This window comes from Myotis yumanensis, unplaced genomic scaffold, assembly GCF_028538775.1.
Source record: "Myotis yumanensis isolate MYYU_CA2020_CCGP unplaced genomic scaffold, mMyoYum1.0.hap1 SCAF_11, whole genome shotgun sequence".
NCBI classification, from domain to species: domain Eukaryota; kingdom Metazoa; phylum Chordata; class Mammalia; order Chiroptera; family Vespertilionidae; genus Myotis; species Myotis yumanensis.
The window spans coordinates 53,350,657-53,420,610 of NW_027223762.1; the positions used below are offsets into that span (position 1 = coordinate 53,350,657).

A 69,954-nucleotide genomic window follows, 5' to 3' on the forward strand; every position below is an offset into this window, starting at 1 on the left:
GGCACAGGAGATAAAGCGTATGTGTCACCTTGGCCTTAGGGAATGGGAAGGGAGAAAGTCACAATTCAGGCATCTTTACTGAGCCAGTCACCTTGTCACTGCTTCATGCGACTGCTTCATGCGGTGCCTTTAAATGCGCCTACACGTTCTTTGACAGCCCTTCCTTCAAAGCGTTGCAGCTAATTCCTCTCCTGTTGAGTTTGGTCTGGGCGGAGTAATTCCTTTCTAGTGAATAGAAAATGGCAGGAGGGACGGTGTGCAAACTTTGACACTAGGTTTTGCCCTGCTCTTTTTTGGATCATTTGCTTTGGGGGAGGACAGCAGCCTTGCAAAGACATCCATGTGGGGAGGAACTAAGCCCTTCTGTCCGCCATGCGAGGGAGTCGTTTTTGAAGGGGATCTTTCAGCCCCAGGCAAGTCTCCAGAGGACCGCAGGCCTGGCCAACACCTTTACCACCACCTCAACCGCCACCTCACGAGAGATCCCCAAGCCAGGACCCCCCAGCTAAGCCACTTTCAAAGTCCTGACTCACTGAAACCATAACATGATCAATGTTTATTGTTTGTGGCCACCAAATTTTGGGGTAATTTGTTATGCAGCCAGGACAGGGACTAGGGTGAAACCAGAGGGGACCCCAGGGCATAATATTTGAGGGCCAACCCTGAGGGTGAGCACCTCCTTAAATTTTGTGCCCTAGGTTCCTCCCTTGACTCACCCTAGTCCCAACCCTGTGTCTAGCAGGACATAAGCCTCCATCCCCTTTCCATTTCCTTGGGGTTCTAAAGAAGCTGGTTCCATCTCTGGTTCCAAAGGCGGGGGGGGGGGGGGGGTGGTGGGGGCATGTGACAAAGCCCATGAGTACATTCCAGTCCCCTTAGGTCACAGTGATGGGATCCGTGTGGCCTGTGACTCAGTCTTGTCCCATCAGAGTAGATGTCAAGCCTTTTGCTAGAGATGCTGGGACAGGCATGATTTCACTCTTGCGGTTGAACAAGGTAAGTGTAACTCTGAGGAGCTGTGCCAGCCTTTTTGGGACCTGTGAGGGGAGGCCGTTTGGGGATACAGTTGCTAGCAGGACACAAGGAAACTGGGTCCTTGGAGATATTGTGCAGCTGCTAGATTAACGCCTACTTGAAGCCAGCCTCGTCTCTGGACTTCTCAGCCGAGAGAGCTAAGAATTTCCCTTGCAACAGTTTAAACCAGTTTCAGTCTGGTTTTCTGTTACAGGCGAAGGAAAGCACAACTGTGATGTTAAACACACAGAGGAGACCCCACATCGCTCACTCACACAGATGCTGCCAAGGATCCAGCTGCTCCGCTCTGCGCAGAGTATCCAGATGTTTCCATTAGAGTGTGCTTGTTTCAGCCAGATGTTGAGTATCGTGTAGATGGAAGGTTAACATGATTTAATGCTTAAAAGCAAACATCCTTCCCTCCTTCTCCCTTCACCCCGTCGGGTGCCTGCCCACTCATAGTCCCTTCCAGGTAGCCATGTCGCACCCAAATCCTCAGGCAGGTGCCATGTTTCATATCCTGGTGTCATGTTACTCACCTTCACCAACCCCCGCTTGTCCCCTTCCTCCACTTTTTGGGACAAAGACTGGTCCTAGAGAGCCAGTGAGGAGGCTGGGCAACAACCCATCTGTGGCCTGGCACAAAGAGACGATCTGGGGCAAGCAGAGCCTGTCTTGGTCCCTCTGAACGAAGACATCCTGAAGGAAGCAGTTACAGGCAGAGCCACGAAGCAGAGATGGGGCCATGGGAGAACGTGAAGCAAGTGAAAGTCATGCAGGAGCAGAAATGAGGAGCAGGAGGCTCCAAGGAAAGAACTGTCCTAGCGTCCAGGGGGAGACTGAGCTTGCTGCCAGTGAGAAGGGATGGAGCTGACTCACCGAGAGAACGGGCTTCCCGAGAGAGGGCGTGCATCCTTAGGAGATGGAGATCAATCAGTCAGGACAAGCCAGGTTCTGCTCTGGAAACAAACCTCCCCCGTATCTTAGTGGTTTAACTCAACAAGAGTTTACTCTTGACCACACATGGTCTGTCCATCACCGGCTATCAAGGAAGACTGTACACCTGGTGTCATGAGCACTCAGGCCAATGGAGGTGCCACCTGGACACATGCGTCCACCATTGCAGACACAGGGGAAGGAAATTCTGCCCGTTGCTCCTCAGCTACTAAGGCTTCTATCCAGAGGTGACACGTGTCCCTTCTGCTTGCAATTGATTGGCAAAAGCAAGTGTCATGGCCGTGCCTAATAAAGGTAGAAGAGCCACACAATGCTAGTGTGCACAGAAAGAGGAGAAATGGGAATATTTGTGACCAGCCTTGCTGATGCCCATAGAGAGGGGAGCTAGTCCTAGAGCTGCCTCAGATGCCACGGGTCCAGATTTCATGAGACCCTACCCTACTGTGGTCTTGGTTTGTCCTCACACAGAATCTTCACTATTCTCATTGCCCCACCCATGCCTTGCAATAACCACCACTTTCTACACACACATTTGCTTATTTCTTGCAACTTAAGACGTCCCTCCATGACTTCTTTAAAAAAAATGATTTTATTTATTTTAGAAAGAGAGATAAAGGGAGAGGAAGAGAGAGAGAGAGAGAGAGAGAGAGAGAGACTGACTCTAATGTGAGAGAAATATCAATCAATTGCCTCCCACAGACTGGGGATTGAACATGCGAATGAAGAAGCTATGGCATAGAGAGAGGTTAGCAACCTGGGGATGTACCCTGACTGGGAATCGAACTGGCAACCTTTCAGTGCACAGGATGATGTTCAACCAACACAACCAACCAAGCCACACCAGCCAGGGCCAGCCATGACGTCTTATTTCCTTTGAATGCTCCTTTCTCAGCTGGGAACTTCCTCGTCAAAAGCGTAAAGTCAGCACAGATCATCTTTGTGTCTCTTTTTCATAACAAGGGATCTACAGGCCCTCCTGCCTCGGGCATGTCAGCGAGGACTGCTGGAAACCCTATTTGCACACACCAAGACTAACCTGGCAGGTAAGAGTACAGACCCTAAAGTTTTGTAGTCCTTTCCTATTTTAGTTGTTTGTTTGTTTTTTTTTTTTTGGTTAGTTTTTGCTTTGTTTTTTGGTTTCTGTTTTTTTAGCCAAGCACTGTGCTAAGACCTTTGTCTGGACTCTGCCATTTAAAATACTTTCGCCAGCCAGGCTGGTGTGGCTCAGTGGTTGAGCATCAACCTATGAACCAGGAGGTCCTGGTTTAATTCCCTGTCAGGGCACATGCCCTGGTTGTGGGCTCCATCCCCAAAAGGGGGCGTGCAGGAGGCAGCCGATTGATGATTCTCTGTCATCATTGATGTTTCTATCTCTCCCTCTTCCTTCCTCTCTGAAATCAATAAAAGTATATAAAAAAAAATAAAATAAAATACTTTCACCCCGGTCGGGTGGCTCGGTTGATTGGAGCGCCATCCAGTACACCAGAAGGTGGAGGGTTCGATCCCCAGTCCGGAGGCAACAACCAATTGACGTTTCTCTCTCATGTGGATGTTTCGCTCTTTCTCTCCCCCCGCTTCCTCTCTTTCCAAAATCAATTTAAAATGACAACACATACCCCCAGGTGAAGATTTAAAAAAATCAAAATACTTTCAACCTCACTTTGCGAATGAAGAAGCTATGGCATGGAGAGGTGAGCAGTTCCCTCGGGGCCTGATTTCATGGCTGTGCTCGCACATTATAGCATGGCCCAGGAGGATGCTGAGGAGGGTGTGAGGGCTGAAGGGTCTCCCCTGGCAGACTGAGGTTAATCTTTGGGGAGGAGAGAGGACAGGTGGAGGCTGCCTCAGGTGAGCAGACAGCTTACCTCTAAGGAGGAAACAGCCCGTGGTCCAGGAGAAACACACTTATTGGGGCAGGACGTCATACCTTTCTTTCAGCTGCTCTTGGGCCCAGACTCAAGTCCTTGTTGGCTAAGATTGAGAAACCGAAAGAAAGTAAGTTGTGTTTGATTGAGCACATATAGTGACCGAACTGTGGTCTCTCTGCACCTTTTCTCACCGAAAGGAACCAAGGCTTCTTGGAGAATTGGCTGCTTCCGGTTCCGGAGCACAAACGTACAAGAGGAGCCCAGAGCATCTGATACCAGAAGGCAAGATAGCTACCCGCCCCCACTGGGGTCACGTCAAAAGGACTCAGGTGCCAACTTGAAGGAGCTCATACCGGACCGAAGGGGGTCATTTGTGCATCAAAACCAAAACTAAACAAACAAATAAAAACCCTACAATGAGCCCAGCCAGCATGGCTCAGTGGTTAAGCGTCGACCTAGAAACCTGGAGGTCACAGTTCGATTCCCGGTCAGGGCACATGCCTGGGTTATGGGCTCAATCCCCAGTGTAGAGTGTGCAGGAGGCAGCCGATCTATGATTCTCTGTCATCATTGATGTTTCTATCTCTCCTTCTCCCTTCCACTCTGAAATCAATAAAAATATATTAAAAACAAAAAACAAATCCTGCAATGAATTGAAACACATCAAATATTTTAAAAATACATAGGTTCAAATGACAATTTAAAAAGAGATTTGGAAGGGTGCATAGAGAAAACTATTCAGAGAACTAAAAGATAAAGGGCAGAATGCTTTTAAATAGCTAACTTTGAGGCCTCCCAGTGATTCAGTGAATTTGGGGGCTAGTTGGAAGTCTTCCCTTGTACCCCCCCCACCTCCCCTTCTGGTTCTCTTCAGGCCTGAATTCCACCGTTAGCGATTCATTCCTTTGGGTTAAGATTGTCCTGAATCAAAGTGAAAGTACCCCTGGGAGAGACTTGTTAACTACTTCTCTCACAAATTGTGATAGAGGAAAAATGGAAAGTTCTATGGCTCCGGGGGTCTGGATGGCTAGGGTTATAGCTAGAGAGGATGGGCGGGGAGGGGCAAAGAGCTTCTCAACATCCCTGGGGCAGGAGAGCCCCCAGGGGCTGGCCATCCAAAGTTCAGCTCCTCAGTAGCCCAGGCAGATGGAGTCCGATCCAGCAGGTGGGAAGAAGGACAGAAACGTGCATCTTATTGCACAGCCCAGGTGCCTCAGACACATGTTGTTTCTGGGGGACCCTGGCCCGGGGCTCCTGGATCTCCCCGATTGCCCTGTGTGACTTCCTGCCCCAGCTGTGCTGGACTGTCACAGCTGAGCCCTTCCAGCCTCTGCAAACTTCACCAGGCTCCTCGCCCTGGGACCTCTTTCCTACGCCAGGTCCCTTTAAGATGCCAGGCCCTTCCCTGCGAGGGGAAGCTGGCACCAGGGAGTAGGGACCCTGTGTGAGCTGTGAGCCGCCTGCCCTCACCCTCTCCCACGGCGTCTCCCACCCCGTCCTGACATGCCCAGCTTTTTGGGTGACGGCCCACTCACTCCTGGCTCCTGGTGCTTGACTACAGTTCTCGGGCTCTGCTAAGCCTGGGACCCTCCATCTCAGCCCAGGCCCTGGGGTGTCCTCGGTCCTGGATTCCTCCTCTCCTCCCTGGGGTCCTCATGGGGCCCTCCTCCCTGGGCAGGAGGTTCTTTGCAGCCCTGCTGAGCAGCGCTGTGCTCAGCCAGCTCTGTGGCTGCTCTGCCTGCACTCCAGAGTCTGCTAACGGCCCCCACTGTCCTCCTTCCCACTCTGCCACCTCCCCTGGCCCCTGCTGACCCTAGGGCTTCTAACTGTCCCTCCCTCCCTGGGGTCTGGCTCCAAGGCCCTCCCCTGGGGAGAAGAACACCCGCATCCCAAGCCTGAGCCCCTCCCTCCCCAGCCCACCTCCTCCCTGGGGACTGAGCACCCAGTTCGGGGCTGACCTTCGGAGCCTGGTCCCTGCACGCCCAGCCCATGACTAATGGGCCCTGGCTGAGCTCCTCTGTTCTGAAACCTGGCCTTTGCCTGACCCCATGGGCAGGCCTGGGCACCAGCCTTGGCCCTCCCTGGCTGGCCTGTCCCCCCTGCCGCCTGAGCCTGGGTTATGACATCTTTCCACCCAGCGACTCTGATTTTGAGAAGGCAAACACGGTGGTGCCCCCAGGCATCCGCACACGCTAATGCGCGCACACACACACACATGCACGCATACAACACACACACACACACACACACACACTCACACTCACACTCACACTCACACACACGCAGGGCGTGAAAATCCGGCTGGCCATGTTTATTTTCCTTTCCCCTTTAGAACAAACACCAGTCCTGTACCGCCGACCACCCTCTGCCCTGTCCTCCCAGCAGCTGTGAATGGGAACAGAGCGCGGCTTTTAGCAGGAGGCAGCAGCCTGAATGAATCCATCGGAGCCTCAAAGCCGGCGCGAGCATGTGTTTGCTTCTTAGCAACTCAGTGCCTCTCCCCAGGCGAGTTTTCCCTGGGCCTCCGCGCAAATGCCTCCCCATCTCGCCCCCTCCTTTCCGATTTTATTTTAGCTCATTTTTGGTACCAAGCATTTTGTTTTCTGTTTTCTACAAGGGAGCCTGAATCTGGGCCTCAGAAAAACAAGGCCGCGCTGCCAACTGGAAATGTTTGCTCTGGGGGCGAGTTCGGAGGCTGGCGTCAGGCGGGGCAAGATCCGTGCCAGTGGAATGTGATTTGGGGGGGAAGCTGCAGGTCACTCAATTGCTGGCAGCCTGCCCGGGAGCAACTGGATGCTTTCTGGGCTGTGTGTGTGCGCGCAGGCTTTCTTCCCCTCGTGCAAACAGAGCCCTGGGGACGTGGAGACAGAAGCATTAGGAAGAAACTAGACAGGGGGCTGGAAAATCAGGGGGACTGGCGAGATTAAGTGGGCGGGGGTGCGGGAGGGTGCCAGGACCAGTGCAGCCACTTGATCCGCAGCCATTGTGTTCTCAGCCCGGAGCGGGGGCTCTTGGGAGCAAGGAGAGATGCAAACCAGCTCGCCCCTCAGAGAGCTGTTTGGAGAAACAAGGCTCCCAGTACAGGACCCAGGAGGGAAGACTTCCTGGAGGCGGTTCAGGGTCCGAGCCCTGAAGCATGAAGTATTGCTTTGAAAGGAAAGGAGAACTATTAGCAGGGACCATGTGCCAAGCCCCTTGTAAGCCCTTGACTTTGATGATCTCTTTTAATCCTCCCAACAGCCCTACCAGGGCCAGGAATCTTCCTTTTTTTGTTTGTTTGTTAATCCTCACCCAAGGGTATTTTCTCCATTGCTTTCCAGAGAGAGTGGAAAGGGGGGAGAGAAGGGGAGAGAGACAGAGGAGAGAGAGACACCTTGATGTTAGAGCAGCGGTTCTCAACCTTCCTAATGCCGCGACCCTTTAATACAGTTCCTCATGTTGTGGTGACCCCCAATTTCATTGTTACAAATTGAACATAATGAAAGCATAGTGATTAATCACAAAAACAATATGTAATTATATATGTGTTTTCCGATGGTCTTAGGCGACCCCTGTGAAAGGGTCGTTTGACCCCCAAAGGGGTCGTGACCCACAGGTTGAGAACTGCTGTGTTAGAGAGACACATCAGTTGGTTGCCTCCAGCATGAGCCTTGACCTGGGCAAGGATTGAACCTGCAACCCAGAATGTGCCGTTGACCGGGAACCGAAACCGTGACCCTTCGATGGGGGGGGGGGGGGGGGGGGCGGGGAGAGGAGAACAACGCTCTAACCACTGAGCACACTGGCCAGGGCTCTTTCGATCTTTTCTGAAACTTTGAAAATGAGGAAACTGAGAAACTGGGGCCCAGAGAGATTAGGGAACTTGGCCAAGTCCCCAGCTTGTAAGTAGTAACCCTCAGTTAAGTTCAGGCTGCCCGACGCCTCATCACTGAGGGTCCTTTTCCACTGAGCCAACTTCCCTGGTGAAGGGCCTGTTATTGTTTTTATTTTTTAAAGTTTTTTTTTTCTGTGCCTGGAAAGAGAACTGTTAAATTCAAGGTGGGGGGATCTAAGATGCGAAGGTAGATTTTCCAGAGGGCAGCGTGGGAAGTGCTTGGAGATCCGAGAGGACCCTGTCCGTTTCATACCACGCCAGGCCTCTCCTACAGCCTGGATCACCTCGTCCCCCAGCACTCCCCCGCCTCCCGCTCCACGTGCCAAGTTCTTCCTGCCCAGGTGTTCACTCTGGGACTGCCCACTTGGGGGTCCTCAGAAGCTGTCCAAGCTGCTCTGAGCCATGGACGCGAGGTGAACCGACCGGATGGATTTGCTCAGGGCAACCAGCACGACCTTAGATTCGGAGTCAGGAGACCCGGGCTGCCACTCCTTTCCAGTGATGTCAAGTGAGGGGTTACCCTGCTCAGGCCTGTTTCCTCCGCTCTAAAACGGGGAGGAGCCAGGATGGCCTTCGAGCTGTCACAGGCGGAAGGCAAGAACCTAAGGCGGCCGGCTTGACAGGCAGGTGTGGGGTGGGGGTGAGAGGAGCTCGCCTAAGCTGTCCAGCCCCCGGCGGAAGGATCCTTTGCCCGAAGAAGCAGGGTCCGGCACAGGCTCGGGAGCAGATGGGGCGAGGGCGGGGGAGTCCTGGTCAGGCAGTGAGATCAGAGGGACAGTAATCTGTCTGCTTAGAACAGCTCCATTGGCCACTTGGGGATTTTATGGTCCTGAGGCTCAACAGTTGGCTAGTCTCACCCACTGGTTCTGTTTTTACCTACTGATAACTACCACGAGTGACAGGTAGACACTGGCCTGGGGCCACCTGCCCGATCATCTGTGTTGGCTGAACTGACTCCTCAATCCCATGAGACAACTGATTTGTAGCAATTATTTCCAGGAACCAGGCAATCTCCTGACTCCACCAAACCCACGAACTGTTTTGGCTTTTCAGAGACACACTGGATTTGACATCTCTGGTTCTCAGGAGACAGGACACCGGCCACTTACCAGCAACAGCCAGATCCCTAAGAAGGCTGGGGAAAACCCTGCCAACAGTGGGATCTGGGACTCAGTCTACCCCCTCAATAAAATGGGAAGATTGGACTAGACCAGCAGCAGCAAACACATGGTGTGACTACTGCCACCCTGACTCTTCCATCCACGGCGGACACTGCTGATCAATTACCGCTCATCTCCGTGGGACCCCGGTGCAGCCTCAGAACCCTTTGCAGCCCGGGGCTTCACGCAGCCCCTGCCAACCAATTCGACGTGGCCTGTGTCATAAAAAGCATCTGTCCTCTCGGCCATCGGTGCTCTCCAAGCGCTCCTCCAGCTGTGCCGGCTCAGAATGGCAACTGATGGGGTGTCTCGGGAGACAGACCACCAGATCGCCAGCTGTCCCCGAGGCTTCCAGGTCCGCCGCGCCGCCCCTGAGCGGGGCCAGGGCTGAGCGGTGCCTTATTAATTTTCCTCACTGCTAATAAATGTGCATTGCGTCAGCTCCGTCCTGCCCCCTCCTGTTCTCCGGCGGCCGCCGTCAGCGGGGACTTTTTCAAGAGCCGTAAAAATAGTTTTTTTGAGGAGCCTGCACAGAGAGGCAGCCAAGCCTTTTTGTTCCCTTTCTTTTCTGAGGGAATGGGAGAGATGGGTAGGGAATACTTCACAACGAAGGAATGTGCTCCTTGGGGAGCTGAAAGTTGTTTTCCTTAAAATAAAATAAAGAAGAAGTTATCACACGCTGGTTTCACATGGAGCCGCAGAGCGCGTCTGTGAGGCTGGGTAAGGGCTCCCGGGAGATCGCCGGCTTAAACCGGGTCTCGCTAGGCTGCTGGGTGACAGCTGGGTCCTGAGGAACAAAGCCCTAATGAGCCCCTTGCTCCCTACCCGCCCCCTGGCCGGGCGCTTCCCTGGTCCAGTGGGCCTGACGGCTCCATGAGAGAGCTTGTCCTGCCTGCAGGGGAGGTGAACATGGAGGAGAGCTTTCTTCCTCAGAGGGGATGTGCCTTTCCCCACTGTGCTCTGGATTTTGAAGAGACAAGACAGATGCTAAGAGGCCAGGGATGGGAGGGCCCTGAGGTACATAGGCTTTACTTCCTCCTCATTCTTCCCATTTTACAGATGAAGAAACTGAGGCTTGCAGGGGCTGGAGCTCAGGGAAGCAGGGACCAGAGGGAAGGACATGTAACTGGTCCCGGGAAGAGGAGGCTTCTCTCGACTCCCAGACCAGCAAGTCCAAGCTGCAGGAACATTCGAGAGCGTTTGCCGAGCTCCTCAAGCCTGAGTGACATGTGTCCCTATCTTAACAGGCAACGCATTGTCCCAGGGCCCTAGGACATCATTATGCTCTTATGCTTTCGACTTTTAATTCTGATGTAACTGCAACCCAAAACAAATTAATACATTAATACACAAAACCACAAAGGTGATGAAATTCACACGAACAACATTAAGTTAACATGATGGACAATATGGTTTTGCTGAAACAGAACCCACAGGGCATGGAAGAGGAGCAGAGAAGAACAGCAGAAGGGTCTGGGCTTCTGGTCAGAAGCCACTAGAACAGTGGTTCTCAACCTGTGGGTCGCGACCCCTTTGGCGGTCGAACGACCCTTTCACAGGGGTCGCCTAAGACCATCCTGCATATCAGATATTTACATGATGATTCGTAACAGTAGCAACATTACAGTTATGAAGTAGCAACGAAAATAATTTTATGGTTGGGTCACAACATGAGGAACTATATTTAAAGGGCCAGAAGGTTGAGAACCACTGGACTAGAAGGAAGGAATCTGGGGGCAGTTAGTGTTGGGGGGAGAAGGCAGGACCTGGTGCGGGAGCACCGCGTCTCCTCCCCCAGAGTGTCAGCTCCCAGGGGCACTCACCGTGCTCACTCACCGCTGCACCCTCAGCCTCGGTGGGCATTCTACACATGCGCTGAACTGTCAGAGTTGGACCCGGTTGGGGATGGGAATCATCTGTCCTCAGCGCTTGAGCTCCTGACAGCAGACACCTGGTTTTCCTGTCTCAGTCCCATCGAAGGCTCAGCCTAAGATCTGTCAAATGAACAAACGGCTGTTGATTAGAACTTACTGTCTCCTCTCCATTCATCAGCCAGGGAGACCCAAAGTCAGAGATAAGAGAGTGAATTCAACACGACCACCAGTTCTCAGTGGTCAGAGCAGCTGTTCTTGTGATGCAATTTAGCTGTCTCTGGATCTACTGGTTTCTTCTACCAAAGCAGCTGGTTGAATAGCTGAGCAAGCCCTGGTCTACACCAAGCAGTGGGCCTTCCTTCGTTTAGTAAGTGCTTATTGAATGCCTACTGTGTACTAGGGACTGGAGGCTGGGGTAAAGCAGTGAGCAAGGCAGGCAAAAGTCCCTGCCCTCATGGAGCTGACATTCTAGTGGGGAGACAAACAAATAAACACACACTATATGTATATATTAGAGGCCAGGTGCACGAAATTCATGCATGAGGCGGGGATACCTCAGCCTGGCCTGCCCTCTCCAGTCTGGGACAACCCTCTCACAATCTGGGACCGCTGGTTCCTAACCCCTCTGCCTGCCTGCCTGATTGCCCCTAACCCCTCTGCCTGCCTGCCTGATCACCCCTAAACCGCCTCTGCCTGCCTGCCTGATCTCCCCTAACTGCCTCTGCCTGCCTGCCTGATCGCCCCTAACTTCCCTCCCCTGCCGGCCTGATCGCCCCTAACTGCCTCGCTCGGCCCCTGCCACTGTGGCTTTGTCCGGAAGGAGGACCGGATGACCGGAAGATGTCTGGTCTATCTGGTCTAATTAGCATATCACCCTTTTATTAGTATAGATATAGTTAGATGATGGTGGTTAGTTCTTGAAAAATTAAAACAGGGAAAAGGCAGAAAATACTGGAGAGGGAGGGTACAAATTTTATATGGGGTGTCCGGGGAGGGACAGCCTTACTGAGAAGGTAACATAGAAACACCAGATGTGGGTGAGGCAGTGAGCCATGAGGCTACCTGGTGTAGTGCATTCCAGGCAAAGGGAACTGCCAGTGCAAAGGCCCTGAGGCGGGAGGGATTGCTGGGTAGGTCTGAGGCGTGGAAAGGAGCGCAGTGTGGTGGGAGCAGAGTGATGGGTGGGGGTGGGGGTGGGAAAGAGCAGAGGGGATGAGGTCAGAGAGGAATGGGGGACCAGAGGTCAACTTTGGCTCCCATTCCAATGTTACCGTTTGCCTCTGCTGCATAACAAACCACCCCACACTGCAGTGGCTGAACGCGCAATGTAGTATTTGCTCCCATGATTCTGTGGGTTCACTGGGCTGCGCTGGGTGGTTCTTGCTCTGGTTCTCCCATGTGGTTGCAGCCAGATAGAGGCCGGGGCCGGAGGCATCTGAAGGCTCCACTCACAGGTCTGGCACCACGGAGTTCTCCAGGTGGCCTCTCTTTCCAGCATAATAACCAAAACTTCTCACGTGGTGATGAAGGGCTCCAAGTGGCCGGAATCAGCCAGGCCCCTAAAAGCACAGCATCGCTTCCGCTTCTGCCGGCTCCATTAGCCAAGTAGTTGCTAGTCAGCCCAGATCACGGGGGTGGAGGAATAGACGCCACCTCCCTGGGATGCAGGGAGAAAAGAAATGGATGGTATCTCCTAACCGTGGTCGGCAAACTGAGGCTCTCGAGCCACATTCGACTCTTTGGCCCCTTGAGTGTGGCTCTTCCTACGCCTTAGGAGTACCCTAATTAAGTTAATAACAATGTACCTACCTATATAGTTTAAGTTTAAAAAATTTGGCTCTCAAAAGAAATTTCAATCGTTGTACTGTTGATATTTGGCTCTGTTGACTAATGAGTTTGCCGACCACTGTGGACCTAACCCATCTGAGAAAAAGTAGCAAGTCCCTGGAAGGTTTGGAGCAGAGGAATGACATGACATGTCCTATATTTTAACAGGATACCTGGCCAACTGTGTGGAAACCTGGCACCTGTCTGCTCACCCCGCCAGGCTCCTCCTGTTGCTTACTGAGCACCGTCTTTCCGCCCTGCCCCTCACCGCAGCCATGAGCTCTGCAGGGAACCTGCCCCATTCACAGCAGAGCACATGCGCACTGCTGAGGAGGGGCACCGCAGGTCTCAGAGAAGGAGTGCTGAGGCTTCCCTCTCTCCCTTCTGTAGCGCCTCATCCGGCCTCTGTCCCGGCCCCAAAGACTCTCCGTTTTCCAAAATTGGCAACTGGCATGGCCACACGGATAGCGGAAGGTAGAGTGAAGACTGGAGAGTAGGAGCTTCAGGCATGGATGCCTCAGCACCACCTCTGGACCCAATATCCTGATGTTTAATGGTGCAGTGTGGGTACTCTCACTTGGGGGCCACCAGGCGGACGGTATTCTACTTTCTGCTCCTCCCGTGGGTGGTCCTGCCCAGGGCTGCTGTGAGTACACCTCCAGGGGGCGCCAATCACATGCATTCTGTTTCCTTCTGCCAGTCTACTTCCTATTCTTTCTCCCTGCCTCTTTGGAACCATCTGAACATCAGAAATAGGGACTCCAGATTCAGGGATGTAGAGCTTCATCTCACCTGGCCGAGAAGGCAGCGATCACTGATGCCACCCTGCAGAGCTGTCCTGTCCTCACCCACGGAAAGGCACCAGCCTGGATGCCAAGATCTGGGGTCCATATGCCTGAGACTCTTGAATGTTCAGAGGTGGTGCCTCTGCCATCTGACCTTTTCCTGGAAGGAGCTGGAGGGGCACCCGGCTGGTCTAAGGGAGGCCAGTGGCTTCAGTGGAGAGGTGGGTAGCAGAAAACTCCCCTCAGCTGGCAGCACATGCCTATATGTGGCCCAGTTATCTCCCCCCTTCCCCCCAAGTGGCAGTGAAACACATGGTTCAAAGCTTAGGTTTTGGAGCTATTTGGCTTGAGTTCAAATGCCATTTCCATTATTTCCCTTCTGTTGGCAAGGCTTTTCCTCTAGGCGCTCCATCTCCTACCTGCAGAATGGGTTTACCTCCTTGGGTTGTCATAAGGATTTGGTGAAATTATTCCCTGTGTGGCAGTCATTATTACTGCCTGGCTTTCTAGCATTTGCTCCCAGTGGCTTAAGCCCTAAGGCCCTGACTTCCCTTCCCTTCCCTTTTTAGTTTTCTTACTGTTCCCTGGACCAGCCATTCAGGGGATGTGGAACCTCCCATCATGCTAGCCTCAAACCGTTGATTCAGTGGGGGATGTTTTTAACGTAGGGTATACGTTTTCTTGGGGTGTCTGCATTGTCCCAAACAAAGCAGGGAGACCAGCTGGAACCATGAGAGCCTTTTCATTCTGGTAACTCTATGACTTCATGAAATCCATATTACTGTCCTTGCAGGGCCATGAACCTGGCTCCACAGTCAGCCAGCAGATCCTTGCCGGAGACCACAATGTTGTGTGCAGGCCTGGCAGTGCCATACCACCAGGGGGCGCTGCCTGGCTGGGCTCTCTTCCCACTTCTCAAGGAGGCAGAATCGGAAGCCCTAGGTTTGAAGCTCAGACTAGGGGGCTGTGGACAGGTAGACCCGACTTTGAAGGTCTGCCACCTGGCAGGCTGGGAATGGCAACAGGGGCTCTTCACATCACTTGGGCCCATGACAGGTTGCCTCCTGTTCCCCTAACTGCCATTCCATCTTATGACTAAGAGGATAATGCCCAGGTAACGAGCCGGGGCTCAGAGAGGTGAAGGGGCTGCTTGCTGAAGGCCACACAACTGGTAAGTGGCAAAGCAGATTCCTCCTAGGCTGCCTGATGCCAACCCTGGGGCTGCAACATCTGACCAGCAGGAGAGGCCGAAAGGTAAGGGGGAAGAGCGTGCCCTGGAGACTGGAGCCGGGTCTGCATCCCACTCTACCTCCTCCCAGCACAGCTGACCATCCCCCGCCCCCGCTTCCCCTCCTGAGACCCCATGGATGGATGGGATCTCAGGGAGCCCCTCCTCTTTTGGGTCAGTGGGTGAGGGGCTCAGGATAAGCATGAGAAGACCTCAATACTCAACCAAGACGTGTGATTTTCCTGGCACACAGCCTAGCCTCTTCAGGGATGATTTTCAGTCTTGCCAGAGACTTCCACACACTCCCCCACCCCCCACCCAGCCATGGACACCCCAGCTTCCAACTGCACCCCAAGTTTTGGGCAGGTGCTGGGCTAGATGGAGCCTGGGCACCTGTGCTAGGGAGTGAGGCCACCTGGAGCCACAAGAGTGCTGAAGGCCACCATTCATTCTACTTTGTGGCCCTTGCTACCTGCAGCCTCATTTAAGCCTCATGCCTGCCCTGTGAGGCACACTATTATCATCTCCATTTTCCAGAGGGGGAAACTGAGGCTCGGAGAGTACCTGAGCAGGTGGAGAGGAGGCTTGGCTTCCTCCCATCTCTGCCGCTGACTGGCTGGATGCATGAGGAGTGGGCAGGCTGGGATCCTGGCCTCTGCTTGGGATCTGGAGAATGTAAAGGGCATGCGGGCTGGTTGTCTTTCAGCAAAGATATCCTGGGCACCGACCCTGGGGACCGACAGGAAGGAAACAGCAGGCCTTTCAGGAGCTATAAGCCCAGGAGCTCATACAGGTCCCCACCTAAGTGGCAGCAATACCTGTGAGTGAGCATGTGCAGAGGCCAGCAGGGGTGACAGAGGGCTCTGGTGATCAGCCAAGGCTTACAGGAGGCGGGGGTGGGTGTGGGTGAGGGGGTGGGGAAATGGAACTGTCACCAAACAGTGAGGAACAGTGTGCCACGCAGAGGGGAGTGTGGGAGATCTTTGAGCAAAGGCCGTGAATGAGGGTCTCTGGCTGGGTAGGGAAGCAGCAGCAGAATGAGGGCTCCTCTCTGAGACACACCCTTGGCCTTCAGGACATAAAGTGCAGGAAGGCACTGCGTGTCCAGGGAAGGAGGGGCCTCGAGGAGCAAACGCACTATGATGTTGGAACCCATCTCAGTGGAAAAAATGAGGTTTTGCATTTACTATCATCAGAAAACTGCCTGCCTCCTCCGTACGTGTCCCTGTGGAGATGGAGATGTGTGAGTGTACGTTTGGAGCCTTATGTCGAAGTCCTTTTACATCCATGATCTCTTGTCGCTTGCCCAACTACTCTGAGAGGTTGGCTGGACAGAAATATTCTCAAGGACAGATGAGAAAACAGAACCCCAGTGGGATGAAATGTCTTGCCCAGGGTCATGGGGCTCAATGGTTGAAAAGCCAAGACCCACCTCGGGTTCCCAGTCCCAGCTCTATGCTCCTGGCCCCCGATCCCTCTGCCCAGACCCCATCCTACCTCCCAGGATTCTGTATGCCACAGGCAGGCTTGGGACCCCCTGGAGCAGTGACCTTTGCCACTGCGTTGGTAGGTATTATAGTTTGCAAAGTGGGGGTGAAGGTCCCCCTAAGGCATTCTCTGGTTCTCCCCTGGACTCTGGACGGTGTGTGAGCCCTGCATTTTCACAGGAAAACTGCCACCCGGTCTGGGGGTGGGAGGGCAGGGCTGAAACCACAAAGATGAAGATCCCAGTGGCTGCAGAGGCCAGAGCCCAAGGCCAGGTCAAGCGTCCACCTTCTCTTCCCAAACTGCTTTGAACCACCACCACTGTGTTCAGGAGGAGCCGCCACAGAAGGGTCCCTGGAGGAGGGAAGCCCTGTATGGCTCCCTAGGGCAGCCTTGGGATGAGGGTCTTGGAGGGGAGCCTGCCAGTTTGACCTCGTCTTTCCAGCCTCTCCAGTGGAATGGCATGAAGCACTGAGGGCCTGGGGAGCTGTCTGGCCCAATAACAGCGGGCACTGCTCCGAGTGGTGTGCACATCCACGTTCAATGATGCCTCACGAGCACGGGGAGGAAGGTCGCCTTGGAGGCACAGAGAGGCTCAGTAACTTGCCCAACGTCACTCCGTTTGTAAGGAGCAGAGCTGGGTTTTGAACCCAGAAAACTTGCCTCTCAGAGCTAGTCTGCCTCTTACGAATAATATTAACCAAAGCTACCATTTGACTACTATCTACCTCCTTGGTGCCAGGTACTTAGTTCCTCGCAGCCAGGCAGCGACTTGGGCATTGACCTTCTCCACATTTTATAGATGAGCAGATCCCGGCTTGGCGGGCCGCTGGGGCCGAGGTAGCTGCAGATTCTCACAGATGCTAGGTCTGGTTAAATCCGAAGCTTGCACCCCGTTCGGTTTAGGAGGGCCTGTTTGACTTGCTGTGTGACTTCGGGAAAGCACACTCCTTTTCAGAGCCTCAGTGTCCCTATCACCTAAGCCTTCTGCTCCCGGCCTTCTTGCTCCAGTAAGTGGCAGGCAGAGGTCACGCTGCTGTGCGAGTGCGGGTCTCAGGACACTCCAGAGCCCTTCCCCACCCCCCACCGACCACCTCCTCGCCCCCACCAACTCCAGGAGAAGCCGCTGTTCCGCTTTTTCCTCCACGGGTTAGAGTTAGGGGGGAGGGGTGGACGGTGAGGTGCTAGGTGCGCAAGTTCCGCAAGTTCCGTGCTGCATCCCCCAGAAGTCGAAAGGCAGGGTGGAGAAGGCCCAGCTCTGATTTGGGGAAGGGCCGAAGGGCCCCGAAACCACGTGCTCGGGCAGTTCTACCGAGCGCTGACCATCCTCTGGAACAGAGCAGCGCTCCCAAGTGGAGGAGGCAGTGGGCAGGAGGAGCCCGAGGAGGCCGATTCTGGGCAGAAGGGGTGGGGGTGGGGGGAGGCAGAGAGGACGCGGACAAAGGAGGCGGCCGGCAGCCCAGCTGTTTTGAAAAATGCTTCCTGTTTCTTTAAAGGCGCTCGCGGCTCGGGCGGCCGGGCTGGGAGGCGGTGGCGGCGGGAGCTGCCTGCTCTCCGGGCGGCGGCGCTGACTGATCTCGCGAACCGGGCTTCTGTGTAAACTGAGGCTAAACAAACACAGATGGGGCGCAGCGGGCGTGCTCCAGAAATGCTGGCACGGCGGCCGCGACTTCAGAGGACACTCTGAGCGCTCCGGGGACGGACTGCCCGGCAGCTTCGCGGAGCCGGCGGCGCAGCTGCCCCGCGCGCGGGGGAGAGAGGAGAGACGAGAGAGGGCGGGCGGGAGGGAGGGGGTGAGCGCAGGGGAGAGCGCGAGCCTCCGAGGCGCCGAGAGCGACGGCCACCGGGCAGAGCCGGGCGCCGCGTGCAGAGCGAGCGCGGCGGGCGCGCGTCCCGGGCAGCCCCACGCCTCCGCCTCGAGCGCTGCCCGCGCCATGAAGCACATCCCCGTTCTCGAGGACGGGCCGTGGAAGACCGTGTGCGTGAAGGAGCTGAACGGCCTCAAGAAGCTCAAGCGGAAAGGCAAGGAGCCGGCGCGGCGCGCGAATGGCTATAAAACTTTCCGACTGGACTTGGACGTGCCCGGGCTAGGCGCCGCGGCCACCAACGGGCTGCGGGACAGGACCCAGCGGCTGCAGCCGGTCCCGACCCCGGTGCCAGCCGCAGTGGCGCCGGCCGTCCCCTCAGGTGGAGGCCCGGACACTGCTGGGGAGCGCGGGGGCGCCCGGGCGCCAGAGGTCTTGGACGCGCGGAAACGCGGCTTCTCCCTGGGCGCTGTGGGTCCAGGACTCCCCACGCCGCCGCCGCCGCCGCCGCCGCCTCCAGCACCCCAGGGCCAGGTACCTGGGGGTCCGGAGGTCCAGCCTTTCCGGGAACCCGGCCTGCGTCCCCGCATCTTGCTGTGCGCACCGCCTGCCCGCCCAATGCCTTCCGCACCCCCTGCGCCCCCCACGCGCCCTGGGGAAAGTTCCTACTCGTCAATTTCACACGTAATTTACAATAACCATCCGGATTCCTCCGCGTCGCCTAGGAAACGGCCCGGCGAAGCCACGGCCGCCTCCTCGGAGATCAAAGCCCTGCAGCAGACCCGGAGGCTCCTGGCGAACGCCCGGGAGCGGACGCGGGTGCACACCATCAGCGCAGCCTTCGAGGCGCTGCGGAAGCAGGTACGGGCTCCCAGCCGCACATTCTCCCTGCGCCCGGGGAAGAGCGCCCGAGCGGGTGGGCGAGTGCCCGGGGGACTTGTGGAGGGTTAGGGGTGTTTGTGAGGGGCAAGTCGTCCCCGCCCGGTGGGCCCCAGGACCCAGACAGGTTTGAGTCCTCCTGGAGTAGTGACTTTTGCTACAGCCTTGGTACGTTTCTTAGTTTGCAAAGTGGGGGTGAAGGTCCCCCTGCGGCGTGCTCTGGTCGTCCGCGCCCCGCCCCGCTCCTCCCCTCCCCGCGGGGTGACCCTGCCTGCGCGTCAGACTTCAGCACTCGTAGTTAACTTTTATGACCGCGAGTATTTGTCTCCCGAGTTCCTTGGGAGCGGTGGGGAGTGGAAAGGGGGGATGTGGGAATGTGTCTCGGCCGGGGAAGGGGAGAAGACCGCTTCGGGCTTTTGAGATGGTCGGGGAAGATTGCCCGAGTGGGTGCGTGAGTGCCCGGGAGGCCCAGAACGCCGAGAAGGGAGGTCCTGGGGTTGCGGGAATAGCAGGGTCCCGCAGTCCCTCCTCAGCCCCCATCTCCCAGTAGGGCTGCCCCTGCACTCAGGTTGCTTTCGGGCTCAGCACCCCTTGCCCTCGTGTCCTGAATGTCGCCGGCTACAAGCCTGCTCCCTCTCCCCAGGGGCGGCCTCAAGAGCTGGCTGGTGAGAGCCTTCCCAGGGGATCCCCTCCACCGTTGCCCTCCATTCTCCGGTGAAGCAGGCAGTTCTGGGGTAGGACAGGGACTTCTCAGTTTGGGGCTGGTGGGGGTAGCTCTCACCCCACAGTGTCTTTTGCGGCGGATGGGTGGGGAAGGGCACTTTTACAATTCCACTTTAGACAAGATTACCCTCTGGTTCTAGGCTTCTCATCTTCTTAGAGAGAAGGGAGATCTAAGAAGAGGTGGTTAGGGCCCCCTGCTCCCACCTGCACAGGGAATGGAGAAGGGCAGGGGTGGGTGTTACTGGTTTGAGTAGTCAGGTTTTTTTTCTTGCTCAGCAGCCGACTTCCTGTGTGACTCCAGGGTAGTTACTCAACCTCTCTGGGCTTTCGCCAGCAACAAAACCGTTCGGAAAGCGTGATCTTCCTTTTGGATCACACTCTGCTCTTCCCTCTGTGGGTGGGGCGGGCAGTGGTGCCTGTGTCCATCCATGGGAAGGGAATTGAGCTGCTGGGGGGAAAGCCCCATGACTGTTCAGCCAAAGTGCCACCCACGGATTTGGGTTAAGATGTTTGTTTGCTCAGTGAATTGGGGTGGGGGTGGGGGGTCAAGTAGCTGACACAGACCAAGCTGAGCCACATGCCAGTTGGGACCCTGGGCAGTCGGCCCAGTGGAGCATTCAGTCCTGCCCTCAACCAGTAGCCTGCATCTGAATGCCTCAGGAGGGTGGCAGCCTATAGAGTCCTGCAACCCACCCCTCAGGACGGAAGGATGACAGGAGGCTGTCCACCTGCTCACCTTGCTTCCCAGACGGGGGAGGCCACATGCCCAAAGCAGCACAGCTGGTGGGTAGCAGGGCAGGGCTGGCACTTAGGTCCTTTGACTGCCAGTTCAGGGCCCTTTCTCTCCCTCTGGCCTCCTCTTTCAGTGCGAAGAAACTGTTTTAGAGGTGGCGGGACTGAGGTTCAGGGAGCTTATGCCAGGTGAGGGAAGCCTCGCAGGTTTTGCTCTGCACGCCTTCTTTGCATGCCATTCACTAGACTCCAGTGTGCTGGTGCTTCCTTGGCATGGTGCAGCCGCAGCCTGCATAGCTTGTACCACCGTCATTGCAGAGCCTGCCTCGAATCGGTGTCAGTGAGTCACTCCCGTGCCCAGGCTCTTGACAGCTCTGCTCCTCCGTCTGTGGAATGCCTGAGAGCTGTCCACCCTCAGCACCTGGAAGCCATCCTGTTTTGTCCACCAGGAAGGGAGCATGCGGGACTGGCTGCTTAGCCATAGCCGTGCAGGTGGGGGCCAGGCCCTCTGGTCCGAGGGGTGCGTGACAGCGAGGCCAAGATGGTGGGTGTGCGGGGCAGATGGTCAGGCCTCAGCACATGCCACCAGCCCAGCTGCACAGGGCCCTCCCTGCGCCTCATGTGAAGGCCATGTGTGCGCAGCTGGGCCTGGCCCATGTGCAGGGCTGCTTCAGGACCAGGTGGGAGGGGCTCGCAGGGGAAGCCTGGCCTTGCGGGGTGGGTGAGAGGAGGGGCGGAACCTTCTGGCTCACAGACTGTGCTTACCCTTGGGGCATCTGGCATGTGTGCAGATTGCCGGTGCCCCCTGGAAGCAGGAAGCCCTCAGTCTTGGCGAGGAATGGCAGGCGGAGGCCTGAGGCATCCGTGACGAGCCCTCAGGATTTGCTGAGGTGCCTTTTCATGAAGGAGGTGCCACATAGGTGGGGCCTGGGTCCCCTTCTCTGCTGCCCCTAGAGCAGGGGTGGGCAACCTTTTTGTGAGTGCGTGCCAAAACCAGCAAAATCTCTGACTCAAAATTCCTCTGCGTGCCAACCCTAATTTTTTGAGAACATGTTACGCCTACTTGATATCTCTTAAGGTGTACGTATGTGAAGAACCTTGAAGAAATAATAAAATTCATTCGAGCGACAAAAACACCGTATATGATGATGAAAAATACATTTATTTTTTAATGTATACGTGTACACTGGTAATCCGACAGAAAACTTTATGACTCCGTTTGATATTATCAGTGGGACTTTTGCTGCTGCATCACTGATGACAGAGATTTTACATCAGGTTTATATTTCGTGACCTTCAGAGATAGGCACGAGCTACTACTTTCATCTGTCAGGCTACTCCTATTACGAGACTTAACAAAATTCATCACTGAGGACAAAAATTCACAAGCGTATGTGGATGAAACTAAAACACTGGTCGGATCTAGGAAGGCAGGGAGAGTTAAGGCAGAGGCATAGAAATTGCTCTTCCCCTCTCTTGTCAATCCATGTCTATGGTCTTTAAGATAACTTGTTATGTAAAATTATTTATTTATCTAAGATGCACCTTCTGAATTTATGTGAAAAATAAAAAAGTCGATATTAAGAAAAAAATTGTAAATGGAAGATTATAAGAGAGGGTTTTGCGTGCCAGCAAAAGTTACTGGCGTGCCATGTTTGGCACACGTGCCAGGGGTTGCCCACCCCTGCCCTAGAGTCTCCCCGTGGATCCTCACCAAGGGGGCTCAGGGTGGCTCAGGATGGGCTGTGGGGATGGTGCCCTCAACCCTGCACCTCTCAGCGTCAGACCCCTCCAGCCATGTCCACAGTCAGCAGGGCGGCAGCTTCGGAGTCACTGCATTGGGCCTGTGGTTGGGCATTGTGGTGCTCCCTCCCCATGCTGCAGACGAGGACACTTACAGGGAGGTTAAGCAATGGCCGGGATTTGTACCTGGGCCTCTCTGGCCCTGGGACCATGACTTAATTACTAAGACTCAAATTCTCAGGGTCTAGCCTCGTTGCTGTGTAGAAAGCTGGGATTTTCAAGAACCCATTTCAATAGAACTTGACAGCGACCTAGCTCTGTATAGAGGGGCTTTGTCTCAGGAAGTCTGCACTCAACTGACACAGTAATTTCAAATGAAATCAGGTGCTAAGCTGTGCTCTGTGCGCGATGTTGGAGCTCTGTGGGGTCAGGAGTCTTGGTGGGCTTCCAGGAGGGCGTCTTGGGCTGGGGGAAGGGTGGGCGGGAGCTGACACAGAGGCCAGAGGGCTTACGGCCCCTCCTGACCTGGGTAGGTTCTTGGCTTGACTTCTCTGTGGCACCTTCCCGCCTTTGCCCACAGCGATTCCATCCGGAGGTCGCAGGTATTCTGTGCCCCTTTTATTGGTGAGGAAACGGAGGTCCCCTAAGGTTATGGACCTGCCGAGGTCACGTGGTTGGCCAGGGGTGGAGCCAGGGCCTCAGGCGCCCAGGCAGTGCCCTCTTCACTTTCTTCTGCTTCCTGGAGCCTGGAGAGGGTCCAGCTTGGGGTGGATGGGTGGAATGTTCTGAGGGCATAAGGGACCTCATGAAAACTCCCATGTTTGCTCCTCGGAAGCTGAAAAATCATTGTGGAGTGAGCACAAGGCAGTCCCTTCACTTTCCCGGAAGTTGGGCAGGCTTGGGAGTTGGAGCCAAGCGACCCTGCTGCCTCCTTTGTCCTGTGTCCTCTGGCCAGAATGGGCAGACCTCTGCACTGGAGCTCTCTGCAGGCGGTGGGGTAGCTGGGCTCTGGACTCACTGTGGATGCTCAAAGGCTGGGGTCCCAGGGGATCAGTCCAGAACTCTCCGCCTGCCCACCTCCCCACCTTATGCTGTAGACGCCCATCCAAATCTCCAAGCAAGTCCTTCTGGCCCATTGGAAAAAGCCCAGCTAAGGTGGGAGTTCAAAACCCAAAAAATCTCCCACCAGCTAAGAGTCCTCCACTGTCCAGTGCTCCTGTAAAGTAGAAGCGATGCTTTCTTTCTCTTGGGGCTGTTTTAAGATGAACGTAGGCCTTGTATTCAAGATCCTCAGCTCTCTGCCTGCCTTGGTAGAACACAATAAACAGCCAGGGGTGGCCTGGCCCGAGGGGGCATGGAGGGCAGGCAGAGGTTGCTAGCTCCACTCTACAGATGAGGAAACTGAGGCTCAGAAGTGAGAGGCACTTGCTCTGACTCACACTCCTGGGAAGTGCCCGGATTCAGATCAGCTCTTCCTCCCGACCTTGGCCTCCCAGAACTAGAACCTGCCATCGGATTCTCACTCTGCAGTCGCTGCCCGGGCTGGGGTGCTCCGAGCTGGGCTGTCAGGGTCCAGGTGATTCATCCTGCAGATCAGGCACCAGGAGGATCTGGAATTAGCCAGGGCAGCTGAGGGGCACCCCTTTCCCATGGGGCGGGGAGGGGGAGGCGGAGGAGGAGTGATGTGGCCAGAAGTTGCCTTTGGTGTCTCATATACGGCCACCTCTGGTGGTGGGAGCTGGGAGAGCCCAGTGGCCATGTGCCTTCCTTGGGCATCAGACAAGCGTGTGGTTCCAGCCAGGTCTTAGCCGTGTGACCTGGGGCCCAATATGTCACCTCTCTGCTTCCTTAAATGCAGATGGGATAATAATTGGGTTTGGGGTTTGTTTGTTTTTTTTGGGGGGTGGTGGCAGATTTATTTATTTTTAAAGTTTTTTTTTTGTTAATCCTCATCTGAGGATATTTTTCCATTGATTTTTAGAGAGAGTGGGGGGACACAGAGAGAGAGAGAGAAACATAGACATATTGATTGGTTGTCTCCTGCGTGTACGGGGGATGGAGCCTGCAACTGAGGTATGTGCCCTTGTCTGGAATCGCACCTGCAGCCCTTCAGTCCACGGGCCAGCGCTCTATCCACTGAGCCAGACCAGCTCGGGCTGGGAGGAAGGTTTTAAATGGGATAAAACTCCTTACCGATAGCTGCCTCCGTGCCAGCTATGCAACCAGAGCTCAGTAGGTAGTTTTCTCGTTGGACCTGGACTTTGACAGAAGCAGCAGGACAGAGTGGCAAATCCGAGACAAAACTGGCCCAGAACCTGGCCCCGGGGCCCCTAGGCCGGCCTTGACCTTATCTGCTGCTCTGTATTCCCGCAGTCACCCTGGATCCCGTGTGCAGGGCCCTCCTGGGATCCCTGCTCCCAACTGGCAGGGCAGCCAGCTGTTCAAGGGCCAAGGGCTCACCGAGCTGAATCACTCCCAGCATGGCCTCTGGTGGAAACGGCGCTAGGGCCTGTGTCACAGACCTGTCCGGGGCCGCCGGGGCGGGCACGCCCTCCCGGGGTGCCTGCCCTGTCTCAGGACTCTCAGGCACCTTTCTGTCCCACAGACCTGTTTATTTGTTCGAGTTGATAAAGCAGGATTCTCTGGCCTCTGGTTGGGAACAGGCAAAGTGCATTGTTCTGCCGGCTTTTCTTGGATGGGTTTGGAGCTGTGGCCAGGCTAGGAGTGGGAGGTAGGAAGGGGAAATGCATGGGAGTTGGCGCGCTCTCTGTCACCTCCCTGCCCCTCCCCGGGTTTCCTAGTCTGGTGAGGGGCGACTCCTTGGCTGCCGGAGCATTTTATTTTATTTTATCAAATATATTGTTGCCCTAACTGGTTTGGCTCAGTGGATAGAACGTCGGCCTTCGGACTGAAGGGTCCCAGGTTTGATTCTGGTCAAGGGCATGTACCTTGGTTGTGGGCACATCCCCAGTAGCGGGTGTGCAGGAGGCAGCTGATCCATGTTTCTCTCTCATCGATGTTTCTAACTCTCTATCCCTCTCCTTCCTCTCTGTAAAAAATCAATAAAATATATATTTAAAAAAATATATTGTTATTGATTTCAGAGAGGAAGGGAGAGGGAGAGAGAGATAGAAACATCAATGATGAGAGAGAATCATTGATTGGCTGCCTCCTGCACGCCCCCTACTGGGGATCGATCCCACAACCTGGGCATGTGCCCTTGATAAGATTCGAACCTGGGACCTTTCAGTCAGTCCGCAGGCTGATGCTCTATCCATTGAGCCAAACTGGCCAGGGCCTGCTGGAGCATTTTAAAAGGTGACAGCAAACCTTGCTTCCGGTGTGGGTGGGTCTCAGGACCCCCAGGGGGGAGGGGACAGCAGGTGCTGTGCCCTGGCTGCAGGTGTCCTGCCTCTCGCCTTCTCCGGAGCCTCTCTTTGGACACTGTGCTGTTTTGCTGAGTTGTATCACGCCTTCCGCTGGGCGGTGCAGATGCCGTCTCATTGACTCGCGACCACGCTGTGAGGTCAGTCCTGCCAGCAGTGTGACCAGGACGCCAAAGCTCAGAGAGATTGTGCTACTCGCCCAGGGCTTCAGAGCAAGGAAGGGCTAGAGCCAGGAGTTGAACCAGGTGACCAAAAGGTCTGTGTGCTTAAGCTCTAGGCCTAACTCCTCATCGTCAGCGTGAGGAAAGGTTTTGGAGTCCAGTTTTATACATTCTGGAGTCACCTGGTGAATGTGGAGGGAGCTCATTCATTTTCTCATTCAACAAACCCTTTCAGGTGCCTGTTACAGGCAGGACCTGCGCTGGGCTCTGTAGACAGGGGCTTCCCCCACCACTTACAGGGAGACTGATCATTAAATGAGGGGGAGTGAAGGACAGATGGGGTGCTATTAGAGCACTAGCAAGGGCAGGCGCACCCCCTCCTCCCCTTACCTTCAGCCTCATGGTTTGTGGGGAGGGGGTGGGGGGCAGTCAGAGAAAGCTCCTAAACAAAGTGAGGTTTAAAGTGAGATCAAAGTGGATGTTACATTGAGGGTCCCCCTCTGAGGTGCCCGTCTTGTTCATGCTTTATCCCCAGGGCCTAGAACAGGGTCTCTCACTTCAGCACTGCTGGCATTTGGGCTGGGTATTTCCTTGCTGTGGGGGCATCGTAGGATCCTGTGCATGGTAGGATGATTAGCTTCTACCCATGACAGGCCAGTAGCAACCCCCCATGGTCCCCAGTAGTGATAATCAAGAGTGTCTGCAGGCATTGCTCACTGTCCCTCAAGGGACACAGTTGTCCCCGGCAGAGAGCCACTGACCTAGAGCAGTAGCTGGCATGGGTGTCTATGCTCACTAAATACTTGTTGAATGCACGTGCCATGGGGGTCCCTGTCTGTGGGATGAGGGTATCGGGACCAGATACCAGGGGCAGATAGATCTGCTGCGGGTAGATCCTGGAGCCCAGAGAGGGGAGGAAACCCGGAGCCTTGGTGGCCGGGCGAGCACGCTGGGCCGTCCAGGTGAAGGATGCCTCCTGGCAGCGGTGGCTCTGATGATGCGCCCTGTCCGGCGACTCGTGGTGACCTTCCCACATTACAACACAGGCCTTGCTGCAGGCCTCATAGGTGTCTGCTCATGCAGCCCACACGCTGGTGACAGTGTCAAAGAGTTAGAGGCTCCATCTCTTCACCTGGTACACATCCCTGTGCCATTAGTGAGTGTCTAGTTGGTGGTGAGTCACTGACAAACGTGTCCAGTCTGGTTGGGGCCGTAAGTATTTATTATGCACGTGTTGTATGCCCAGCAGCATCTCAGGTTCAGAGGGCACAGAGAAAAGGAGAAAAGGAAAAGAAAGCCTACTATGTGTGTGCCCTCTCTTCTGAGCTCTGTCCGTTTCCTTCTCGTATGTTCCCAGAGTCCCGGACTCTCTTGTGAGGGTAGGAATCGCATTATTCATTGTCAGAACCTCAAGTGCTCAGCAAAACAAGCCTCGCTGAATGAATGAATGAATGAATGAATGAATGGAAGGAATATCAGAGCTAAGAAATGTCTGTTCTCTCGGAGAGATCCCTTAGGGAGGTTGGGACAGAGCTCTCTCATGGTGGGAACACACTGTGCTTCATTCAGACCGGCTCTCAGGCAGGAGCTGAGCCCCAGTGTCTTGTCCTACAAGACGGAAGTGTGTGCACTCCCCGAGTTTGTGAGTGGGTGAGCTTCGGTGTGTGTGCGGCTGCTTAGAACAGAGACTCCAACCTGGGTCGACGGCTTAGACAGGCCGCCCCCGCTGTCCAGCCATCCCTCTCGGGTGGTGCAGATGTGACTGAGCAGCCCCATGCCCGCCTGGCCGGGGTGCCCCTCGGGGTCGGGCTCTGCAGAGGCCCCGGCAGCTCCTCCTGACGCCTTCTCACCCACCAGGTGCCGTGTTACTCATACGGGCAGAAGCTATCCAAACTGGCCATCCTGAGGATCGCCTGCAACTATATCCTGTCCCTGGCCCGGCTGGCTGACCTCGACTACAGCGCCGACCGCAGCAACCTCAGCTTCTCCGAGTGTGTGCAGCGCTGCACCCGCACCCTGCAGGCTGAGGGACGTGCCAAGAAGCGCAAGGTACGTTCCACTGTGCGGGCAGCAGCCTCTGGGAGAGGCCAGGGGCCGGGGGACAGGAGCTTGGGGTCCCCACACTCACCCAGGAGTCCCAAGGGCCAGTGAGATCCACCTCTTGGAGCTTTGCTGGGGTTGCCCCAGCTTCAGAGCTCCTCACAGCCCTGGGATTAGCACGGGACCCTGCTCCTGGTAATGGGCTGCCGGGCACCTTAGGCAGCCACCCTGGGCCTCCGGGCCTGCGTCTGCTTATCACTGAAATGAGGACGATTTGTCTCTGATGCTCTTCTCAGCCTCTGTGCTCTGGTGCTGATTCCACAGGGGGGCCCTGATGGAAGTTGTATCAGGATGGGATCCCCTGAGCAGAGGAGAGCCTGGAGAACCCTTGGGCATGTTTTGGGAAACGGACTTGGCCTGTGGGTTATCTGAGGCTGTGCGTTAAGGTAGATGATATTCATTCATTCACTCACTCATTCATTCTGGAGGGATTTGCTGAGCCCCAGTCTGAGTAAGCTGGGCAGGACCATAAAGATGATAAAACATATGATCCCAGTCCCTATGCACCTCACAGGATGGTTAGACCCTCCAGCCAGTAGAGAAGGGCAGGGCAGTGTGGTGAGGGTGTCCCAGAGGCCTGTGCTAGGGGCTGTGGAAGGCCAGGCAGAGGAGGGACAGGTACCTCTCCTGCCCAAGGGAGTTTGAAAGGGCATCTTAGTGTAAGTGGTGTTCCCAGATGGCCTGTGTGTCCAGCATTTCCAGTTGGGGGCCAGGGCCAGGCAGTGCTAAGCAAGGTTTGTGGAAACCTTCCGGAACTCTGTCCCCACGAAGCTAGAGGGAGAGTCTATATCCGTGAGGAGGGTGGTTGGCTCCCCTGGGCCTTCAGACATGGGGCGGGTGGGAGCTGTAACTGGCGCCCTCCATGGTTCCTTCCTTCCTGGCCTGCCCTCCCCCTTCCCAGCAGGTCCTCCCTGGGGGTTCTCCAGGTTTCCCAGAGGGCCCTGGGCCCCATAGCTAGGGGCCCTCCATGGACTCTCCTGCCTACACGCGGAGAGTCACGGCATGTCCTCGCAGCCGGCCGTGCTGCTGTGATAATTGCACACTGCATTCCTGGGAGTGATTAACATGGACCAATTAGATGAAATCTTCATCGAGTGGGTGAGAGAGGAAGTGCCAGTGGCTGCTCACAGGGCGGTTTTCCACTGGAAAGTGACACGGGTAAATTAAGGGCGTGATTGATGGCTCCATGCACCGCCCTGTGACAAAGGAGGTTTGTAAACTGTCTGTGAACTTCCCCTGGCACTCGCCAGTCTGGAGGGCTGGATGGGCAAAGCGGGCAGGCATCCTTTCTCCATCTCTGCTCCTGTTCCCCACCCCCAGTGCCTCCCCTCACAGCCCCTCCCTTCCCTGTTCCTAGATTGGAGCAGTGTCCTGGGCTGGGGAGGAGGCCAACACTGGAAGGTGAGGAAAGAAGGGAGAGTGGGGTGAAGATGCCCCGGGGAGAAGAGCTTTTGGTTTCCCCTGAAATCACCTCAAATCCAAGCCACACTAAAGACCATCAGGTCCAACCTCCCCATTGTCCAGATTGGGAGACTGAGGTGGAAGATTGTGGGTAAGAGCATCCAACAGCTCTGACTTCAAAGTCCTGGCTTGCCACCTGCCAGCTGTGTCGTCTTAGACCCGTTTCTTCACCACTTTGAGCCCCAGTTTTCTTGTCACTAAACAGGGACAGTGATGATAAACGGTCAGTGATTTCTAAGGTCCTTTTCAGTCTGACTCTCCAAGAGGAGGTCGTGCCTCACCTCTGAAGGGCACTGAGCAGCTTGCATTCTGCATCCCCCTCCCACCAGGCAGGCTGTCCTGGGGCTGCCTGGGCAGGCACCTCTGCCAAGAGGACTTAGATCAGCGGTTCTCAACCTGTGGGTCGCGACCCCTTTGGCGGTCGAACGACCCTTTCACAGGGGTCGCCTAAGACCATCCTGCATGTCAGATATTTACATTACGATTCATAACAGTAGCATCATTATAGTTATGAAGTAGCAACGAAAATAATTTTATGATTGGGTCACAACATGAGGAACTGTATTTAAAGGGCCAGAAGGTTGAGAACCACTGACTTAGATGGAAGGACAGGACAGGGTCCCAGAGATGTGGGACCTCCTAGGGCTTCTCAGGCCCAGCATTCTGTCCCAGCAGGTGGGGGGCTCACAGGACTACCCCACTCCTGCTGCTGTGCCTTCCTGCCTCTCCGTTGCCATGCAGGTGTGTGAGTTCCAAGGTGTCCTCAGGGCGGTCTCAGTGACCTGCCAGTGGACCTGAGTGGCTGGAGTAGGCCTCTGTTTTGTTAACCAGACCAAGGGGTATGGTGTCTCTAGAGATTCACTCACTCATTCATTCATTCATTCAATGTTTATTGAGCACCTACAACAAGTTGCACACTGGGGAATTCTATGCTGAGCACATGGGCACTGTGACGGGCAGAGCGGGCTTTACCCTCCAAAGTCCCTATAGACAGAGGGTATGGATTTGGGGCTTAGATCAAGCCCCAATTACCTGCTCGCCTGCAGCCACTGAGGGTTTGGACATGGGAAGGAGCCTGGCTTACATCCCCATGAGGGAGATAGAAAGCAAAGATAGGAAGAAACTGGAAGACGTGTCAGTGTAAGTGACGGGCTCACACGAAGTCCTGGATAAATGGCAGCTGGATGGTGATGGTCACTGATGCGGTTGGTGGAGACTTGAGGACGCTCCCTCACAGCTAACGTGCCCCGAGAGGCTGGGCGGTCCTTTCCAGGCGGCCTCTGGGAGAGGTGGCGCTCAGGTCCTCTGCGGTCCCTTGCAGTTCTGACCGTTGCCGTCCCTCCAGTCCTGTGTTAAGAATGGGATTTACAGTGAACCCGGCTCGCCCCCAAGGCCCAGGTGCATCCTTTTACCTTTCCTACGGGGTGGGGGACCGCGTCCCTTGGCCGGTGAGTCTTTCATCTTTGGCCCTCGAAGGATGTGCTTTTGGGGGTTCAGAGCCCGGTTGGGAAGCCCCAGTAGTGCAGAGGCCCATGTCAGAGGCTGCCCAGTAGAGAGACAGGCGGGAGGAGTTGAAGGGCCCTGGAGAGCTCAGTTCTGACTGCGACTGCAGCCAGAGATAATGCACTTTAAGCACCTGGCTCTGGGCCATGTTTCTGCAGCTCCTGTTTTTAAAGCAGCAACTCCTGGAAGCTGAGGAGGAGGAGAAGCAGCAGGAGGAGGAGGAAGAGGGGGAAGAGGAGGAGGAGTAAGAGGAGGAGGAGGGGGGGAAGAGGAGGAAGAGTATCAGGGGGAGGAGGAAAAAGGAGGAGAAGAAAGAAGAGAAGGAGGAGGAAGAGGAGGAAGACTAGCAGGGGGAGGAGGAAAAAGGAGGAGGAGAAGAAAGAAGAGAAGGAGGAGGAGGAGGAGGAAGAGTAGGAGGGGGAGGGGAGAGGTGGTGAGGGGAAGGAGGAGGAGGAGACAGAGATGAGGAGGGGTCCTGGCCTGTGTGACTAAGTTGGCGGGAGCATTCTCCCATGCACCTGACGGTGGCGGGTTCCATTCCTGGTCAGAGCACATGCCCAGGTTTTGGGTTTGATCCCGGGTCCAGGAGCCTGGGGGAGGCAACCTATTGATGCTTCTTTCTCACATTGATGTTTCTCTTTCTCTGCCTCCCTCAACCTCTCCCAACAATCCAGGGCACCCCCTTCCAGTGATGTTAAGCCACTGAGTATTAACAACAACAATGACAGCTACTAGCACGGATGGCATAGTTTAGGCCAGTAAGTTCCTGCACTCAAGGTGCTCTCAGGCCCAGGGTTGGAGATGGGGAGAGAGAAGAGGAATCCCGGTGCCTTGAATGAAGGGCTTGGGCAGAGGCCTGGACAGTGATGAGGGTCCCCGGGCCATGTGACTGTAGCCGGCACGGTCGGGAAGGCGGGCTCTGCGGGGCCTGAGGGTGCCCCTTACGCTGTGGGCGACCCGGAGCCAGAGGAGGCCCGATGCCAGGCAGCTCCCGCCGCCCCTTCCTCTTCCTGCCGGCCTCTGGGCGGGGGAGGCCTTTCGTGCTGGTGGCAAGTCTGAGAGTGGCCTGGCTCCTCTTGGGAAGGATGTCTCAGGTGCCGACGTCTGTAGCTTCAGGCCTGGGAACTGGCTGAGGTGGCAGGTTGGAGTGGGGCTGGGTGTCCGAGGGATCCGAGTGTTCCGAAGGGCTGCTTACTGTCTGGGTGGCTGAGCCCAGGGCTCCAGAGGGCCGTTCCCGAGCCCCTGAGTGTGCGAGCGGGGTCTCCAGAGCACCCACCCCCTCTGTGTGCAGGGCCTCTTGTGCCCCCAGAGCGCCCCCTGTCCTGGCTCCGTCCCCACCTCCGTGTACATGGTCACCCTCACCAGGGCCTCCTCTGTCAGGTGAGTTGTTGCTGGAAGTGATTTCTAAGGCCCTTTCCAGGTAGACTTCTGAGCTGAGGTCTTCCCAGCCCCTTTTGCTGTCTCCATGACGAAATGTGTTACTCACTTGCCCCTCTGCCCGTCACAGGCATTGCACACGGATAGCAGAGTCCCTCGCAGAGACTGTGGGGACCCCAGTGCCACGCGCCCCGGAACACTGAGCACACCCGATGCTCTCAGAGCCTGGGTTCCGTGCCAGGCGTGGTGCTTCCTGCTTCCGACACTCACCTCACTGACCCCTCCTGCCAGCCCTGCAGCCTAGGTGCTGGCGTGCCCACCGCACAGAGAATGAAGGCCAGGCGCCGGCCCAGGAGCTGGCCCAGGGTCACCCAGCCAGTGAGAGAGGTGTGTCCGGGCTCTCGCCGCTTCCTGGCCTGCCCCCCCCCCCCCCCCCCGCGCCGCCCCCCAATGGAAGTGCGCTGGGTGAGAGGAGGTTGTGTTTCCCAGTCCGCCGGCCAAGTTATTGAGTTAAATACCATTTGCTTTCAAAGCCCACAGAGTCCATCGATGCTGGGAAAAAGGGGGGTGGGTGGGAAATCACCATCAAATTTCCTTCTTGTCATAAAAATGGATGCAGTTTATTTTTTCTGGCATTCCAATTACATAGACGTTTGTCACCAGCTGTTTGTTCTGACACGGAGTGTTCTCTCAGCTGCTGTTTCTCCTCTCAGTTTGACACGGTTAGCCCACAAGTCTGGCAGGGACTGGCTGGAGGGATCACTGCTGGGGAGCCTCCCAGGTGAGCTCAGAGCCGCTTCCCGCTGCCCTCAGATGTCCCCTGGGTGGCCCCGAGGTGGGGGTGGAGGCTGGGGGCGCTGCTGTCCTCTCCCCTTTCACGTTGTGTTCACCCCCCTCCTCTCTCCTTTTCCAAATCGCTCCCCTCCTGACAGGGACTCACAGATCCCACTCTTCTCCCCAACATGCTGTGTATGAATGAAAACTTGGGGTCTCGGGTATCTATAATAATAAAAGAGTAATATGCTAATTAGACTGAACGTCCTTCCAGACATCCTTCCGGACAACCTTCCGGACGAAGCTGGGGCTGCAAGGGCTGAGGCGGCCGCCATGGCAGGTGGGGACGGAGGCAGAGGCAGCCGGGGGCCAAGCCCCTTGCACAAATTTCGTGCATCGGGCCTCTAGTAGTGACTAAGAATTAACCATCAGGGGACATGGGAGGCCCCCTTTAAGGCTCTAACTGATCAGCCTTTGGAATGCAGACTCATCAGAGAGCCACTCATCTTAGAGCCAGGGCGCCCCTCTGGAAACCCCTGCAGAGGCTCCTGCCCCCCCTCCTGGAACCTGGAGGAAGATGTCTGTGTAGATGGAGGTCAGGTCGAGAGAACACTGCAGTTCTTTTCAGTTCCCTGTGGTGCTGCCATTTAACGTTAAGGCACACAACAGGGAGGCCCTTGCTAAGACCATGAAGTAGGTGAAGTGTAGGGTTTTGGGGCTGGAGACCTGCATTTGAGTCCTGATCTTGGCCCTTCCTGGCTGTGTGTCCTTGGGCATGTTACCTAACCTCTCTGATCCCCATTCTCTCACCCCTAGAGTGAGAGCCTACGTACTTTCTATGCCGCCTTGCTGGAGGGATTAAACAAGATCCCTCCCTTATGAGAAAGGGCTGGCATTTTCTGTGAGTGCCAGAAAGGAAATCCCATGAATTTACAGCTACAAGATAACTTTATGTGGAACCCCAGGGAGGACCATCTCAAAAAAGGGCAGTCCCCAGGGCTGGGTGAATGACTGACCAGCCGAAATGCAGGTGAGGGCAAACAGCTCTGAGTGGGGGTTCTTTGCTCCTTAGCACTTTAGGCTAAACTCCTGTTCCTGCACCTTGAAGGGGGGCAAGCGTGCAGCCAAACCAGAAATCCCTTGGCTTCTGAAGTTCATGGCCTCACAGCAAAAGAACATGCATGGCGTTGGTTTCACACAGAAATAATGCTAATAAACAGATTACCACCACCAATCACACTGACTGTGGTAAGGACCCACGGTGCCAGGCACCTCGCATACATTCTCTCTACCCCATAGCGCAGGGGGGAAACTGAGGCCGGGAGAAAGGCTCTTGCCCAAGGCCGTGTGGCTAGAAGTGCTGGAGCTGTTACACGTCTGTCTCTTGGTTCCAAAGCCCGAGCTCTTCAACCCCGGAGGCCTGTCCGGCCCTGAAGCTGACACACAGCCCCGCAGGGTGGCCTGCGCCCAGGCGGCGCCCAGCAGAGGCCGGTGCGGGGCCTTGCCAGAGCAGCAGCCTTATGTAAGCAGCCCGGCTGCAGCACGTGGAGGCTTCATTGAGCTGCGGGGCGCCGACAGCCCACTGGCGGTGGCGCTGGGGGTGGTATGGGGTGGGGTGGGCTCGGGGGTGTCCCTGGCCCTGCGCTGTGCCGCTAGCGAGGCCTGACACCGGGTTAAGCCGCCTGGCGGCCCGGGGCTGCAGCTGGGAGCGCGCCTGGTTCCCATTCGGGCGCTGTGGTTTTGATTAGCTGTTCTGCGAGGCGGGCCTGGTGGTGAGTCCATGGGAGCTCCGCTGGAACAGAGGGTCCCCCCGCCCGCCGCCGCGGCGGCCCCCCCTCCTGGCAGCCCCAGACTCCAGATGTTCCGAGCTCTCGCTGGGAAGGCCTGCTGGCGCCACGGAGGGCAGAGGGCAGGGAAAGCACGCGAGCTGGAAGCCCAAGCACTCAGTCACCGCAGGCCTTGGCAGCCCGCCCAGCCCTCTGCTGGCACATTCCCCAGCTCTCCCCTGGCCATCTGTTCCCAAAACACCCTTTCAGAGCCTCATCATCACTCAGGATACAACCGCGCGAGCAGCTGGTTGGGAGGCAGCGGGGGAACCGTGCAAAAGGTCCTTTGTGAGAGAGGAAACTCGCTTATGAATAACAGGGCTGGACGCCGTAAAAGTTGGCGGCTGCAACTCTTGTTTCTCAGGCGCCGCTGTTTTCTCTGGACTTTTTATCTCTGGTTTTTATTTTGTTCCCCCGTGTTTTCTTTTAATGTTGTTTCTTCCTCTTCTCGCACCACTGTGACTTTCCCTCTCCCCCCAGGTGCCCGAAGGCCACCTAATTAGTTACCCTGGGTGCTGCTGAACTTTTTTTTTTTCCTTCTCAAAGCTGTTAAAATCGGGGATGGTTGGAAGTGAACTTTTTTTTTTTTATAAAACCTCGGCTTGAGGGGACAGGAGAGAAAGAGGTGCCTGGGAGGACACAGCGCGGGCAGGGCTCAGGCCATCAACGTGTTCAGCAGGAAGTGAGCACGGCCCCACACTGAACACACAGATGTGAACAGCGTCCGTGTGGAGGGGGGGTGGGGGCAGAGACAGCAGGGAGACCCCCATCAGCTCATCAGAGAGAACACGGGGTGCGTTGGGAGAACAGGGGTATTAATACGCACCCCGGGTCCTGGGTCGCCCAGCTGAGTGCAGAATGAGATGGGACCTTTTTAAAGAACTGGCTGCCACCACCGCCAAACCTTCTGGGAGATGTTTGCCTGGGATCTGGGCACCTCCTGGGAGCGGTCACCGGTGGCCTGTTGGGGGCCCATGGGGTGCTGCGGCCGCGCTGGCAGCTGGGAGGCCGGCAGTGGGGAGGGAAGGAGAGGCCAAGGCCTGGCCGCCTTCCTCGCCCCCTGGGTCCTGTAGGAGGAGCTGAGCGTCAGGCCTGGCTGCCAGGTGGAGGTGAGGGGCACCTCCCAGGTGTCAGATGGAGGTGATGTGATGGGGTGGCGGGGGGTCGGGGGGGGCACACGTCAGGGCCAGGGGACTGGAGGTTTCCCCTTTACTTTCTCGAGTCCCTGTTTCCCTTTCACACTGCCTGCCTCCCCTCTACCCCCACGGTTGCATCAGACCCAGAAGCTCCGGCAGCCCCCCACCCCGGCAGTGGAAAAAGCCTGTCATCCATGCTGCCGTGGGTGGCCAGGTTTTCACAAGCAAAACTTCTGGGCTTTGCAGGGTATTTGTGCATTTCATTCATCTACACTTTACTCAGGCCCCGGACTTCATTCTTCTTGCAATCCTCTCTGCTCTCCTCCGGTGTCAGTTGGAGAGATGGCAGCTCCAGCAGCACCAAATATTTATGTTTATCGCAGTTTCAGGGCCATTAATCTGAAGGGCTCAGCGCAGGACGATGAGAGCCCCGCACCCCTCCTCCCGCCGCCGCCCACTGTGGCCGCGCTGGGCAGGTGTCCCGGTCTGGACTCTGAAGCGAGCCTCAGCTGCGTGACTGGGGGGCCTTGCTCCTGGGTGTTGTCTGGGAGGTGCCCACCCAGCCTCCCAGATCGCTAGGGGGATCCATGGCACAAAAGAATGTGAAATTGTTTTGTGAACTCCACCCTCCCTCCCGTGTCTCCTGCCTGCGAAGTTGTTCTTCGTGGGCCCACGGTGAGGAAGGCCTGGGGAAGAGGAGGGGCCGCCGGCCCAGGCCCCTGGCGCGGATGTGGCGTTGACCCCGTGACCAGAAATTGCTTCTAGATCAGTGGTTCCCAACATGGGGCACATGCCCCCCAGGGGGGCAATTTGATTTTTAAGGGGAGGGGGCTATTCGAGGATGAGTTGTTATTTTTGGCATTTCTTATGGTTCTAGGGGTCTCATATACAGTATATAAATATATATTGTGATATACTAGTATTTATGCATTTCAGTTCTCTATTATATGTTTTGAAACTTTATTTGCTATTTTTCATATCACTTCATATTATTATTATTTTTAGCAATTTCTTAGTGATTTCTTCCTCAGTACTTCCACTGTCCTTTTGTTCTTTTATTTTTCTCTTTCATGGATGCCATGTTCTTTGGAAGCTTGTTTAGACCATGTTAATGGCCTTTTAGGCTTCCTCCACATGAATAGGAGTTCACTTTTTGAATAATAACAATTATATGGTTATATGTCATGATGGAGGGGGGAAATACCGGGATTTTAGAGATGCTTGGGTGGGGCGTGGCCAAAGAAAGGTTGGGAACCACTGTTCAAGAGGAAAGTGGGGGAGGCAGAAAGACGGGGTGATTGGGCCTGCCCTGCCCGTTGCCTGGCCTTAGCCGCTGGGCCCAGCACAGTGGGAGGCGTGGGACAGGGCCACCAGCAGGTGCTGGCTCCCGCCTGTCCTGGAGCAGGTTGACCCCTTCTTTCTACCTGCCCCGGGGAACCAGAAAGCTGGTTCTAGGGGAAGTAAAAGTCCTTGCCTTCCTTGAGCTCCTGGTACAAATATTTTAGAAAACAAAGTTGGACCCATTCCCCCCATTAAGGCCCTCCATCCTTTGCCCAGAATTCGCAACCACCTGGGGCCTGGCTCAGTGCCCAGTGCTCCTCTGCCCAGTCTGTCCCCACCTGAGCCCCTCCCAGCAGCTCTGCTGAGACCCAGGTCTCACCACCTTACTTGCCTGCTCAGGACCCTCAGGGGCTCCTCACAGGCCAAGGGTGGGGGCCGGACTTCCTCATAGGACACCTGACCCTCCTCCTCAAGTGACCTGGCTCCAGCCGGTCATTCCCTGTGTCCCAATTTACACCCCAGCCGCACGGAACTCCTCGCGCAAAGGGGCTATTTATGACCTCTGTGCTCATGCCATCCCTGCCGCCTGGCATGCCCTTCTCCCCTGTCTGGCTGCCTCCTGCTCATTCTGGAAGGCTCGGCTCCTGGAAGCCCTCTCTGACCCCTACCGCAGCCTTCTCGCAGGGCCCCATGGCACGGCCACCTCACTGCACTTCCCACAGGGGTGTGTCCGGTCTAATTCAGGAGAGCATCATATGACCCACTATGAAGTCATGACAGAAAATGTCCTATTATGAGACACTCTATTCTGCGATACATTAGAGTTCACTTTCTGTCATTACGTTAGATTATATTTGTAGGTGACCTGTTACATGATAGGTGATGGGATAGAACCAATACACTGCGTTTGTTACACAGTGTTACTTGGGGCTTGTCACACAGTAGGGCCCCCAAATAACCACACACTGTTCCATCAACTAAAATCCACACTGTGGAGGCTGACCGTGCTGTGCTGACGGCAAAGACTCTAAGGAAGGACGAGCCAGGGGCTTCTGGACAGAGCCAGAGAAGGGCCAGGGCTCGCCCAGACCTCTGTTGGGGAAGCTGGTGCCTTCCCCCTGGAGTCAGTGAGGAAAGCTTTGCATTTATCACAGGAAACCCTCCAGCAGCAGCTTACACTCCCGGGGCCCCTGTTTCTCACTGCTCGGAAGGCTGAAGGCAGGAGCTGCTTCCTGGGCCCAGGCTCTGGGTCCTCACCTCATGGCCGCACAGTGGCTGCCAGAGCACCGCACACGTCACCCTCCCACAGCCCCCAAAGGCAGGGCGCGGCCTCACACAGAGAACGTGTCTCCTCACCAGTTCAGCGAGTCCTGCCCGGACATCCCCTACCTCCCGTGAAGTCGGGGGCTCCTCCTGAAACAGAAAGACATGCAGGACTCTCGGCTGGGAAGGGGCAGGGTGAACAGTCAGGTGGCTCATCCCTGGGGGGCTGACCCTCACCCAGCCGTGGGCAAACTACGGCCCGCGGGCCGGATCCGGCCCGTTTGAAATGAATAAAACTAAAAAAAAAAAAAGACCGTACCCTTTGATGTAATGATGTTTACTTTGAATTTATATTAGTTCACACAAACACTCCATCCATGCTTTTGTTCCAGCCCTCCGGTCCAGTTTAAGAACCCATTGTGGCCCTCGAGTCAAAAAGTTTGCTCACCCCTGCCCTCACCTGTGACAAGTGGTTTCCTCCCCAGTGGGGCTAACCAGTGTCATCACCTTTATCACACGGCAGAGCCCACTCCTGCGAGCTTGCCCACCCTCACGGCAGCCCTGCCAAGCGAGTGCCAGTGGAGAGCCCGACAGCCTGGTGCCTGTGCACAGCACTTCACAGTGTGCAGAGCCCGTTCCTGCCTGTTCTTCCCTCGACTCCGGTGGCAGCCTCCTCGGGGCCACAACACTGACCCTGGGGCCAGATGAGCAGGCTGGGACCCAGATCACCCAGGTCGCACAGCTGGCAGGCTGGATGGGGCCAGGCAGGCTCACCTGGCCCCACAAAGGAAGTGCTCCTGAATCCAGACCCTCACTGTCCTCCGCTCCCAACAGGGGAAGGTGTGAGCGGCAGGGGAAGGTGTGAGCAGCAGAGGAAGGTGTGAGCAACAGGGAAAGGTGTGAGCGGCAGGGGAAGGTGTGAGCAGCAGAGGAAGGTGTGAGCAACAGGGGAAAGTGTGAGCGGCAGGGGGTGTCTGGCAGTACAGGGCCTGGAGCTGGGACACCGGAGTCTGCATCCCAGCCCAGCCACTCGAGAGCCTTGTAACCTCAGGCACGTGCCTGCTGCAAGCTCCACTCTGTTCATAAAACACGGGAAAAGGTGTCCGCGGGTGAGCAGGGCCCCAGGAAACAGGCCAGGCAAGGGCTTGTCAGCTAGGAGCACAGCACCGGCCGAGGGCTTCCTGGAAGACATGGCTGTTCCGTCAGGAAGGTGGGCAGAGGGACCCCAAATGTCTCTTCCCCACCCAGAGACTTGGAGAGTGATTACCAGACTGGTTGCAGACCGAGGGCTTGATTCCTTTGCCAGGCAGAGGACACTGGGTCTGCCCCTCTGCCGTTGGCCGAGAGAGAGAGAGAGAGAGAGAGAGAGAGAAAGAGGCGTGTACACACCTGCACAGGTGTGCTGGCGCGTCTATAGGCACCATCTGTCAGGAGCAGATGGAGGGCCTCCCCGTCAGTGGGCTGAGTTCCCATCCAGGCGGGAAGGGGGTGCACACTGGGTGATGGCTGAAGGTCTCCGAGGGGTTCAGAACGTGTCCCTCTCCCCTGGGGGTCAGGAGCACTTAGAGATGGCCCGTGGGGGCCGCCTGTGAGCCCACCCAGAAGGAGAACAGCTACACAGCGCTGCTGAGCGTCACCCACCCCCTCCATGACCGTGATATGCTGCTGCCACCCCCCCCCCCCCCCAACCACACACACAGGTCGAGGGTGGGCAGCCTGCAGGGCTGTATTTGCAAACCCATCCCCTCTACACATCCTCCTCACTGCCCACCCACGCCACCTGTTCAGTCTCTTTAGTTACACGCGCAGAGGAAAATGGAGAAAGCAGGAAGGCCCCGCACATTTACTTAAGAATAAGTAGTTTTGAGTATTTGCTACGTGCCAGGCAGCGTTCTGGGTGCTGGGTCCCTCGGAGAACCAAACAAAGGCCCCGCCCTTGGGAACACAACAGGAAGTGCGAGGCCAGGCACGGACGCGCACAGGAGAGGAGAGCCGGTGGGTCGGGACCTACTGCTTGCAGTCTGTGCTCACAAGCTTGACTCCCTGGCGTCTCGAATCAGAGCAGCTGAACAGAAACGGCCTATTGGCGGGGGAGGCCAGCTCCTGGAGCAGGTGCAGTGACAGCACCCAGAATCGCAGCCAGGGGCCTGGTCGTCTGGGAAGCAGCCGCAAAGCACACGGAGCAACGCCAGAGGCTGGGAAGAGCCAAGAGACCTGGGGCCATTGAGCGTCGGGGCGAAGGGCCCCACACGTGTCAGGGGCCTGGAGAGCCTTCTGTAGACGGACGCTTCTGGGCTTGACCTTGAGTTGTCAAGAGGAAGCTCAAGTCCACGCAGTAAGGTCTGGCTGAGAGTGCGGGGAAGTGCATCCGTTGTTGGGAAGGGACCTGCCCACGCTGTTTGGCACGGAAAGCGAGAGGCTTCCTTTCCGTAGGGAAATGTGCTCCTCCTGGGACGTCGGCGTGGGGAGGGCAGGGCTCCTTGTGGTTTGCTCGCCGCAGGATCCCCAGTGCTTTGAATGGAGCCTGGCTTGGTCTAAACACTCGGAATATTTTTGCCAATTGCACGGAATAATGGAAGCTCAAGGAAATAATGTGTCCCAGTCGTCCTCCGCAATAGCTAATGGGCAACTCCTCTGTGCCCTGCACTGAGTGGGGCCTTGGCACTCTGAAGCGGGGACACCGTGCCTGCCTTGAGGAGCACGTGTAAACGCAGACGCACACACGTGTGTGTGCTCTGGCATGTGGCTGCCTAATGCTGAATGCTGGGCTTTGTAGCCACTGTGTTCTTTAATCTTGCTTACTATCTCATGCAGTAGATTATTATTATTACCACTTTATAGATAAAGAAACTGAGGCACAGAGAGGTTAAGCAACTTGCTCAAAGTCACACAGCTGGTAGAATGGGGAAGTCAGGATTCAAACAGGCTGCTTGATGCCATAGCTGCTCCATGTAACCACGGTGCTGAGCTGCGTATGCTCACACCTGTGGGCGTGGAGAGTGTGTGTGTGTGTGTGTGTGTATGCATGAGTGTGGGTGAAAGAACTGTTTCTCTTTCCAGTTGTGGCCTCTCCCGTATGCCTCTGGGAGCTACTGTTGTGTTGTCACTAACGGTCCGGGTGGTAGTGAGTCAAGAGCCCCCAAGCCGAGATGTCCCTCCCATTCCTGCTGAACCCCATGCTGGCTCCAGAGTCTGTCTGTGCAGGGCTTAGGGGTGATGGGAGGGGCTCGGGGGGTGTTTTTCTCATCTTAAAGCTGCATTTTCACACTGTTTGCAGAAATCATTAGGTTATTTGGGCTGTCCAGGGATCCTGTGGTCTCTCCCAGCCACCCCGTTGTTGCCGCCACTGATCTCGAAATACCCAGAGCTAGACTCCTCCTGGGGAGACACACTGTGGTCTGTACACAGACCAGGCGGCCAGCACTTTGGCGTGAATGGCTTGTCTGGTTGGCGCCCCATCACTCCTGCTGTCACTCTGTGGTAAGGATTGGGGAGGGGAGGACTGGGGGAGGCAGCAGAGTGACTGGGAGCAGCCCCCGCCCCGAGGAGGCAGGCCTGATGGGGATCCCGGGTTGGGAGTGTGTGTCTGTGTGGTGTGGAGGCCGGGAGGGAGCAGGCCTTCCTCACCTGGCTACCCTGTCTGCACAGCTGTCTGCTCCCCTCCAGCCTGGGTGCCTCCTCTGGCTCTGGCCAAGGTCATGGGTCCTTGAGCTTCTGGGTCTGGAAGAGCAGCGGGTAGCCACGTGGGATTGGCTGGACAGCATCACAGGATGGGAAGCAGATGGGAAGCTGCAGCAGCTGGGCCGCAGGCATCACCGGGCCAGCTCGACCCTCGCGGTGCCCTGCACTGTGGGTGGATTAGGGGCCAAGAAAGACAGATAGGCTGATGGACGTGGAGAGATAAACACAGGAGAGGCCAAGAGGGGGTTGGCACAGAGACATACAGGCAGAGCATGGAGAGAGAAACAGAGATTGGCAGCCAGAGAGAGTGGCCTGCAGCCCAGGAAGGAGTCAGCACGGCGGGGGCCTCGGTCTCCCTGGGCCCTTGCAGCCTAGCAGGCTCCGTGTGAGCTCTGGCCCAGCCCTGCCAGCACCAGGACTCCCAGGGCCAGCCACCTTCCCTTAGGCTCCAAGGGACAACGGCTGAGATTTTCTTAGAACCCAGGGAGGTGGTGGCTGGGTGGATGGTTTGGGGACTTGCCAGTCCCGTTTGCCAGTGAAGAAGCTGAACTCTGCAGGGGTCGGGGTTTGCCTGGCTCTGCTGCATCCCTGCAGGGTGGCCTGGGCGAGGGAGGCAGCTGCTCAGGGCCCATTTCCTAGTCTGCAAAACGAAAGCAGCAGGGGTCGTCCCCGGGGACTGTGTGCGACCACAAGTGCGAAGGGGTGCAGCGTGGTGCTGGGCCGAGGCTGCCCGAGTGATGGTGGCTCTGAGCACCGAGCCACTGGCTGCTGTTCCCAGGCCTGGGGGAGGACAGGGGTGTGGCAGAGCCCTCAGGAGCTCTGGTGGGAGATACGTGGGGGAGCGAGGGAATGATGGCAGTGGCACCACAATGAGTCGTGGCACGGAGGGATGTAGGGGGGGTTTCCCCACCTGCAGTGGAGGTGGGAGCCAGGGGCTAAGAGGCTGGACTGGAGCCAGTCCTCACTGCCCTGGACGGGAGACAGCGGGGGCACAGCCACCAAAACCTCTCCCCCCTGGAGCTCTCCTTTCAGTGGGCGGCAGGAACCCCCAGCGAGGCTGCAGGACAGTGTGGGGTGCACCCTGTGCACAGACAGGAAACCCAAGACCCAGCTCCCTCCGAGCACCTTGGCACAGTGGGGCCCCCGGGGTCACCTGCTCTCATCCTCAGCGACCGGCTGTTCTGGTCATTCTGCCATAACGGTCGCTTAGGCTTTTATTATATAGATTTTATAGATAAAGAAACTGAGGCACAGAGAGGTTAAGCAACTTGCTTAAAGTCACACAGCTGGTAGACTTTGTAGGACGCGGTGGTTGTTTCTCACTGGAAGGAAAGTTCTTCTGCATGACATCGACTGACCCTGAGGTCTGGGCATACCCACTGGCCTCAGTAAATGAGTGGTTTGGCCTGCCAGACCCACCCATGCCCAACCTGGGAAGCTGGGGTGTGTGGGGCAGGGAGGCCTCTGAGCAGCTCGGGCAGCTGTTCCACACCGCGGCCGGGATCCCCACCAGCTCAGCCACCGCTGGTCAGCGGCCCGAGGAACAGAACAGATCGGGGAATGGGCGGACCGACAGCATTTACCGGCAGCAGTGGTTTGCAGCTTTCCCCTGGAGCCGGGCTGAACGCGGCCCGGGAGAGGGACCAGCGCCCCAGTGCCTGTCACAGAGCTGGCTTCCAGGAGGAGCTCAATAAATCTTTGTTGAGTAAATGAGTTTTTCTCCCGATTCATGGTCCCCAGGCAGACTCTCCTGGCTCACCAGGGGCTCTGGCCATAACTTCGCAGCTCGCCGACGCCTGAGACCTCCACGGGCCCTCCCAGCCTGGACACAGTGTGATCCTTGATTCACGCCATGTTCCTGCCCTCGGCACACAGCAGCCAACTCCAGCTGCTCATAAATTTCCTGCCTGTCACCCATGGCGCCCAGGCCAGGCGGGGCGGGAGGCGCTGGGGGTGGCCCGGTCGTACCTGCTTCCAGTTCCCTGGGAAGCGTGGAGGCTGGAAGCCCGAGCCTGCGCTGGTGCCCAGAATAACCTCAGCGAAGCCGGGCCCTCCGAGAAGATGTGGAAGCAGATCTGCCAAATGCAAAGATGCATGGGCTGCTGGGGAAAGCATAAACACCGGCTTACGGCGCAGTTTGCACGGCATAATTCTACTTCCATAAAATACCGTATCGGTGATGTCGCAGAGGGAAAGAGGCACCAGTGCTGTCCGTGGTTTTCTCTTGATGGGGAGATCGAGGTGATTTCATTTTTTTTTTCTGTTCACTCCTCTGTGGTTTCTAATTTTTCTATAATTGACAGGTGCTACTTATGCAGATTTTAAAATTTTTAACAGCTTTTATCAAGATTCGTTCACCCATTTAAAGTATACAATTCAGTGGTTTTTCGTATTTTCACAGATATGTGCACCCATTGCCGCAGTCCATTTTCAGAGCATTTTCATCCGTCTGAAAAGAAACCCTATGCTTTAGCTATCACTTCACTCCTCCCCGCTCCCACCCCCAGGCCCAACCCCAGGCAACCACTAATCTGTAGAGTTCCCCGTTCTAGACATTTCATGTGAATGGGATCAAATATAGGTGGTTTCTTGTGTCCGGCTCCTTTCACTTAGCATGGTGTTTTCACGGTTTATCTTGTTCTATCATGTATGTTGGCACTTCATTCCTTTTTACGCCCAAGTAATATTCCATTGTATGGGTATACCACACTTTGGTTATCCATTCTTTGGGCGATGGACATGACTTAATGCGATTTTTAAAATTGTGTTTATTTTTTAAAAAGAATACATTGAAATCAAATCGCTCAAGATGGCAGTTGGCACAAAGTGACTATTTCTGGTTCCTTGTTTTAAGACTTTTCAGCCTGTTTATTCTGTTTTCAAATACCGGTTAGTCAAACGGAGGAGCCAGCTCTTTGCGGGAAAGTAAGCCGGCGCGTTCCAGTGCTTCCCCTGCACTCCAGGCCCGACAGGGCACAGCTCCATTGTCTCAGTGATTCTTTGTAAATGAAGAAGTGGGTACTACTAGTATGCTCACTTAAGAAGGAGGAAACCGAGCCCTAGCCGATGTGGCTCAGTGGATAGAGCGTCGGCCTGCAGACTGAGGGGTCCCAGGTTAGATTCTGGTCAAGGGCACGTGCCCGGGTTGCGGGCTCGATCCCCAGTGGGGGGCGTGCAGGAGGCAGCCGATCAGTGATTCTCTCTCATCATTGATGTTTCTATCTCTCTCTCCCTCTCCCTTCCTCTCTGAAATCAATGAACATATATTTTTTAAAAATAAAATAAAATAAAATAAAAATGGGGAAACCGAGGCCTGGAAAGACTAACCAGCTGCCCAGGGCCCCACAGCCCACTGACACTGTGGCCAAGTTGAACAAACCCCAGTGTTCAGCATTCACAATGGGACACGCCCCCCCCCCCCCGCCCCCCGCTTCTAGCCCACATACTGGTGTACTTAAAAGTGAAAGGTGAAATAATGCTTAATAGTGTGGGTCTCCAGAAATACTTCTCCCATGTCCTCCTTGCTTGTCTATCATACTTAAGTTTTAAAATAACACTTGAAACCTGACTTCTCTTTTTAGGACAAACCAATTTTAAAAAAACTTTCAGAATTTCAATCCCATTGGATAACTTTTTAAAAAATATATATTTTATTGATTTTTTTACAGAGAGGAAGGGAGAGGGATAGAGTTAGAAACATCGATCATCTGCCTCCTGCACACTCCCCACTGGGGATGTGCCCGCAACCAGGGTACTTGCCCTTGACCGGAATCAAACCTGGGACCCTTCAGTCCGCAGGCCGACGCTCTATCCACTGAGCCAAACCGGTTGGGCCTGGATAACTTTTTCTGCAGGTAGAAGGCTGTGTCCGAATGGCTTAAACATAGGAAAATGTCTAATTTGAAAATAGTGGAAAATGGTTAAGCAGATAAAGGACACCAGTGACTGAAAATGAGTTTAAAAGGTAAAGTAATTTAGGAAGCGGATATAATTGTCTTTATTCAATGCCCCGATGTGGTGAAATTACCCCTCAGCACACACAAGTGATCAAGAGAGGAAACCAACCCACTTACAGCCAGGGGCAAGCTTAGGAAGCAGAGGAGCTGTGATCAGGATGAAACACTGGACGTGAACAAGAGCAAAAAAAGAGGCAAAATTATTTCAGGATTCACAGTAACTACCAAAAGCTCCCCTAAAGCACAGGCACATTGACAAAAAGGCTCAAATGTTCTCTTTGAAATAGGAAACACACCCTTCGGTATATAAAAGCTACAGTGGCCATGGCCAGTTGCTCAGTGGTTAGAGCATTGGCTGCAGATGGGAGGGTCCGGGTTCGATTACGGGTCAAGGGCATGTACCTGGGTTGCAAGCCCGATCCTGCCTGGTTCGAGGTGTGTGCAGAAGGCAACCGATCGATGTGTCTCTCTCACATCGATCTTTCTCTCTCCCCCTTCCCTCCCTCCCACTCTCTCTAAGAATCAATGGTGGGAGGGGGTGCTATAGTAAATAAAATCCCTGCAACTAGAAATATTTATTCACTTGTTCAACAAATATTGATCGAGATGCTGCTGTGTGTCGGGCACTGTTCCCGGCACTGGGACTAGCGGCGAACACGACAGACCACATCCCCGTTCTCGGGGAGCTGATGCTCTGACCGCCAACGAGCGAGCAAGTGAAACGGTGGCTTCTGAGTGTGATAAACTCAACCCCTTCGCCTCACTGACCAAATCGCCTGGGTCCGACCCAGCACGGCAGACCAGCCGAAAGGGGCTGGAGAGGCGGTCTCGTTTTCAGCGTTTGTGTTAGCGGCAGAGCCTGTGTCTGAAGGGCATCTTACATGGTGGGGGGCCGTGGTGCAGGGGGTTCTGTAGGACAAGAGCCTTGCCCAGCCGCACCCAGAGCCTTGGCCACAGCAGAAGCAGCGCCATGAGAGCACAGGGGAGTGGGGGCCGGGGGTGGGGGGGGCGGATGCCAGAGGCCCTCCCAGGATGTGCTCCTCACACGGGGGTTGGGTGGGGTGACGCTGCCAGGTGCCTGTGCATAGTTGTCACACAGTGGGGAGTGTTTGTCAGCCTGCTCCCCTGTGTTTTCACTCATGTGCACACACTCAGCCCCCTGCCCACCCCTACCCAGCTCCTTCTGAAGAGATGGCCTAGGCAGGTTTGTCTTCCGTTCTTCAGCCAGAGCTGATGGGTCCAGGGGGAGAAATCAGACTGAAGCTGGACCAGTCGAGGTCTCCACTAGGCATTGGGGGTTGGGATGCTGGGAGCCTGGGCCAGTGGGCAGTCAGGCAGGAGAGAAGCAGATTCCTGCAAGTGGCCTCGTGCTGGGTTTGGCTGGCACCGGAGGGAAGGCCCACAGATTGCCCCGACGGAGGTTTGCAAGCCCTTGACTGCCGTTCCCGGGACTCCCCCCCTGGCCCTTTTGCAGCCTGAAGGAAGCTTTACTTTACCAGAAGGCTGAGTAAGTTTCTACACGTGATGCATTTGCAATTGCATCATCAATCGAATGAGTTCGGAAAACACTGGGTAAATAACAGAGCCTTTAAGATGCTAGGAGGCACAGTAACCTTCCCGGATGGGCCAAGGCCTGTGAGGTTCCCCAAGCTCATGAGATCCATCTCACCCGGCTCGCGTCCCGCAGAGCACCCTCTGGGGAGTGCAGACCCACATACAACCCCCTTGCTGCACCAGCGAAGGACTGCAAGCACAGAGAGGGAGGGCGTGCCCCTCGGTCACACAGCTGGGTAACCACGGAGAAGGTCCGGGCACCTCAGGCCTCCCAGGGTGCTTCCCGCCACGCCCCAACTGACCTAAGGCTTCCTGGGACGGATGATGCATGTGCTGGGGTTCCGGGGCCCAGCTGGGTGGTGGGAACACAGGTCGGGTGTAGACTCGAGGGAAAGGGTTGGGCAAGAATTGCAGGTCAGGCCCTCGCTGGTTTGGTTCAGTGGATAGAGCGTCGGCCTGCGGACAGAAGGGTCCCAGCTTCGATTCCAGTCAAGGGCACATGCCCGGGTTGCGGGCTCGGTCCCCAGTGTGGGGTGTGCAGGAGGCAGCCGATCAACGATTCTCTCTCATCATTGATGTTGCTATCTCTCTCTCCCTCTCCTTTCCTCTCTGAATTCAATAAAAATATTAAATAAATAAATAAAGAATTGCAAGTCAGGTCTTGGCCAGAGACACCTCATCTCCCTTGCTCTTGAGAGATAGCCCTGGCTTCAGGAGGGCCTGAGAGCTGACGTACAGGCAAGCGGAACCAGAAAGGAACTCCGCTGTCCTCGGCGGGGCCCGCCCAGGCATCCAGCGCCAGGATGACGTGGGCTGTAAATCACCCCGTGGACCACAGACCCCGGGCCATCCCCCCGGGTTTCCTTTCCTGCTTCTTAATCCTCCTCCTCAGACGGGGTAACAAAAAGCAGATTCCTGCTGGGGCCGCCGCGCACCGCAGGGGCCGGAGGATGGGAGCCAGGACTCACCACATCAAGATGCCCCCGCTCTCACTCTCTGCTCCTCCTCAGCCTCTGTTTGCCGGAGGACACACCCTCCCGCTGGCCCAGCTCCCTCGCTCGCCTTGGACCCCACTTTCAGCCTTGCCCCAGCCTCGCCCCCTGGCTGCCTGCTGAGCGGGGCGCCCCAGGACTCTGGTTCGCAGGCCCTCCAGCCTGGTGGTTTGGCTCCTTCCCGGCTCCCCGAGCCTCCGTTTCAGCAGGAGCAGCCCCTGTGTGGCAGGATTAACGCTGCCGATCTGGATTCAAATCCTGCTGCTGCCAACTTCTCGCGCTTCCTTCCCTGAGCCGGAGCAGGGGGCTGCCCGAGCCCAGGTTGCTCGCCAGCGCTGAGGGGGATGTGAGGAAGTGCCCTGGCACGTTGGAGGTGCCTGACAGATGTTTGGCTTCAAAAATAAGTGCTTAGCTGTTTGGTCAGGGTTGTTGCAAATCGGGAGGGAAATATTTGGAACTGCTTTACTCGGGGTGTGCTGGGCCGGGTTAAGGGAGTGCCGTTACCGTTCGCATGTTTGGGGTGGACTTGGGGCCTCACAGAGCCTTCCCCACCAGCTCTGACCTCCCCCAAAACTAAAACCCAGCAGCCCCATGACCTTCCCCATCTCCTGGCCCTGCCCGGGAGCAGGTCACACCCTCCAGCCAGTTTTCTCACAAGCAACACCACGTTCAGCTCCCCGGGTGAAGTTTCCGAGGGTTAGGACTGAGGAACTTAAAGGTGGACTAACCTGCCCTAACTGGTTTGGCTCAATGGATAGAGCATCGGCCTGCTAACTGAAAGGTGGACTAACCTAGGATTTTCCAGTCACGCTCCTCAGCGCCCCAGGCTCTCGAGATGCCCTAGGGCAGTGGTCAGCAAACTGCGGCTCTCGAGCCACATGCGGCTCTTTGGCCCCTTGAGTGTGGCTTTTCCACAAAATACCGACTTCTGCACATGGGCCACGAAGTTTCATTCGCACTGTATGTGCGCGCCCGCACATGGTATTTTGTGGAAGAGCCACTCTCAAGGGGCCAAAGAGCCGCATGTGGCTCGTGAGCCGCAGTTTGCCGACCATTGCCCTAGGGATGCAGCGTTGGAGGGAATGCAATAGGACTCTGGGCCCCCCTCAATGTGTCCCCCTTGCTCCGATGTTCCAGGTAGCCCAGAACCGTGTTGATCCGTGTTCTGTGTTAGGGGCCACGGCTCAGACTTATTTCTAACGCTTACGAGAAAGCTTGAACGTTCTCGACCTGCTCCAGTTGTGTCATTTTACAGACGAGGACACTGAGGCACAAGCTACGTCACTTGTCTCGGGTCACCCAGCTGCAGGTGGATGGGCTGCACTAGCCCACCGCTGACAGCTGGTGTGGTGCTCTTGTCGACCAGGGCAGGGAAAAGGGCCGAGCACACCGTCTCCTAGGGGCAGGCCTGACGGGCATCCCTCAGAGGTTGACCGGGCGTTGTGGTCTCAGGACCAGGAGTCCCTGAGCTGCCTGTCCCCCTGCAGCCTGGCCCATTGCCCCAAACCAGCACAATCAGCAGTGGCTCTGAAATGCTGGGGTGATGGTGGTGACGGTGGTGGTTGTGGTGATGGTGGTGGTGACACCTTGGTGGAGGATGGGTAAGGGGACAGTGTAGCCCCTGGAGGCAGCCAGTCCTGGGTCCAAATGCTGGCTCACCCACTTTCTGCAGCCCCCTGCCTGGGCCCAACCAGGGCAGCTGAGATGACTGAGCGAGAGCAGGGGCTGGAGGGCTGGTGCTGGTCGGCCTCTGGGAACGAGTCAGAATGAGCAGGGGCAGCTCCTGACGGTTGGCTGTTTTTTTTCAGGAGTGACTGGCCCTGCGCTGGACCAAGGACATGCTGTGGGCCCTCTTTCCAGTCGAGCCCGAGGAGAAGGGAGCTCGCCAAGTCCAGCCTCGTCTTCTTCAAGGTGCCGCCCGATGCTCAGACCACTGCCTCTCAGGGTCAGACAGGAACACGCTGCCTCCCTCTCGCCCTCCCGCCCTCCCGGCCACTCCACGGTGACTGCACTTTGCCCTCTGCCTGGCGGGGAGGGGAGAGCTCAGCCTCCCTCTTGCCTGGGGCCCGAGGCCCACCTTCCGGCTGCAGCAATCCATTGCCAAAGACACCACAGAGACACTGAGCAAAACCCCACGGAGAAAAGCCTCACTGGTGCCCTGTGTCCTGTGCCCTCCTGGTGCCCGCTTCCATCTCAAGCCAAAGACGAGTCAGCAGTTCCACCAGAACTCATGGGAAGGAGGGACGTTTGGTGACCACTGGGTGCACCTGACCTCCTGACCTGGACCCTTCTTTCTACACTGAGCCCTGAGCTAGTGGGGTTCACGATAAGCCCCCGAGGGCTGTGAGAGGCGGGCTGGGGTGCCTGTCGGGAGTGGGATCTAAGAACCCGGCCCCCTTCTCTCCCTCTAACCGACTGCCCAGGCCTCTGGCCCTGATTCTCAATATTTCCTGGGCCCAGGCTTCTCTTCTTGGGCTCTGAGCACCATGGGAAGGGGGGTGGGTGTGGGGGAAAGAAGCAATATTGACCACCCTACACCCCACCCCAAGGACCTACTCAAGGAGACCTGCCTAGGGGGCCTTTGCTCCCCAGCCAACACTCCCTGCCCATGGCCGGCCCTCCAGGCCGGGCAAAGGAGATGGCGCCTGCTTGGAGGCCGGTGTCCTCTTACTAGTTACGCAGGGGGCCGAGGGAGGAAGGGACCAGCGGAACGGGCCAGTATGTGGGGGAGTGGGCATGTGGAAAGCCAAGGCCTTCTCCTTTCTTTGCTCAAACGGCCAAAGCTGTTCATATCTGTGCTCAACCGTCTGCTTCAAATTGAAGTAAAAGCCCCGACGTGTAAAGAAAACGCTTGTGTGGAGTGGACTCTGTGGGTGAGCAGGGCTTTGACTGGTGAGTTGAGGGGGGTGCTGGAGGAGGGGAGAGGGGGATCTCTGCCTAGAGATTGGGGGCCCTTCAGGAAGTGGGCAGTGTGTAAGAGTGTGTGTGTAAGTGTGTGTGTGTGTGTGTATGTGCGCGCGCGTGCGCACGCGAGCAAGGGGCAGAGGGGCACTCACCATGGCCTCCGCCTGCACTAATGACCAGGGGGCCTGGCAGGAACATGTGGAGAGCTCGCTCCACTTCGTGCCTCACTCAATCCATAGCACAAGTGTATGGGGTGGGGGCTGTACTTTCAATCCCATTTTATAGATGAGGAAACTGAGGCCCCATGGAGACATGGCTAGTCAGTGACAGCTGGTTCTCAAACCAGGTGGCCTCGCTCCAAATCCTGTGCTCCTAACCCCTCTCCAGCCCCCAGGCGGTCCCAGCTCAAAGTCCTTGGGTAGCCTTGTCACGTCACCTCATCCCAGTACCCGTGCCTAAGACGGGGCAATAAGGGCCCCTTGCAGACGGGAGGGTGCTAAGAACCAGGAAAGGACTGAGGAAGGGCTGTGTGGGTGGCAGGGCTGCCCAAGGGGAGGGAGGCGGAGAGGGAAGAAGGCTGTGCTCATGCAGGATGCACCTCTGTCCCTTGTCCCTCCTGTGTCATCCTCTCCTGTCTGCTCCGGGGGCTTCTGGGCTGGGGCTGGGGTGTCTGCGGGTGGAACACTGTAAGAAGCCTCCTCTTGCACTCATGGCCCCTGCACGGCCCCTTGCAAGGACCAATATCGGGACAGAACCCAGGGACCAAGATTGCTCAGAGTCCCTGGAACACACACACACACACACACACACACACACACTCACACTCACACACTCACACACACACTCACACTCACACACACACTCACACACACACACACACACCTTGTCGTGTGTACATTCACTCCAAACACACACTTATGTACATTCCCAGGTAAGGGAATTTCTTTTCAGATAGATTCAAATTTCATCAGCTCCTGGGAGCCAGCCAGCCAGAGTGGGCAGGAATGGGGGCTGAGAGGGGACAGTTAGGAAGGTCAGTCCCCCTGGGACTCCAGACACAGGTCACGGCCCCACCCAGTTGCCCCTCTGAGCCTCTGAGTAATGCCTGTGGCACTTCCTAGGGAAGCAGGGAATGGGACCCATCAGCACCAAACTTGGCACCAGGGGACCCTCTCTCTGTTACTAACGGTGGGGGGAGTACCCCCATCCCACTGCCAGGGGACCAGGCCCAGAAACCACCCATGACCTCCACTGCCCACCCCTTTCCTGCTTATGGCCTTCATTGCCCACTTCCCTTTCACACCAAAGCTTCTTCTGACCATCAGCGGCATGAGTGCTGGTGATAACGAAATGGGTCCCATGGGTGCCTGTCTTCTCAGAACTCAGGGTACTGTATAGACAGACAGACAATGATATTTCTTTTAAATATATATATATATAAAATTGATTTTTTACAGAGAGGAAGGGAGAGAGATAGAGAGTTAGAAACATCGATGAGAGACCTACTGGGGATGTGCCCGCAACCAAGGTACATGCCCTTGACTGGAATCGAACCTGGGACCTTTCAGTCCACAGGCCAACTCTCTATCCACTGAGCCAAACCGGTCTCGGCCAGACAATGATATTTCATCAGCAGTCTCTAAACAGTTTTCCGTAAGCAGCCCTACAAGAAGACCCTCACCAAAATAGACATGTTGACGAGCACCCTTCTGGGGCCCCGGGAGGGCATTCCCACACCAGTCGAGGGTTCCTGGTCCCAGAGCCACCTGCAGATTTGTTTTCTGCACGTCCTCCTTGCTCTGTCATCTGCTCTGGGTCCTGGCCCCAAATGCAGTGATGGCTCATCAGCCACCAGACACAGAAGGGCACGGGGACCCTCTCCAGGGACCTGGGGACCTGCGTGAGAGGCCTGTGTGTGCACATCTGTGTGCGTGCCTGGTTCCTGCAGCACCCATGCCGCCTCCACTTGGCAGGAGTCGGAGGCCTCCCCAGCTCACAGGCCGAGCCATACAAGGCTCTTCAAATCCCCTGTGCACATAGCTGCCCTGCCTCCTGGTTCTGGCCTCAGACCGTCACAGAAGAGAGGCCTACATTCTGGGGAGGGGGTTCCACAAGTCCATGGGTCCCTTTTGGGGCTCACGGCTTGCCCGGGCCCCGGGTGGATTCCATCTCCCCACACTGTACTTCTTCCTGTCCCCATGGCCCACCACTCTGCCCTGGGACTTCCTCCTTCCCTCCCTCCACCTCACCATGTCCTCCAAGGCCCTGTGCTGTCTTATTTCTTTCCCTGATACCACCCACCCCACCACCACCTCCCCTTTCTCACAAGCCAGGGAGGCAGGAGTGGGCAGGTCCCAGGGGCTGAGAACTGGAGAACACAGCCATGGGCAGGGACTGTGCTCGGAGCTGGGGGGACCGACAGAGCCCCTCTGTGCCCGCGATAGGACAGAGCCGTGGGCACAGTGGACTGGGCTGAGACAGGTGCCGTGCGGTCAGCATGGGAAGCCGGCGACGGGGCTGGAGCATGGACTATGCTTGCCCTGGTCCTTCCATGCTGCTTCCTGGGCTACAAAGGGGGCGGTGTCAGCAGCCGAGTGACAAGAGCCTGGCCTTTGGAGAGCAAGACTCCGACTGACGTCTCCAAGTGTTTCCTTTCAGGGGATCTGTGTTGCCATTCTCATTCTGACCTCTTGCTGCCACCCCACCTGCACAGCTGTGCTCTGTTTCGAGGCTCCAGGGGGACAGGGAGGCATGGAGGGGGCCCTTCCTGGGCTGGGGCTGGCACGGGTGGGGGAGGGGCAGCTGGCCTCACCCTTCGCCCCATGGGTGGTCGCCTCGCACACATTCCCTCTGGTCCCCTGGGCCCAGACCAGCGTGTCTGCCTCCCTGAAGCCAGGTGCCCCGAGGAGTTTGGATTTATAAACTAGGACGGTTTTACAGGCATCTGGGCACGTATTTAATCTTTAATGGTGCCTCCTGGAGGGCAAAGATTGGGCATAATTCATCTCCAAATCCTTGGAAGGGGCTTGCAAAATGTATATGTTAGTTACTTTGTTAAATAAATGAATAAAAGTGGAAAATATGGTAATTTATGCATTTATGTTCTTCCACAAACAACTACCTAGCAGCTAATTTGTTTGAGGCCCTGGAAGAATGGGACACAGGCCTTCCCCAGGCCTCGGAGGAGCTCCAAGGGAGAAGGTACAGAGCGAAGCGGAGCCCGGAGTTGGGGGGGTGGGGGGAGAAGGGGGTGGGCAGGGGGCCTTTTGCTCTTTCTGTGGCTGAGCCCTAGAGAACTGAGCCCTGCAAAGAGGATGGCGTCACAGCACTGTGCCTGGCCAGTAGCAGGTGCTGAGTAATCAGTTATTGGGTGTGAGTGGTGAGTATGAATGAACGCTGCCTCACTCCCGCACCTCCCACCCAGGCATCACCCATCAGGGGCGGTTCCTCTTCTCAGGGGTCCTGAAGCTGCCGAATCCATGGTGGGGCTCCAGGCAGCCGCTCTTTATGCATGGAAGAGACGCGCTCTCTTGGCCATCCTGGTCTCAGGGCTGCCCTGCCTGGAGTAATGCAGTGGGGACACCGCAGGCGAACCTCCTGGGCACCACCGGTGGCGTGATGGAGGCTGTGTCAGGACGCCCCTTCATTATTGCTCACGGGGCTGGGTGGCCACCTCCTAGCTGGCCTCCCCCCCCCCCCCCGCCCCCCCCCCATCTCTGATGAGTCCCTGGCCTACCCTTCCTCCACTGTGGCTGATAGGTTTATTTCTGAAGTCCCTTCCCTGGGCCCACACCTCCGGTCAAAGTCCAGGCTCCTTAACTGCCCATCGGACCTGTCGCCGATGGTCCCTCCTCTTCTCAGTGTCCTCAACACCTTCCGGTCTCCGAGGCCTCCAGTTTGGCCATCTGGGGGCACTGGCTGAACCTCAACCTAACATCCTAGCAGCCCCCCTTTCTCAGTCCTGTCCGTTTCCATTTCTCTGGCTGCCCAGGAAGTAAGATTCTTTCTGAACCCTACTGGTTGCTGCAATGAAAGAGTCCCTTCTCCCCGCCATCCCTCACCCCCACCCCTGTCTGTTCTTACTGATTTGTTACTCTTAGGAAAGCTCACTTTTGACTGGACTCAGACTTAGAGGGAGAAGCTCTCAGAAAGGACAGTCTCCGTCTCTTGGTGTGTTCCTGGAATTTTCTTTGGCCTCTTCATTCTCTTATCCCAAAGTTTAGCATATTCTGCAGCCTCTTCCTTTTTTTTTCCTTCTTACTATGCTGTTTCTTCAGAGAAGTTACCCTGACATTTGTCCTGCAGGACCCGTGGAGTAACAAGATGCTGAACGTTGGGTGCTTTGGTCCGAGGCTTCTTACCTTCTCTGTTTAGGGGCTTTCTCACAACATATTGGCACACAACAACTTCTTCTTCTTCTTCTTCTTCTTCTTCTTCTTCTTCTTCTTCTTCTTCTTCTTCTTCTTCTTCTTCTCCTCCTCCTCCTCCTCCTCCTCCTCCTCTTCCTCCTCCTTCTCCTCCTCCTCCTCCTTCTCCTTCTTCATCGACCCCCAACCCAGGCATGTGCCCTTGACAAGAATCGAACCCTGGACCCTTCAGTCCGCAGATCAAGGCTCTACCCACTGAGCCAAACTGGCCAGGGCCATCATCTTCTTTAGAGATTGGTAAGGTTTCGGATTCTGCTAGCTCTTTTGGGCCCCAGGTGACAAGGCACAGTGGTATCGGGGAGACCAGGAATATCTTCCCTGTCCCCCTTTTTACAATGACCAAGTTGAGAACACCGAGACTGACAGCCACAATGCCACCCCAACCCCCCAAACAGATTTGTGCTTTCTCTATCCAGACCTCCTGGCTCTATAGCAGGAACGCCCCTTACAGCAGGCGGGCAAGGCCATGGGTCAAGACACCTGCTTCATGGGGAAACCTTGTTTGTCGTTCCCACCACTGATTCAATCCACATAACCCTTCCGTTCTTCACCCAGAGCGTCAGCTGCAACTTCTGTGCCTGTACGCTTCTCCTAAAAGGTACGGAGTTTGTGTTCATTGCCTATTTCAATGAGTTTCTGACAGCCAGAGGCTGGGGAAAAGATGGTCAGCTTCACCCTGAAGCAGCTGATTACCTCCCAGGCCCCAGGAAAAAGAGAAAAGTTCCTTTTTAATCTAACTTGCCTCTGCATCGCACCCACCGGCCCTCTGGTGTCCCTGAACTCCAGTGCGCTCAAGCCCAGAACCTGGGCAGGCAGAGAACCTGTTTTGCCCAACAGCAGTGGCCCAGGTGCCTGTCCTCCTGTCCTTCTGTCCTACATGCTCTTGCTCATCTATAATAATAATAAAACCGTAATATGCTAATTAGACCAGACAGCCGAAAGACCTTCCAGACGTCATTCCAGACGTCCTTCCGGATGAAGCCGCGTTGGCGGGGGCCGAGGCAGAGGTGGTTAGGAGTGATAAGGCAGGCAGGTAGAGTAGTTAGGGGCGATGAGGCAGACAGGCAGAGGTGGTTAGGGGCAATCAAGCAGGCAGACAAGTGGTTAGGGGTGATCAGGCAGGCAGGCAAGTGGTTAGGGGTGATCAGGTAGGCAGGCCAGTGGTTAGGGGCGATCAGGCACGCAGGCAGGCCAGCAGTTAGGAGCCAGCAGTCCCGGATTGTGAGAGGGATGTCCGACTGCCAGTTTAGGCCCGATCCCACAGGGATCCCTGCAGGATTGGGCCTAAACCGGCAGCCTGACATCCCCTGAGGGGTCCCGGATTGCAAGAGGGTGCAGGCCGAGCTGAGGGGACTCCCCACCATGCACAAATTTTTGTGCACTGGGCCTCTAGTATAGAAATAAAATCATCCTCCCTCCACCCATCTTCAGTGAGAAGCCCAGCATTACCCCAGGTCTCTGAGGACTCTCGGGGGCTGGTATCCCTGTGGTTATCTCTGGCTTTGATCTCTTGGGTCCCCTGAACTCATAATCTCTCTCCCCACGTCCTCCTACGGCTGATGCTTCAGCTCAAGGGAACACGGCCATTAAACAATGTTTACACTCACAAAAAACAAACAAATAAGACCTTGCCATTTTCTTCCCAATTAATTTAGCGGATTTCATGTATTTTTGACAGGTTCCTCATGTTTCCGGCAGTTAAAAATACCCTCCCCTCTGGCTCCACTCCCTGACCCTGCGTTTCTGGGCTGTGACTCACGAAGTTGTCCCACAGCTGGGGTTGAGTCCAGTCTCCTTTTTTCACTCGAACACCCCCTACCCACCTCCCGGGCACCCTCAGACCCAGGCCTGCCCACGGGATACTGTGGCATATGGTCCCAGAGGAAAGGTCATGGGCAAACACGGCAGCTGCCTGGGCACTCACCCCCCTCAGCAGAGGGAGGAGAAACGCAGGCCCTGGACCAGCCCCATCGCTCGGCCCCGGAGACCCCGATTTAGCCCCTTCCAAGCCCACACCCCAAGCTACCTCCCAAGCTCTCTGGCCCACAGACAGCATGCCTTCACCCTCTGGGTTTCTTCCCAACTCCACACTGGGAGTTTTGAGGGAATTTCCCTTTGCGCATACCCACAGGCATGTAACACGCACACTTTTAAAACAACAACACCAGTTCTCTGTTTTATTTTTTTTTTAAAGATATTTTTATTGATTTCAGAGAGGAAGGGAGAGATAGAAACATCAGTGATGAGAGAGAATCATCGTCGGCTGCCTCCATCAAGTCCCCTCCTGGGGATCGAGCCTTGCAACCAGGGCACATGCCCTGACCGGGAATTGAACTGCGACCTCTTGGTTCATAGGTCGATCGATGCTCAACCACAGAGCCATACTGGTTGGGCTTTTTTTTTTTTTTTTTTTCAAGTAAGGAACTCAAAATGTTTCCAATACCAGGAAAGAAATCTCCATTTATTAGAGAGGAAAAGAGAACAAAAGAGCAAGATTTGGGGTACACTTTGGGATAGCTATGCTGACCTTTATTTTGTAAATAAAAATCAGGGCAAGGGGTTTGACAAAGTTTTCATACCTCTCCCAGGTGTGAGAGGCAGCCTCGGAAGGCAAATATTGCAATTTGATAAAGAGCTCTAAGATGAATAGGAGTCGGCCTTGTAAGAACAAAGGGTTCAATGATCCTCTCCACCAGGGATCACAGCATAATAGATCCCTTTTGCAAAGGCTCTGACAAGTCCTGCAGCAAGAAGGCCCACGCAAATGTGAGAGCTGATTGTCTCCCAAACTTATTTCAGCACTTATTCTTTAAAAAAAAAATTGTTATTGTGGTAAATTATACCTAATATAGCATTTATACTTTTAACCATTTTTAAGTATGCAATTCAGGGGCATCAAACGCATTCACAGTGTTGTGTAACCATCACCACGATCTGTATCCCTAACTATTCATCATCCCCAATAAAAACTCTGCAGCCATTAAAAAATAAATCCCCCCTTCCCACCTCCATCCAGCCCCTGGTAGCCCCTATTCCCCTTTCTGTCTCTAGGAATTTGCTGTTCTACACAATATTTTCCCTTCTCTGTCGGGTTTATTTCACTAAGCAGAATGTTTTCAAGGTCTAGCCACAGTGTAGCATGTCTCAGAGCTTTCCTCTCATTTTTATGCTGAACAATGTTTCATTGTGCGGGTAAACATTTGGTTTGCCCATTCATCCTTGATGGAGGGTGCTTATTCTTTATTTCATGTCCCGATCTCTCATGGGCCACGGAGGAGGGTCCCTGGAACACGTCTGGGGACCGCTGGAGTATGGAGCCGCTAGAATGTTTGGATTTGGGATAGGCCAGGGTTTTCTTACCCGGGCAGTGGCCCCAGGCACTGCCAGAAGAGCTCTGGTCTGCTTGGTCTCCAAGCAGAAGCCTGAGGGGGGAAGCCACCTGGAAGGCACCCAGGAGGGGTGGTCAGGGGTCTGCCCCAGGGGCAAGCAAGGGCGAGCCTCTAGCCCTCACAGGACACATGACCCTGCTGTGCTGTGGGGCCCGCGGGGATGACTGACAGCTCGGTGTTGGTGACATCTGTCGGGGATGCCTTCCCTGGCTTTGATGACAGCACTGGACAGCAGCCAAGCTTGAGGGGAGCAGTTGCCCGAGAGGCCCTGGCCCCCTTCTGGCAGCCCCACAGGTGCGCCCTGTCCTCCTCCAGGGAGCTGGACAGGCTGTTCCCAACAGTGCCCCCCCCAACCCCGCCCTTCCCGTCAGCACTTCCCACAGAAACCCCTTTCTAGCAGACCTGCTGGGGACCGTGGGGGGAGGTGCGTGCCCCGGGGCCCACCCCCCTTTCAGAGGGCCTGGTTGCAGCCCTCCTCTCCCGGGAGGGACCTGGGACAGGCAAGTGAGGAGATGCCCAGAGCCCTGTGACGGGTGAGCATGGGCCCCTCTGGGAACCTGGAGGCCTGGGCCAGCGTGGCCTGACCTTCAACTCTGTGTGTGACCCCGCTTGACAGTGGCTCTGTGACCTCCAAGACCCCTCGCAGCGATTTGCAACCTGGGCCCCAGACTGCCTTGCCGGGGCTGCTTGCTGGGCTGGGGGCTCAGGTTACAACTCCCCACAGCAGCTCTTGCTGGATCGCCTTATTCTTCTCTCAGCGGATTATCTTTTGAGCCAGATAATTATTCGAAGGTGCAAAAACCTTCTGGAGTTGTCCAACAGAACAAAAACAACACAGCATCTCTGGAGAAACTATAAACAAATGAGTGTTCATCCTTCTAATCTGGGGATAGGCCACTTCCCCAGACCCAGACCTGCCTTTCCACTAAAGGTCCTTTAACCTTTGTCCAAACTCCGTATACCATGGGCCTCCCAGGACACCCCCTTTCTCCTCATCGCAGTGGTACCTGCCTCTCCCCACCTTCCCGGCTTGGTCTACCCTCCAGAGGGGGGTGTGCACCTCTGGCTGTGGCCCTGGTGCAGGGACAGCCCCCGGGACCTGAGGCACCAAGCTCAGCGCTACTGGCCTGACCAGGATGGCGCTTGGGACTCTGCCCTGGGGGAGGGGCTGCAGGGCGGGGGGCTGCCTGCCCCACTCCAGCCTGAGAGGGGGTCCTGCAGAGCCCAGGGGAGACTCGGGTGAGGGAGAAGAGCATTAAGTAGACGAGTGTCTGCAGTTTGTAAAATGAATAAGAAGTGGGAGTTGGAGGGAACCCGGGAGCACTGAGCTTTTCCACCGGAAGCTGTGCTCAGGGTGGAGGTGGAGTTGCCTCCCCGCAGCACAAGGTGGAGGCTCATCCCTCCCGCCTGTCCGCTCTCCCGTGCTGAGCCCCGTGAGACCTGCCTTCACAGAGCTCCCTCTCCCTCTCTCTCCCGCCTGGCCAGCCTGTTCTCAGGATCTCTCTCCTGCCACAGAGCCCCCCTTCTCCCCCCACCCCCGCACAGCCAGGCCTCCCTGCCCTCCCTTCCTCTGTTGAGCCCACCTTGCCCCTCCTGGGTCCTGCTTCCCTCCCAGCCTGGTGCCTCAGGGTGTGGATTCAGGCTTCCCAGGACATGCAGGCTGCACCCCGGGTGCCCGTGGCCTGCATGCTGCTTCTCAGCCCGACACTCACTGGCTGTGTGACTCCGGTGAATCACTCCCTCTCTGAGCCTCAGTCTCTCCATTTGTAAAATATGCAGCTGGAGGACATGATGGCTGAAGCCTAGTCCAGCTACACAGCCCTAGCTCTCCAGAAAATGTCACTCACACCAGGCTGGGTGCAATGCTGCTGAACGTGGACTCTTCATTCACCATTTTAAGGCCGCCCTGCCCTTCCACACCAGGCATCACCCACAGGGAGGGAGAGGCAGCTCCTGCCATCTGCTTTTCTCACTCAGGACTGGCCTCAGCTGGCCTGTCCTCTCCCCAGGCCCTCGGGCCCCTCCCAGGGCCGTGCCTTCCTCTGGCCAGGCCCGCGGTTGGGACTCATTTCCTCCTCCACGCCTGCCCGCCCAGTGCTTTCCCCAGGAGCCAGCACTGTCCCTGCTGCCTGGACGCTTCCTCAGAGGCCAGGCCGGCATCAGCTTGGCAAGCGCCTGCTTGCTGTTGATGAGACTTAATTACCATAGGGACTTGCTTTCCTCCTGGCCCTGGTGACCCCTGGTGACAGGCGCTCCCGGGGAGCTCAAGGACACAGGGTACCCCATTGTTCTCCCGGGAAGCCCAGCTGCCCGCTGCAACTGCTCATCGGGTCTGTCAGCTGCTGCCCGCAGGCTCCTCCTTTGCTCTCCGTGGTCGTCCCACTTCCCGCCCGAAAGGGGCTTGTCCAGGTGCCCACCCTCAGGGACCGGAGCCCTTCCCTTCCCAGGGCTGCCGCTTCCAGCCATTCTCCTTCCGGATGGCCATGCTGCTAAGTCCAGTCATCCTCGTCCTCACGACTGGACCTGTGGGCACATCAGGCACAGCCCATCCCGCTCCCTGAACCAGAGTGCAGTCTCCCTGGGTCGCCTCCCCCCACGGCTGCTCCTGCACAGCCCCCGCTGCTTGTTGGCATGTCCAGGGGCTCGGTCCTTGGGTCTCTGTTCTTCTCTCTCCTTCCTCACTCAGGGTGCCCTGCCCTCTGTAGGCTGTTGATGTCCAATTGCATATCTGCATCCGAGAGATGGCTGGATCCCACCCAGAGTAAAGCCACATCCGTATAAAGACCTCCAAGGCCTGCACCCCTTGCCCCGTCATCTCCCTGACCTCACTGCCTACCACTGTCCTCTATGTGGCTCATTGACACCCCAGCCCCAGCCTGTCTCTAGGCCTTTGCATTGGCTGTTCCTCCACCTGGAATGCTCTAGCCCCATGAGTGGTCCTCATCTTCTTCAGTTCTTTGATCAAACGCCACCTTTTCAGGGACACCTTTCCTGAGGACTCTCCTTTAAATTGCAACCCCCACCCCACCCCACCCCACCTCACCTCCCTCGGCATTCTCTCTCTTTCTCTTCCTCGCTTTATTTTTCCCCATAGTACTCAGCACCCACTGACCTGCTGTCTTTTAAATGCATCGGCCATTTGTTCATTGAGTATCTCCTTCCTCTGGATCTGTGGGGTCAGGGGGGTTTGGTTGTTTTGTCCACTGTCTCCCTGGAGTCTGGAACAGTGCCTGGGCACACAGCAGTCGATCAACAAATATTTGTTGAGCAAACGAGTGGATTCTTCCATCGAGGTCCCTGTACGGACATTTGCATGGTCTGGTGTTTTTATTTTTGTAGAGTAGATCCTGGAAGTCAGGCTGTTCTGTCAAACGTTCACACAAAGTATTTTTAACTTTAACAAACAGCTCTAGATTATTTCTCAAGATTATTTTTCCAAGAGGTTGTAGCAATTATGCCCATTTCCCCACTTGTGCTGGATGTCACCACACTTGAATCCTGGCCAGTGAGCTGCGGGAGGGGAAGGCATCTCATTGTTTCAAGGTTCATTTTCCTGACTAATTAGAGAAGAACATGTTTCTTGTTTATGGACCACTTGCATTTCTATTTCTGTGAATTTGTTTATGTCGGTCTTTATTTGGACACAGCTGATCTTCCCTTGCGAGTGTGTAGAGGGCATCTTCATTTCTTAGAAGCAAATCCCAGGTAATTGTATTTATGGAGGCTCCGAAGCCGTCGTTCCAGAGCGAGCACACTCGTTTGCACGGCCTGGCACGCCCTGGGGTCCCCATGTGTTTTGGAACTAAAGATGTTTTTATGTTATTTCCCCCTGTTGGTTCTCTGTGTTTTCTACAACAAACGGGTGTTACTTAAAAAAGAAAAGGTATTTAAGAACAATCATCAGAAAATCTTGGCGCTGTCATGCCAAGTGGAAAAGGCACTCTCAATTAGGGGGCACTTTTTGATGACAGCTACATAAAAAGGCTCTCTGTAAATAGAAACGCCAGCAGCGAATCAACCCAAGAGCAAGGGGGGGATGGTGGGTAGTTTTTTCTGACGACGGGAGGCAGGCAGGGAAGGTGAGAGCGAGGCCCTGTGGGAAAGGATGAGCTGTTGGAACGATGGCACTCGGGTTTCAACGCTGGCCTGGGTGCCGTGGCGGCGTCACTAGGCCATCACTCCCGTGCTTCCTCCTCGGCCCAGACCCGGCCTTTCTTGAGACTGGATCAGAGCTGGCAGGCAAGGTGCCCCATCGCACCGGCAGGAGGCAGTGCAGTCAGCCCCGGCCCGGCCCGCCCGCAGCGCCCGCAGCAGCCTCTCGTGCTGGGCAGTGACGTGCTTCCTAGCAGCATCACGGCTGCACTGGGGCTGTAGCCCTGTGGCCCTCCTGCCCAGCAGTGTGCCTGGTGGGGCACCTGGGTCTTTTCAACCCGCACTGGCTCCCATCACTTCCTGGAATCTCTCCTCCTCCTCGACCTTGGGGCTTGTTGGAACCAAGAGCGCTGTCCTCAGCCCAGATGTGACTTTGTCCAGACGCTGGCACATCCCCCCCGGGCACCACACCTTGGCCGCTCTCGGCCTGACTCTCCAGCCTCTGACTTCTGTTCTCATGATTCCTGGCATGACTGTCCGCCCCCGCCCCCCCCCCCCCCCCCCCCCCGCCACGGTCCCAGCTGTGACTTTGTGCCATGAGGTGGTGGCACAGCCCGACTGTCTGACCAGGCCCCTGGCCCTGCCCCTCCTACCTGCCCTGCACTTGGCTTGCCTCAGAGCCGACAGACTCACCAGCAAGACTCACTGGAGGAGGCTCAGAGAGTCCTCACCAACCCTCCTTCTCTAGCCCAGCTTGGGGAAGTGGGTTGATTGGAAAGGAGAGGAAGAAATGTTTTTAAAGCCTTTTCTGTTTGGGGAAAAACAGTAGATGATATGGAAAAGCGACATAGAAATGTATGAAAGATTGCCAGTAATTCAGCCACCTGGAGAGAACCAGTTTCTGTGCTGGCCAACACCCATCCAGTCACCTCTGCCTCCACACCCACTGAGCTGTGTGTGCATACCTCGTCTTAAGAGGGATCATGCTGTTATTCAGCTGGGTTTTTCACTCACCCATTTGTCATGAGTATCTTAAAGGATGCCAGTGATGGAAAACATGGTTTTCCCCTCCTAGAATGTAAATTATATCCCCAGGATTATTTTCCCTCCCAGCATATCTTCATTTTTGTTTCTTCTGAGGCAGAAAATTTATTCATTCCTTATTCCTCTCCCCTACTAAGAGATCTCGGATGTTTAGTTGGGTGTACAGCCACTACAATAAAGACAACATATCCCCGTCCTCTGTGGACTATGTGGTCATGTGCCTGAGTTCTAGCCACTGGGGTTCAAGCAGAAGAGGGATGTGTACAACTTCCTGGTATGCACTGTGGTGGTTTTACACAGGTCCACAAATTCTTGGACACCCTTTCTTTCATTAAAGGTGAAGCCCAGCCGAAAGCGGTTTGGCTCAGTGGATAGAGCGTCGGCCTGCAGACTGAAGGGTCCCGGGTTCGATTCCGGTCAAGGGCATGTACCTGGGTTTCGGGCACATCCCCAGTAGGAGATGTGCGGGAGGCAGTAGATTGATGTTTCTCTCATCGATGTTTCTAACTCTCTATCTCTCTCCCTTCCTCTCTGTAAAAAATCAATAAAATATATTTAAGAAAAAAAAAAAAAAGGTGAAGCCTAACTCCCCTCCCTTAAGTTTACGCCGCACTTAGTGACTTGCTTCTCATGAATAGAATGATGTCATTGTGTGTGACATCTGAGATGAGGACAGAAGAAGCAGTGGCTTCTCTCTCTCTCTCTCTCTCTCTCTCTCTCTCTCTCTCTCGTTATCCACTCTGGGGAAGCCAGCTGCCATGGCATGAGGACAGCCAAGAAGCCCTATGGAGAGGCCCATGTGGCAAGGAAATGAGGCTTCAGGTGAGTGTGCCATTTTGGAAGCAAATCCTTAGGCCCAGTCTAGCCTTCAGATGACTGTAGTCCCCACTGACATCTTGACAGCAACCTCGGACTTCCTGACTCACAGAAACTGGGATAATACATGTTTAAGCCACTAAGTTTTGGGGTAATTTGTTATGCAGCAATAGGCAACTTAACAGGATGAAGCCGACTTCCCTTGCCCTTTACCCTCTCTCTGGATTGAAGGTGGATGTGTGGTGTATCATCTTGGATCTCGCAGGTGAGGACAAAATGCTAGAGATGAAGGAGCAACCACATGGATGGGGTCTGGGCCCTTGATGGCTTCATGGAGTAGAGTCAACTAACAACTCATCACTCTTCCATATGAGAGGAAAAGAAACATCAATATTCATTAAGCCAGAACTTCCCAGCTAATGTGGGGCCTCCCAGATGTGTGTAAAAGGGTTACAGGTGCGTGAAGCTACTGATCGCCTCCAACTCTGGGCCAGTGGCCTTTGCACACACGCAGCCTATGCTTTCACCCCACTGAGCTACATATTGTTACCATTTTCTCTGTGTGCCATGAGGAGAATGAGACGTGGGATGCTTTGGATCTCCGTCACAACAGCCAGATTTTTAAAAATATATATATTTTATTGATTTTTTACATAGAGGAAGGGAGAGAGATAGAGAGTTAGAAACATCGATGAGAGAGAAACATCGATCAGCTGCCTCCTGCACATCTCCAACTGGGGATGTGCCCACAACTCAGGTACATGCCCTTGACCGGAATCAAACCTGGGACCCTTCAGACCGCAGGCCGATGCTCTATCCAACTGAGCCAAACCGGTTTTGGCACAACAGCCAGATTTTATCCTAACAAATATACCTGCAAAATGAGATGTTGCTTCGTACATTTAACATGTGCTACCCTCCTTAGTCGGATCCCTGGGTGGTTACATGCCCCGAAAGAGTTTGTCAGAGTGAGGCTACTGGGTGCTGCTGGTGGTCGGGATTTCCCCACATCCAAGAGGCCCCACCGTGCTGGTCGTCGCTCTCCCTGCCTGCACATAGGGTGACTCAGCAAACCACAGGGATGAGCTCTTGACTCCAGCCTCAGAACCAGAACTGCCTTCGTCTGCCTTTGACCCCTGCTCTCCTCCCCTTGAGCTGTGTCCATCCCCCAACGTCCTTTCCTTCTTGGGATCTTCCCACCTCAGGAACAGAGGTGGATGCACCCCTCTTCTCATAGGCTGTTCAATCCTGTCACTTCTCCCTGGCGACAGTCATGGGTCACACATCCAGACAGAACCAAACCTCACTTGGACAGAAGTCTCTTGAGAGGGATGGGCCTAGGGCTTTCCTGATAGCACCCTCTCCGAGCAGCAGAATCCCAGTCTTGGCAGCTTGGTAAGGTTCACCTGACCCAGGTCATCAGCTGGAGGGGGTCCTCCCTCCTGTTCAAACTCAGGACTCAACAAAAGAATCTGTTTTAGTGTGATGACCTCACATTGGGACATGACAACCACACACAGATATAGACTCAACTCTATGTGACCATCGGCATTCTGGTGTCACTGCTCACCAATAACTGGGCAGGGCGGGGGGGCGCGCAGGGGGCGAGCTGAGCAGCGGGGACAGGAGATGGTGCCCGCTGGGACCTGGTGGTTCCTCTGCTGCCAAGCCCTGCTGCTCCCTGCGCCCTCCACACTGTGCTGTCTCTACACTGCTGGTCTTGGAGTTGGTGTCTTCTTGGTTCAGGGCTCTTGTTTTCAAATTAGTTAGTATCTGCCAAGGTGATTGCACAAAGTTTGCTTTGAGCATTAAAATCTCTCCCCGCCCCCCCCCCCCCCCCGCCACCCCCTTGTTTTTTGGCAGAGATTTTTTTATTGTGGTAAAATATACATAACATAAAAGTTGACCATTTGCCCATTTTTAAGTGTACAACTCAGTGGCACTAAGTACATTCACAGTGTTGTACAACCGTCACCGCTATCCATCTCCAGTACTTTATCACCCCAAAATGAAACTCGGACCCATTAAATGGATAACTCTCACGTCCCCCTTCCTCAGCCCTGTTAACCTCTGTTCTATCTTTTGTCTCTGTTTCTACTTTTTAGGTACCTCATACAAGTGGCATCATACAATATTCGTCCTCTTTTGTCTGGCTTATTTCACTTAGCATTCTGCCTTCAACATTCATACATGTTGTAGCCCATGCCAGAGCTTCATTCCATTTTGTGGCTGAAGATTAAGTTTTTAATCAATGGATTTTCACCAGGGTTGACTTTTCCAATACGTTCTGCAAAATTCCCACAGACAGGTAAGAAACCTGGGATCAGCTCCTCTCCTGTATCTTCGTTCATCTTCCACATGGCGTCTGACATCTGGTCGTGCCGGGCAAGGTGTTTGATTCGGTTCTCTTGGGGAAGAGGTGCTGCAGGCTGGAGGGCTATGCTGGGAACAGATGCCCTGTGGCATGGCAGCAACGGTGCACACAGAAAGCCTTCTCCTTGGTGATGGTGAGGAGCACTCACTGTTACACTCCTCTCCATGTTCCGCAAGCCTGATTGGCATCATGCTTCTTTTTTTTAAAAAAAAAATGTAGTTTTATGTTTATTTTTACTTTTCAATTACAGTTGGCATTCAATATTATATTTAGTTCAGGTGCATAGCCTAATGGTTAGACAATTATATCACTTCTTAAGCGATCCCGTGATAAGTCTAGTACCCACCTAACACCATACAGTTATTACATTATTATTGACTATACTAGAGGCCTGATGCATGAAATTGTGCAAGGGGCTTGGCCCTCACAATCCTGGCTGCTTCAGCCCTCACAGCCCCGGCTTCGTCTGGAACGTCGTCCGGATGGTCATTCTGCTGTTCAGTCTAATTAGCATATTAAGCTTTTATTATATAGGTTATATATTCCTTATGCTGTACTTTATATCCCCATGGCTATTTGGTAATTACCCATTTGTGCTTTCTAATCCCTTCACCTTTTCACCAGCCCCCCAAACCTCTCCCCTTTGGCAACCATCAGTTTGTTCTCTGTGCCTATGAGCCTGCTTCTGTTTTGTTTGTTTGTTTGTTTTAGTCTTTGGATTCCACATATAAGTGAAATCATATGGTATTTTGTCTTTCTCTGTCTGACTTATTTCACTTAGCATAACACCCTCTAGGTCACTCATGACAGGTGTGAGGTGATATCTCCCTGTGATTTTAATTTGCATTTCTTTGATGATTAGTGACCTAGAGCATCTTTCATGTCCACTGGCCATCTGTATGCCCTCATTGGAGAAATGTCTGTTCAAGTCCTCTGCCCAATTTTAAATTGGATTGTTTGTCTTCTGGTGCTAAGTTGTAAAAGCTCTTTATATATTTTGGATATATCGGATGTACCATTGGCAAATATCTTCTTCCATTTGATAGGTTGTCTTTTTATTTTGTTGATGGTTTCCTTTGCTGTGCAAAAACTTTTTAGCTTGATGTGGTCCCATTTGTTTATTTTTTAATCCCCCCCCCCCCTTGCCCAAAGAGACATATCCAAAAAAATATAATTAAGAGCAATGTCAGAGAGTTTACTGCCTGTTTTTTCCTAGGAGTTTTATGGTTTGGGGTCTTCTTACATTTAAGTTTTTGATCCATTTTGACTTTATTCTTGCATATGGTATAAGGAAGTGGTCTAGTTTCACTTTTTTGCACTTATCTGTCTAGTTTTCCCAACACCATTCATTGAAGAGACTGTCTTTATACTCACTGTATTTGTCACAATTTAATTGACCATATAGGCATGGATTTATTTCTGGGCTCTCTATTCTATTCAATTGATCTGTGTGTCTGTTTTTATGTCAGCACCATGCTGTTTTGATTATTATAACTTGTAGTATAGTTTGATATCAGGTAGTGTAATACCTCCCACTTTGTTCTTCTTTCTCAATATTGCTGTAGCTATTCAGGGTCTTTTATGGTGCCATACACATTTTAGAATTATTTGTCCTAGTTTTGGGGAAAATGCCACTGGTATCTTTATAGGGATTGCATGGAATCTACAGATTGCTTTGGATAGTATGGACATCTTAAGAATGTTAATCTTCCTATCCATGAGCATGGTATATGCTTCTATTTATTTGTATCTTCTTCATTTTCTTTCTTTTTTTTAATTTTCTGAGTACAGGTCTTTCACTTCCTTGGTTACATTTATTCCTAGGTATTTTCTTATGCAATTGTAAATGCAATTATTTTCTTAATTTCTCTTTCTTTAAAAAATATATTTTCTTATTGATTTCAGAGGCAAAGAAAGAGGGAGAGAGCTAGAAACATCAATGATGAGAGAGAATCATTGATCGGCTGCCTCCTGCAAAACCCCTACTGGGGACTGAGCCCGCAACCCGGGCATGTGCCCTTGACTGGAATCGAACCAGGACCCTTCAGTTTGCAGGCTGACTCTCTCTCCACTGAGTCAAACCAGCTAGGGCTAATTTTCTTTCCTGCTAGTAGGTGATTGATGTATGAAGATTCAACTGGTTTCTGAATATTAATTTTATGTCCTGTTACTTTCCTTGAATTCAGCTATCAGTTCCAACAGTTTTTTGTGTGAAATCTTCAGGGTTCTCTGTATATGGTATCATGTCATCTGCAAATAATGACAGTTTTCCTTCTTCCTTTCCAATTTGCATGCCTTTTATTTCTTCTTCTTGTCTGATTGCTGTGGCTTGGACTTTCTAAGCATCCATATATTTAAACACCAAAGTCACTCTTACATCTAGAAGCTGTTCCCAATATGACTGCCTCCGGGATGGGTGTGTCGCTGTTAGGAATGCGTAAAAACCACCCCAATCATTGCCAGGGACATTTCTGTCTCTGTCTTTTTGGTTTGTGGTTTTCAC

General features: G+C 55.0%; 1 protein-coding gene and 1 pseudogene across 1 annotated transcript; one reads left to right on the top strand and one right to left on the bottom strand.

The window, feature by feature from the left end:
* Nucleotides 1-17,878: 17,878 nt before the first annotated feature.
* On the top strand, nucleotides 17,879-51,253 carry ATOH8 (atonal bHLH transcription factor 8). Its single transcript, XM_070428501.1, has 3 exons — nucleotides 17,879-18,738; nucleotides 27,359-27,550; nucleotides 50,214-51,253. The coding sequence occupies exons 1-3, from the start codon at nucleotides 18,007-18,009 to the stop codon at nucleotides 50,217-50,219; spliced, it is 930 nt and encodes a 309-aa protein (XP_070284602.1). The 5' UTR covers nucleotides 17,879-18,006; the 3' UTR covers nucleotides 50,220-51,253.
* A 4,162-nt stretch (nucleotides 51,254-55,415) lies between these two features.
* On the bottom strand, nucleotides 55,416-56,486 carry LOC139019249 (small ribosomal subunit protein eS6-like; annotated as a pseudogene).
* Between the last annotated feature and the right edge of the window lie 13,468 nt (nucleotides 56,487-69,954).

Excerpts from the sequence above, each read along its gene's own strand:
- ATOH8 (XM_070428501.1), top strand. The coding sequence starts at position 18,007 with ATGAAGCACATCCCCGTTCTCGAGGACGGGCCGTGGAAGACCGTGTGC. Across the intron at positions 18,739-27,358 it reads TCGAGGCGCTGCGGAAGCAG|GTGCCGTGTTACTCATACGG; the intron begins GTACGGGCTCCC and ends CTCACCCACCAG.